Source organism: Zootoca vivipara, chromosome 8 (assembly GCF_965207765.1).
Source record: "Zootoca vivipara chromosome 8, rZooViv2.hap1.1, whole genome shotgun sequence".
In the NCBI taxonomy this organism is placed as follows: Eukaryota; Metazoa; Chordata; class Lepidosauria; order Squamata; family Lacertidae; genus Zootoca; species Zootoca vivipara.
Genome location: NC_142591.1, coordinates 6,931,878 through 7,002,881, shown reverse-complemented (window position 1 = coordinate 7,002,881; position 71,004 = coordinate 6,931,878). Strand labels below are relative to the sequence as shown.

At 45.2% G+C, this 71,004-nt stretch overlaps 2 protein-coding genes across 2 annotated transcripts; one reads left to right on the top strand and one right to left on the bottom strand.

Moving 5' to 3' along the window:
• Positions 1-30,302: 30,302 nt before the first annotated feature.
• On the bottom strand, positions 30,303-38,588 carry LOC118079287 (snaclec bitiscetin subunit beta-like). Its single transcript, XM_035103319.3, has 5 exons — positions 38,528-38,588; positions 35,584-35,810; positions 34,661-34,798; positions 32,559-32,694; positions 30,303-31,238 (listed from the first exon to the last, which is right to left on the bottom strand). The coding sequence occupies exons 1-5, from the start codon at positions 38,586-38,588 to the stop codon at positions 31,156-31,158; spliced, it is 645 nt and encodes a 214-aa protein (XP_034959210.3). The 3' UTR covers positions 30,303-31,155.
• A 5,666-nt stretch (positions 38,589-44,254) lies between these two features.
• FAM216B (family with sequence similarity 216 member B) lies at positions 44,255-52,340 on the top strand. Its single transcript, XM_035103311.3, has 4 exons — positions 44,255-44,387; positions 45,719-45,854; positions 48,788-48,908; positions 51,952-52,340. Exons 2-4 carry the CDS (start codon positions 45,756-45,758, stop codon positions 52,002-52,004), a joined length of 273 nt encoding a protein of 90 aa, XP_034959202.1. The 5' UTR covers positions 44,255-44,387; positions 45,719-45,755; the 3' UTR covers positions 52,005-52,340.
• The last annotated feature ends 18,664 nt before the right edge of the window (positions 52,341-71,004 follow it).

Sequence of the window (71,004 nt, the reverse complement as noted above, 5' to 3'; positions counted from 1 at the left end):
GACTGAGGGCACTAGGAGAAGGGGACGACAGAGGACGAGATGGTTGGACAGTGTTCTCGAAGCTACGAACATGAGTTTGACCAAACTGCGGGAGGCAGTGCAAGACAGGAGTGCCTGGCGTGCTCTGGTCCATGAGGTCACAAAGAGTCGGGCACGACTAAACGACTAAACAACAACAACACCACTATCATTTTCTTGCTTTGGCCTTCATGTGCTCAAGCACTTGCACCGCACCCCCCATTTTCCCCTTCAGCAGCTCATCCTATAAAATACTTTATCTGCAGAGGTACCTCCCCTCTCTCTGCTGGGCTTGCCTCCCATACTTAACACCACAAAAATCGAGACATATGATTGCTTCTACCCACATCCTTTCAATGAAGACTCTCTACTGGACGGCTTTTTCAAACATATCCCCCCCACCCCTCCGTATCTCAGGTATGCTTCGGCTGCAATCGTGTATGCTACATCTTGCTTCAGCTCAAACCTTGCCAATCTTGCAGGCTGAACAGAATGACTTCCCTACAAGGGAATCCTTTGCCCCAAACGTTTCTCATAAGAGCTCGAGCATCAAAGAAGCTGCGTCCCAACAGCTCAATAGCGCTTCCCTGCTTCTGGGATCCACTGTGGCTTTCAAAGACTGACAGCACTCCCCTCTCAGCCCCAGGATTGGCGGAACCCAGGAAGAACCTGTCATTAGTGAGTTTGCATACGGAGGGAGACAATGTAATTACAGTGGGAAAGTATCTAAAGTCTAAAGTATCTAAAGTCTATGTGGGAAGATGATGGAGGGTCTTCTCTGGTTTTTTTTTCCCTTCGCATTTTTTTGGGAATACATCACAGTTAACCTTCTCCATCAAAAATATACACAAAAGAATATACTGAAATGTTGGAAATAAAGCAAAGATAAATAATGAAGTATTGAGACTTCCCTCTGGCCCAACATGGGTCCTTGTGGCGTTTGCCCATTCCTTATGATTATGTTTGTACCGGGGGGGGGATGGAAATGGTTAATGTAGACTGACCAATGAGAAAGCTCAGAGGCAGAGCCTACCTGGTTTCGAGGCTCAGCCCAGGTGTTTTACCATTGGGAGATAGAGGTGTCAGAGTCAGACAGAGCCAGGAAGACGAACATAGCAGTTGGGACAGCTAGAGTGAGAGATGGGGAATAGAACTGAGAGAGAGGAGTGTGACAGTGCGAGATAGTGCCACATCTAGTTAAGGGCGTGCATTTCAGAAACGGTTCTGAATATATTTAAAACTTGCTTGTTCTTCAATAAACTTTTATCTTCGTTGTTGACTTTACAACCTGACTGAGACTCAGTATTTCACCAGAAAAAACTTGGTTGGTGGCAGCGGAAGAATAAAGCAGTGGTGTACAGGTTAATAGTTCGTGAAGCAACTGGGGGCTCTGTACGAACGCCACAGTCCTCTACCTTTCTAAATTAAACTGCATATTAAATAGCATCTAGTTAATATTTATCCATTATTTCCATAAGTTATGTCACATTACAGGAGTCATTCAAGACCTGCCAAAGATTTCAGGTGTTTACAGTGATCTTTTAGGTATTGTCTGTATTTATCCCACTCTCTTAAATTTTTGGACGTTGTGATTCCTAATTTCCCCCGTTAATCTTGCCATCTCAGCATTCTCAAATAATTTCGTCTGCCATTCCATTTTTGTTGGTATGATGGAGGATCTTCTCTGATAACGTTAGAACTCCTAACAGCTTTTGTGGTGTGATGATTTGACTGGAGTAGGTTCAGGACCAACAAAACCATCTGCTTTCTCCAAGGAGGCCTTATTTATTTAGGACATTTGAAGTTAGTTTAATGATGTAATGATAACTACTAGTTTAGGTGGTTTTAAAAAGGAATTAAGACAGCTTCATGGGACATGTGTGCACCCAAAGTCATCTGCTGTGCTCACAGGCCTTTTTGTGGCTGCAAATTCTTCCATTCAGAGGGTAGTACCCCGGAGTAGATCGCTGCAGAAAGAATGTCTGCATTTTATATATCTGTATGGAATTTAAGCCTTCTCCAAAAGATGGCACTGTTTGTTTGTACTCTACCTTGAACGCTGTGGAATCACTGTCTAAAGAAAACTCAGATAGGGTCAAAATATTGTTTATTGAAACTACACAATTCATTTTTTTTTAATGAGCAAACATCTTTATTGATTTTTATAACAAAACAAACAGAACAGATATTTCAAACAGAAACAGAAACAGAACAGATATTTCATACTAAAGTACGTCAATCCACTGTCGTCTCACAAAAATAAAGATTTTCATTAAACAAACTACAAATTTGTTTTCATTATTATTGCCCTGATGACTTCCCGTCACCTCCCATAGCGCAACTCTTCTTTTTTGCGAAGTACATACTTTTCGTCCTCTTATCATCCCTTTTGTACATCAATGAATCCAATCATACCGATAATTATTTTAGGTTCTAATACTACTTTATAGGCCAGTCATTCTAAGGCTGCCATGGAAATTACAGAATGTCCATTTCTCTCTTGCATATATCTCTTAATCACATCCCATTTTTTGGTAAACATCTGTTTTGTAACTCCCCTTAAATTATCTGTTAACTGAGCCAACTCTACCATATCTGACAATTTACATTGCCACTCCTGGAGTGTTGGGAGCGTGTCCCCCTTCCACCTGGCCGCTATTAGTAACCGGGCTGCAGCTGATGCATATAGGAAAATCTCCCTATATTGGACAGGTAAGTCTCTATTCAGGATACCCAACAAGAAGGCCTCTGGTCTTTTTTTTAAATGTTATTCTCACAATCTTTTTCATTTCTTCGTAGACCATTCAAGTGCAGTTTCAACACTTTTCTTTGCCATATTACTCATGTACATATTATGCATACGGTATATTATGCACATAATATGTATATATTTTGCACATGGAAACAGGAACGGAACTTGCACAAAAGTCTTAGCAAGGTTTTGAAATGATGGCCCTGTCCTTACATTTAGGTTGAACAGTGGTCCATCCAGCCCCCACAATGTCTTTTTTTTAACTGATGGAAGATCTCCTGTGTCTCAAGAGTTTGGTCAGCAATGCAAATAAAGAAAGCTCTACTATTGATACAGCAACAGAACCTTCTCAGGACCTGGTATGCTTCAGTAACACCCCTCTCTCCCCACACACCTCCCAAAAGCAACTCGGGTTTGAGTGATTGCTTTATACTTACCTCATCCGTTTTTAAGTACAGATAATTTACATGGCACCGATTAATTACTTGTGATCTGAAATTTCAAGCATTAGGAAAATACTCACCAGGGGTATATTCCCTCCTTACCGTCTGTCTGCAGTTCCTCTCTTCTATATGCCCTGATTCAAGGCATGTTTTAACCCAGAAGATGTGTCAGTTTGTCACCGTCCGGTCGGCGGGCGGTTGAAGCCCTGGCTGAGGATGTTGGGACCAGAGGCAAGATGGTGGTGTAGAAGCAGGAACAGGTGCAGGGCTGAGGGTCCAGCAGCAGGCAGTCGCAGGGTCAAGGAGCAAGGCAGAGGCGAAGTCTGGGAGTCAAGGAGCAAGGCGTCGGCAAGGCAAAGGTCCAAGGGTTGAGGATCAAGGCGTCGGCAAGGCGAGGGTCCAAGGAACAAGGAGCAAGAGGCCAGAGGCAACCAAGCAGGGCTAGCGTTGCTGTGGCAAAGAGCTGAAGGGAAATGCTGAGCTTTTATCCCTCCCAGCTCCTGCCACCAGGTGCAGTGAGGTATCAAGTGGTCTCACCTGAGTGGCCACTCCTTGCTTCTCCGGCACAAGCTGAGGCCTCACCTGAATGGCCACTCCTTGCTTCTCCAGCACAAGCTGAGGCAGGCCCCAGTCCTGCAAAGCACTACAGGCCTGACTCCTGCCCATACTCCTGACACACTTTTTCAGTCAGTGGAGCTTAGCTCTCTAATGATAATTATTTCTGCAATCGTATCAGCCAGAAAAGCCATCATAGACATTTTTAGGTGGGAGGCAATGTGGTAAAGTTGCCAAAACTTGATATCAATCTGTTTGTGGCACATCAGGATGGATCGCACAACACAAAAATATGAATGTACTAGTTGATACATTAGGGAATAAAGACGTCTTCTACTAGGTTTGTCCATTCTGACTAATGTCATCAGTCTAGATATCAGGTGGAAACTTTCCCCAGCTATTCTGCCTGAGATCCTTATGAGTAATGGTGTCACAGGATGAAACCTGAGGGTTTCTGCATGCAAGCAGATGCTTCATCCACAGCACCATGGCCCCTTCACTCGAGAATTGGCATCCTGAGACTGTGGATGAAGAGGATGATAGAATCTGGTTGTAAATTTATGTACCAAGCTAAACTGGTAACTTAGGAGAAATATTCTTGGTTGTTTTACTAGTCTTATGCAAGAATCAGCAAGCTGCAGCTCGCTAATGAATAACAACAACAACAACAACAACAACAACAACAACAACAACAACAACAACAACAACAATTCATACCCCGCCCATCCGGCCGGGTTCCCCAGCCACTCTGGGCAGCTTCCAACAGGATATTAAAAACACAGTAAAAGATCAAACATTAAAAACTTCCTTAAACAGGGCTGCCTTCAGGTGTCTTCTAAAAGTCAGATAGTTACTTATTGCCTTGATATCTGATAGGAGGGCATTCCACAGGGCGGGTGCCACCGCTGAGAAGGCCCTCTGCCTGGTTCCCTGTAACTTGGCTTCTCACAGTGAGGGAACCGCCAGAAGGCCCCCGGTGCTGGACCTCAGTGTCCAGCCAGAACGATGGGGTGGAGATCTTCCTTCAGGTATACTGGGCCGAGGCCGTTTAGGGCTTCAAAGGTTAGCACCAACATTTTGAATTGTGCTCGGAAACGTACTGAGAGCCAATGTCGGTCTTTCAGGACCGGTGTTATATGGTCTTGGTGGCCACTCCCAGTCACCAGTCTAACTGCTGCATTCTCCGGGTCACCTTCAAAGGTAGCCCCACGTACAGGGCCGGTGCTAGGGCTTTTTGTGCCCTAGGGAAAATCACCTTCTGGCGCCCCCGGCACATGCGTCATGACGCATGCGTCATGCCCCATGCACAACGCCTCTGACGCCTCTGCGTCCCCTCCATAGGCAGGAGGAGCGCAAGCCAAAAGGAGAGCGCAAGCCACCACCACCACTCGCTCGTTGCAGCTGCTGAGGAACCCACAGCGTTCCCTCCATAGGCGGGAGGGCGCTGAGCTCTCCTTCTGGCTCGCGCTCCATAGGACCTCCATAGGCGGGAGGAGCGCGAGCGAGCGCCGTGGGAGGGCGGCAGTGGCACGGGGGGGGTTGCGCCCCCTCCATTTACGTGCTCTAGGCAACTGCCTAGTTCGCCTAAATGGACACACCGGCCCTGCCCACGTAGAGCGCATTGCAATAGTCCAAACGGGAGATAACCAGAGCATGCACCACTCTGGCAAGACAGTCTGCGGGCAGGTAGGGTCTCAACCCGAGTACCAGATGGAGCTGGTAGACAGCTGCCCTGGACACAGAATTGACCTGTGCCTCCATGGACAGATGTGAGTCCAAAATGACTCCCAGGAACACATCCACAGCCAAGGGTTTCTGAAGAAGAAGAAGAAGAAGAAGAAGAAGAAGAAGAAGAAGAAGAAGAAGAAGAAGAAGAAGAAGAAGAAGAAGAAGAAGAAGAAGAAGAGTAGTTTGGATTTGATATCCTGCTTCTCACTATCCGAAGGAGTCTCAAAGCGGCTAACAATCTCCTTTCCCCTCCTCCTCCTAAGAATGTGAGAACATAACAGAAGCCTGCTGCTGTATCCAGACACACTTGCCTATCCAGTTTTCAGAATTACTGACATCGGCTGAAAAGATTCCTTTAATCCTACCCACTGGAATTTAGGGAAATTGCAAATTGAGAAATTAAAGGACAAATGGTATATTCTTTGGTATTGAGTCTATCAACTTAGAATAGATAACATGCAATGTTGTGAGAACCTAGAATTGTTCGACAGTAGAATGGGCTTCCTTGGAAGGTGGTGGTCTCTCCTTCCTTGGAGGCAGAAGTTGGATGAGCGACCTTCTGTCAGGGATGCTTTAGCTGAGATTCCTGCTTCTCTTCAGCATAGTATAAACCGATCTGTCGAACCGTGTGTTGACACAGGCAATGTGAATTCATCCTTTGTATTCTCTGGATGACTTCTGGAAGCCATCCTGTGAATATGCATATGTTGAAAAGTTCCCTGAAAAGTTACTACCTGGCTAAACTGTTCTAATGTTGGTCTTGTGGGCAAGATCATAAATCCCTGTTATATTCTGCTTATAGAAAAAAATTATACCGATATATAAATCCACTATGTCTTTTACATGCAAATATGCTTAGAATCATAAAACTGTAGAGTTGGAAGGGACTAATCTAGTCTAGGCCCCAGTAAGGCAGGAATCTCAGCTAAAACATTCAGACAGTGTAAAGTGTCTTTGCATAGGCATATTGGTTTGGCCCTGAACATCAAGCCATCCTTTTCTTCTTCATTTTTGTAATTCACATCATTCAAATGGATTGTAGATTGAGACACAGCCTGATAAACTAGATAGATGGCTCATATTTTTAAATGACAAAATCATCTCTAAGAACATAAACAAATAACTGAACGGAGATACATAAAATGGAAATTAGTGTAATAAAGACTGAAGCAATCATCTGGATTCTTCTACTACTCCATGAATTGTAATGAACTGAAACCGCCGATGAATTCAAGTGCCTTGCAGACATTTTTCAGATGCTATGGAGAAGAGGATGAAGAAATGGGAATATTTGCCCAGGAAGCAGTTCCCAAATCTCCATTCAGTTCAAATCAATTACCAATGGTGCTGAAATAAGTACATACAATACAGCTGTGAGATAAAAAGCTATCAGTGCAGGCCTTTTATATGCTTCAAATGTGAATCTAATTACTTTAATAGGTGACCTTCATATATGGCAGGGGTGGAGGGGAAGAGGCATTGCTGCAGAGAGGTTAATTTAGAATATGCGGGAAATGATAAAATAAATGTAAGCAGTGCTTTTTTCTTGGGGGGGGGGTACGCAGGGGTATGCATACCCCTAAACATTTTGTGAATCAAAGTTTGGTCTCATTGAGGGACAGTATTTCAATATGGGTAGGAAAATGAGAGTACCCCTCAGAATACCTTTTTAGGGGGGGGGGAAGTACTGAATTTAAGGAACCGCAGAAAGAGGAGGAAGGAAGTCGAGGTTTGAAATGTTAGAACTATTGTCAAACTTTTGAAATGTATCTAAATGAAAACTATAAATAAAATTATAAATAAATATTTTTAATGGATTCTCTCAGCTAAGGTCTGCGTTAAACCATCCACAGGGCCAGTAAGAAACTCTACATTCCAAGGCACCGTGTGCTTCCATGAAATCACCTACATTTAGAAAAGCCTGCAAGTACCCTGTTCTGCCCCTTCCCTGCCCTGTCCCTTTTGATGATTTTCTTTTCAGATTATATTTTATAATCAAAGTATGACTGCAGCTCTTTATTTGCATAAAATAAAATGTTCTTTTTTCTGAGTAATGGAAGAGAAACCATGGTGGATTTGGGTTACGAGAGTGCTGCAGTAACTGTGGCCAAGTTCCTGTTGCCCTGGCGCCGTGGTGCGAAGATCCCTCTGACCACAGCTGCCAAGTTCGGGCCTGAGAAATAAGGGACTGGACCGGAAGTAGCAGACCGGAAGTAGCGCTGCCGCCATTTTGGAACTGGGTGGAGCATGCTCAGAAGCTACTTTTGATGCTGCTCTGCCCTGTTCCAAAATGGCCGCCGCACCAGAAGTCGCGCTGCACCCATTTTGGAACTGGGCAAAGCAGCATCAAAAGTCGCTTTTGAGCATGCTCCGCCCAGTTCCAAAATGGCCGCCGCACCAGAATAAACCGGGGGAAAACAAAAAAAATCAATTTTTTTCGGCTGGGGACAGCTGGAAAAATGGGGGTTTCCCGGGGAATACGGGAGACTTGGCAGCTATGCCTCTGGCGCCCCCCTGCCCCGTTTCCCAGCGCGGCTGTCTGATGGGCACAGCAGCGCAGCGACCCCTGGCGTCCCGGCGCCTTGGTGCCCTGTGCCACCCAGCCTTGCCTTAGAGCCAGCCCTGATTAAGTATATACAGGGTGAGTTTTTCAAAGAGGCCCCGTGGAACATGTGTACTCTCTATCCACGGGGGCTCTTTTAAAGGACTCACACTGTATATACCTTACCTACACAAAATATTGCAGGAATCAACACTTATGTGGTTATCAAATTTGTCCTTCAACTCCATTGAGTTTTACTGCTAATTATAAGAGTCTTCCCATTTTGCTGAAGGTGCAGAATAAAGTCTGTGACTCCGTTTACCACTAAGCAGCTTCCACTTACTGGCTCTGCTGCAATGCTGAAAGCAGAAACATTTGGTGGTCTCAAATGAACTGATGTGTGAGGGAAAGGGAAATGTTGCAGTTTACTATAAATTTGCAACACAGCTTAGTAAATAAAAATTTTACGACAGTTTGAAACCAAGATTTGATTTCATTTGCAGCAGACCTGCGCAACAATCAGCTTTCATTTTGCACACACATACACAGAAATTTGTAAAAGTATCAAGCATTTCTCCTTTATTAAAATTATTCTTGCCCATTTCCTCAAGCTCAAGGTACACATGGCAGTGCAGTGGTACCTTGGTTCTCAAACTTAATCCATTCCGGGAGTCTGTTTGACTCCCGAAATGGTTCGAAAACCAAGGCGCGGCTTCTGATTGGCTGCAGGAGCTTCCTGTACTCAAGCGGAAGTCGCGGAAGCCGCATCGGACATTCGGCTTCCAAAAAACGTTCGCAAACTGGAAGACTTTCTTCCGGGTTAGCGGCGTTCGGGAACCGATTTGTTCAACAACTAAGCCATTCAGGAACCAAGGTACCACTGTATCAGCAAGCCCTTTTGCCAAAGGAAAGTATTCAGTAAGTGATGGAAGTTAAAGGGATACCATGTAGAAAAAAAAATCCTCACATCAACATCCTGTGTCAAATTAATACAGATTATGCGCAAAAATAATCTTGAATTCTGCAACTTGTATAGATTCTGCATATTTGTGTATAATTTGTTTCGCTATTAGATTAAAGAAACTATGCAGGACATCAAAGTCATTCCTCAACCACTCCAAATCTTGTTCTCAGCTCCTAAGATTTTACTTCCACACCTGTATACTCTGCTGTAAGGACTAGAATCTTAAAACTGTGGTTCTTTGCTAAGTTTTGTGCTCACTTTTTACCTATTCTGCATTTACCTATAATTACAAAATAAAAAATTATACCTTTAGCCAATTTCCCTCTCTAACCCCCCCCCCCCCCCGAGTTAACTCACAGACCTGGCAAACAGGCATTACTTGAAATATTCCCTCAGGTCAGAGGTTTGTGTCACATTAAATGGCTACTTTGATTATAGGGCATCTATAATCTAGAAACAAGCAGTCGGGGTGCCATATTGCTTGGGATCCTGTTGCGAAGTTTGTTACGGGGACCAGCATTGGTGAACCTGTGAGCTTTGTAGGATCACAGCTTAAGCTGGTTTTATGTACACAATCGTAGATCTATGTGGATCACCAATACATACATACATACATACATACATACATACATACATACATACATACATACAAGAAGGCCGGAGACCCTTTGCTTACTCAGCTCTGGAGGCCCTCATGAGATATCCCCACAAATGTGGGCTAACTCCCCACTTCCTGACCCCATATATTAACATGTTGTTTGTTTAGTCGTTTAGTCGTGTCCAACTCTTCGTGACCCCATGGCACTCCTGTCTTCCACTGCCTCCCGCAGTTTGGTCAAACTCATGTTCATAGCTTTGAGAACACTATCAACCATCTCATCCTCTGTCGTCCCCTTCTCCTAGTGCCCTCAATCTTTCCCAACATCAGGGTCTTTTCCAGGGAGTCTTCTCTTCTCATGAGGTGGCCAAAGTATTGGAGCCTCAGCTTCATGATCTGTCCTTCCAGTGAGCACTCAGGGCTGATTTCCTTCAGAATGGGTAGGTTTGATCTTCTTGCAGTCCATGGGACTCTCAAGAGTCTCCTCCAGCACCAGAATTCAAAAGCATCAATTCTTCAGCGATCAGCCTTCTTTATGGTCCAGCTCTCACTTCACATATATTGTTATTTTTCTCTCAGAGATGTGGAAATAACACAGAGAAAAACACTTTGTCCCTTCTGTGCAGAATGTTTGCCCCTGGGGCTGCTACTGTTTAGATGGTTTGACTGCTCACTTCAGAATCCTAAGGATCGGCACACAAGGATCGATCATTTGACCGTTTCAGAGTATAATAACGCCAAGCAAAGTCTCTTCCATGCTGGCTTCCCATCCTGCCAAACTAAATGAAGGCACACCGGGTTGGGTGACAATATCTTCAGACACATCTGAATCGGTGCCGTTAGGAACGGTTCTGTCAGTCTTCTTGATTCAAAACGACATCCAGCCGCTTCCAAACATAGATCAAAACCCTCTTCTCGATCTCAGGAACTGTCGTGCCAAAATGTGTGGCCTGAGTGGCACTGAGAAGTAAGCAGGCAAAGCCTTCACAGTGTTGCCAACAGTGTATTAACGCTCATAAACAATAGTAAGAAGGCACTATCCATGATAAATTATCTCATGTCTTACATAAGGTGGCAGAAATCTCCAAAAATGCATTTAAATCTGGATTACCAAGGAAATATTAGCATATGCAGCCTCTTAGCTACTTAAAGATATTTAAATATTTACCATTATAATCCTTCCAAATTGCTTTTTTATAATAATCTTTTAATAGGTTTGCATTTCCTCCAATCATTATTATGTTGTTCTCAAACCACAATTTAGGTTTCCATTAGACTGTCTTATTTGCCTTAATTACTTAGATAATTTTAATCTAGCAGGAATCAGAGGCAGTAGAGCTCAAGAGTCACCACTGTTGGAATATCTGCAGCCCAGGGTGGGAAACTCTGCCCCCCCCCGATGTTGCTGAACTACGTTTCCCATCAGTCCCAGCCAGCATGGCCAATAGGAAAGTGTGAGGTGAGTTATGGTGCCACAATATCTGGAGGACCAAATGTCCATCACCCCGATCTCTAGTCTCCTGTTCAAAGGGGCAAGACTGAGGCTGCTCTCTTGAAGGCCCATGTGGAAGCCATCCAAAGTTCATTGGAATGGCTAGAAACTGCAGAGAAATTATCAGAATCATCATAGTGAACCCACTCTCCAGTAGGTGCTATATGGAGCAGTACAGAGCAGGCATCCCCAAACTGTGGCCCTCCAGATGTTTTGGCCTACAACTCCCATGATCCCTAGCTAACAGGGCCAGTGGTCAGGGATGATGGGAATTGTAGTCCAAAACATCTGGAGGGCCACAGTTTGGGGATGCCTGGTAAAGAGTATATGAAAAGAGATTTTCTTCTCTACAGATCTTCTTGGGCAGGCATCCTCAAACTTCGGTCCTCCAGATGTTTTGGACTACAATTCCCATCATCCCTGACCACTGGCCCTGTTAGCTAGGGATCATGGGAGTTGTAGGCCAAAACATCTGGAGGGCCGCAGTTTGGGGATGCCTGCTCTTGGGTGTTAAGATCAGTGGATGAGGTCCCCTTAGTGGCTCCACCGCCCTCAGAAGTTGGGTGGAAGTGGCTTGGTAGAGGACATTTTCTGTCGTAACTCCTAACCACGCAGTGGTGGGTCAAGCACCTTCTTTTTATTATTGTAAACAATATAATATTGTAAATAGGTTTATTTATATGTGGACAGCATAATATGTACACATGGGAACTGCTATGCTCCAGAAGTACTGAGCAGCAACTCCTGTGTTGTATCAGTCAAGAGCACTTTGACGATACAACTGTGCCAATATAACAGGTGCTGAGGACAAAAAGTACATTATCGATGAATACCTGCTTCGTATTATTTACTCTTGAAAAATGTACGGTATGAGAAATGAGAGGACATATTGTTGGGAATTCCATTCCACCCTTTGCTGCAGATATGTAGGACTGTTACATGTCACATCTCTGTTGACATTCCAGCACAGATTTCTGGAGTCCCGTGAGCGGAACATCCACTCTGTATTGCTTTTGTTTTCTCTCTCCCCGAGAAGAACAACAAGGAGAGAGGCCATGTTTTCTTTGTCTTGATTTATGTATAATAAATGCATAGTTTAGTATAGTATCCACGCCTCAAGCCTAATCTGTTGTGTGTTTTCTCTGCTGAGTAATGTGTGGTCTTGCATGCACAGCAGCTTGAGTCGCAGATGCATGTCCGAGGAGGATGACTGATGGATCTCCGCAGCGGGAAGGCTGAGAAGGGAGACGCTCTGGCTGGGGCCAAGCCAATTGTGGGTCTTTCCATCCCACAATTCCGACACATATATGCAGTTTTAAATTCCCCCAGTTCCTTTCCGTATATAAATGTGTACAAGGCTGTCATCACCCACCGGTGACTCTCCTGCTGCAACATTCCCTGTCAAGACGTTGGCTGCCTCCATCTTGCAGACACGGATTTAAGTCAAATAGCAAAAAGAAACCGAAACAAAAAATCCCAGCTTTTGGGATACATGCATCCACTGATGCAGCTCAGTCCCTGTAGTCTCCAGGTCATTTTGGGTAAACCACCTGTGGCAATAAGGACAAGAAAAGTATAAATAGTGTGTCCAGCACCTTCATGATGTAGTCTTTGTTGTGTTCCAAAGACACAACTCTTTGTCCTGGCCTGTGACACCTGGGTAGGTGTAGACAAATCTGTCAATTTCAGTTCTCTCGGTTTTTAATTTTTCCAAACCCAAACTCAGTTCTCCACATTTCTGCTGCGATTTGTGAATTTTAGTTGAAGTTCATTTTTTAAAGCAAAAAATGTCTAAGTAGTCTCTAAAAAAAGATACAGAGATGATAAAAATCAGTTAAAACCAATTATAAGATCAGAGAACTTATTTAAAACTCTATCTGAAATAAAAAGTTCTTGTCAGGAATGAGCCAGCCCCCAGTGAAGGTTTGCAGCCAGCTGCAAAGCAGCCAGGAACAGAGTGGGTTAACTTTCATACAGGATGAAACGCAGAGAGAACTAGCTCCCCTGCCCCTTGGAATGCCAGTTGATAAGGGAATGACTGCGAGTGGGGAAGTTCAATCAGGCGGGAACAGATAAGGAAGTAGTTTGTCAGACCGGGAAGAGGTTGGAGCTGAGCCAATCCATCCTTAGAATCGGCTAAGGGGAGGGCTGTTAGATCAGAAAAAGAGCAAGCAACACAAGGTTCACAAATTCCATATCTTCTGTAGAAACCAGAAACAGTCTTCAGAAGGGTCATATTGATTGATGATGGCAGAGGCTATGTTAAAGCTGTCTGGAGCTATCTGTTTGCTTTTGCAATAAATCCTCCTTTTTAATTAACGAGGCTTACTGTGTTATCAAGCCAGGAACTTGGACACATGACAGTTCTTCACTAGGTGCGTAGAACTGGGCCCATGGTGCCCAGCCCATGGCTCCTGGTGAATGTGAGCTGTGCACCAGAGCTATGAGGGACCACCAACAGTGACTTCCATGAAGACCTTAATGACTGAGCAGAGATCTATGGAACCAGACAGTCCTTAAGATATCTTGGACCCAAGTTGTTAAGGGCTAGGCAAATGAACACGAGAACCTTGAACGATGGGTGCCATCTTTTATGCGCTGGCAGTAGTCTGCCCACCCCCGAAAAGCCTAGCTGCAACAGCTGCAATTTGACAACAGCTGAAGCTTCCGACCAGTCAAGTGGCCGCCATGTTCCTGGGGTTCCAACTCAGTTTATTGCCCTCATGTGACAGAAGATGTGGCTGGACAATTTCCCCCCTCTGTCATAATGGGAAGTGCCCCCCTCGCCCCCCAATGCTAACTGGCACTGCTATTGTGGGGAATTTTTCAGATTCTGTGGCTGGGAAGGGAAGGCATAATTTTCCTCTCCCCACATGCTGCCATTTTGATAGAAGGCTCTTCCTCCAACCCATTATCCCATTGTTAAAAGCACATGAAGTAATTTCCAAGCATATCATTAATGTTATGTGTCGTTAGGTCCTCAGTGCTTCCCAAATTGTGAGACTGCATCCTTTGAATACAGTTCCCCTCATTTAGGATGTATTTTAAGTGATGGAGTTTCAATAAATTAAGAATTAGACTCAAAAAACTAGTTTCCATTAACTTGTCATTAACTTTCTCTTGCAGTGATACAATTTGCTCTGCTACAATTCACTTCTGTTTTCTCTCTCTCCTCAAACCCACCTCATTATTCCCAGATTTATAACTGGAAGACAGAAGTTGGTTCGCAAATGCTGCCTAAGGTTTGTAATTCAGAAAGACTTTTGGTTGGTTAAATATTGTCTGTGAGATTTAGAAGATGACATCTCCATTTAATGGTTTTGTGGTTTCGTAACAAGAATGATTAAGCTTTCAAGATGTAGCATTTGTGATTAGAAGAAAAACCCACTATCATCATAATGAGAAGAGGGCTGAAATATGTCTCCTACCAAAATATGGAATGGGAAGAGAAACTGTCTTGTCACTAACATTACATATAACGTACAGTGGTACCTCTACTTACGAATTTAATGCATTCCGAACAGACACAAATGTGTGTCGAAAAAAATTGTAAGTCGAATCCCATAGGAATGCATTGGGAGAAAAAATCCGTAAGTAGAAGCAACCCTATCTAAAAATTCGTAAGTAGAAAAAATCCTACCTAAACCGCATCCAAGATGGCGGACGGAGCTCCATTCGTAAGTAGAAACATTCGTAAGTAGAGTTATTCGTAAGTAGAGGTACCACTGTATAGTTAGGGTTATCAAATGGAAAATGGGAGAAGCCAAATTAGTTGCGTGTTGCAACCAATTAGGTATGTGCATGCCCAGGTTTAGTGTCAGATGTTGACATGGCTGGGCACCTGGATTGTGCAGTTTGACTCCCTTCCTATGCATGCTTACTCAGGAGCAAGCTTCACTGAACCCTGATCAATGCTATCAAGATGGAGCTAGCTGCTCTTCCTCCACCAGAGCAGAGCAGGGCTACTGCCCATTACAGAGAGACAGGGATGGAGGGAGGGAGTGCAGTAGGGGCAGGCTGCCCTGGGTGTCACCACTGAGGGGGGGGGGTGACAAAATGCTGGATGGCACTCACCCTGGGGCCTGCAGCACACCTGAGCCACGCATCTCTCCTGGGAGAGACGCGGTGGCTTAGACGTGCACAGGTTCCGTGCTGCCCAAACAGTCCGTCCGTCACCTCCCCTTCAGCTGTAGGGCGGCTGAGTGGGAGGAGGCTGGCAGACCCCTTGGAGGCCCCATGGAGTATCCTGCCTCGGCTGGCCCCACCCCCGCGGACGGCTGGCCCCACCCCTGGGCGCAGGGCACATGTGCCGCCCTTACCTTCCAAGTCCCGGACTGCAGAATCCGGGACCGGCAGCCGTGTGACACCGGAAGTTGCGTCGATGTAACTTCCGGTGTCGCTTTGCCCTTCTATGGGCACCAAAAATGGCCGTCGCTGGCTTCAAAAGTCACTTCTGCGCATGACCGGAAGTGCGTCGACGCAACTTCCGGTGTCGCTCCGCCCATCTATGGGCACCAAAAATGGCCGCCGCTGACACCGGAAGTCGCGTCTACGCACTTCCGGACATGCGTAGATGCGACTTTTGAAGCCTGCGGCGGCCATTTTTGGTGCCCATAGATTTTCTCCGCCGGCAGGAGAAAATAACGGAGAAAAACGGGAGACGAAGTGATACGGGGGACCACCGGGAAAAGGTAAGTAAAAACGGGGGTTTCCCGGGGAAAACGAGGTACTTGGCAGCTATGGTGCTGCCCCAGGCCCCCGATCAGCTTGTTCCGCTGCAGAGAGAAACATAATCTTAGAAAACTGACCACACGCCTCTCACACCTTGCTTGAGTCTAACTCTCCTGGAGAAAAATGTCATGAAGTCTGGCTGCTCTTTCTTGCTACCTGGGAACACAGCACACCTAACTCTGCTCGCTCACACTACTGGGAATCACTGCAGGTCTATAAATCTATTTTATAGACTGGAAATCCATTTTCTCTTTCTTGGAAAGAAGCTTTTCCTAAGCAATTCTCACCTGTGGGAGGACATTTATGTTACAAATCCATTTGCGCAGCCCTCTGATAGGAACTAGCTCTGCGTAGACAAAGCAAATCTCTAGGCAACCTTATACCTGCCCATTATCTTGTAAATATCACATTTTCCCCAGAAGCAGGGATTCCGTGCTGTAACAGCTGCACTCAAGGCAAAAGTCGGACAGGTCAAGAAAAAGGTGCCGTTCTTATTTTTATCATCCCTCCATATGGAAAGAAGAGACTTTCGGAGGCAAGAAACTTGTTTTCTTTGACCTCTAAGAGCAACATTCAAGCCAATTTGGCCCAGTTAGGATTTGAACTAACTAAAACCTCTTACAAACAGCAGCAAGACCGAGGACAACTGGTTTATTCTGCCTTAAGTAAGCGGAAGCTTTGCTCTCCGTCTTCTGAGGGGGGGAAAATCACATATACAACATGTGGAAGAAGCAAAATCTCACTACACAGAACAATGTGGAAAGCAGCAGAGGTGCGAGGATTGCAGGCAGTCCTCAAAGCTGAATCATAGCATTTCCCCCAGTGTAACATCGTGAGCTGCATGGCTGAGTGAGGTTTTGAACCCAGGTCTCCCAGGTCCCAGCTCAACAGTGAACCTGCCCACTGTAACTTCCTTTCCTGGAGCTCTTCCATTCACCGATGGCATAGATCTGCAGTGGCGCTCGAAGGGGCAGAGCACCAGGGGTGGCAGAAAGGCTGAGGGCCCACTAGACCAGTTGGAAAGTCTTTGCAGTCATCCCCAGATTGTCACAGGCTGCTCCTCCTCTCATTTGGAGGCCCAGCAAGATGAAAGGAAGGAGAGTCAGAGCTTGTGTGAGGTGCCTCCTTCGAAATGAGCCAGAGACTGCATGCAAAGGACTGCCATAAGGAATTGCTGACTCTCCGCATCTTGACTTTTATGTTGCTTCATCAGATCTGAAATGTCAAGCCACATAACCATTTTAAAGTTTAAAGCATTTTAATATAGGAAATACTGAATGCAAGGAGAAAGCTGCTCTTTGTCTCTTGTCTCACGCTCTGTTTACGCACTCGGCACTCCTTTCGAAAGGGTAACTTCTAATTATATTCCTTGGTTATCCAAATACTGTTGCCTCTGCAACAGCCGCTTTGTTTTTGTTTTTTGTCGTAGCTGCTCCAGAAATGTGTTAACTTATGTGGATCTTCTCAGATTTTGTTGATCTATCATCTGAATTTCCTGTTGTATTGTGGTGGGATTAAATTGAACTGACTCCAAACTTCTTGGTGGTGTGTATGTCTCTATGTGCTCTCTCTTCCTCCATATACAGGACATCTGCAAAATGTTTGGGCATGGTAATATTTGCTCTTTCATCTTTGCAGTTGACTAATACCTTTGTTCTAAAAAGCCCATGTCACAACATGCATATAATGTAATGTGGTTCCTATAACAGAATGGGCTACGTTTTCCCACATTAACCTTACTTTGACTCTTCTTTGGGGTGGGTAGACTAAATATGCTGGAAGCAATTTTAGGTTTGCTTTCATAGCAATCAAGAAGTAGCAATATTGCTAGAATCATAGATTTGTAGAGTTGGGAGGGACCACGAGGGTAATCTAGTCCAGTGGATCCCAACAGGTGGTCCGCGGACCCCCAGGGGTCCGCGAGCTATGCCAGAGGGGTCCGCAAGATGCTATTAGAATAAAAAATATATTAAATATATTTCGTATGATAACAGATTTTTTGTTTTGGCCGCTTCCTGCATGAGCAGAGTCTAGCGCAAAACAAAATTAGATAGAGGCAGTAGTTCTGCTGTATGCCGTTAGGTGGCGCTTTACAAACACTACTGTTTTGCGAAGAGGCAGCGCGCGCATTCTACCAACGCTCACCTCCCCAAGATGCTTTGCGCACGTCGGCTTCATTTGTGCGCTACTGCGCAGGTACCCTGTCTTCTCCATCCCCCTCCCTCCTCCCTGGCGCGCACTGCCTCTTTGCAAAACAGTAGTGTTTGTAAACAAAGCGTTGTTTTTCGCGGAAGCTACAGTTCGCGTAGTTGAAAATGGACCGTTGGTTAAAAAGTGGTTCATCTCATTAAGAACTGAAAATTAAAACTAACTGTATACTGATGGAGTACTCTGTTGTAACTGTAAAAAGCGTATAAATATAAAATATAAAAAGACTCTTAATTTGGCTCTCACTTTTTAATTTTAGGATTAGGAATTAATGGGGGTCCTTGTCACAATAGCGGCTCGATGAGGGGTCCTCGAGAAAATTTTGTTGGGAACCCCTGATCTAGTCCAACCCACTGCAATGCAGGAATCTTTCATGTGCAGAAGAAGCCATCTGGGTGCAGGTGACAACTTTTGAGTCCCCTACCAAGACAGGGAGGAACTTGTGTTGGCGGCGGCAGCTGCCCACCCCCAGGACAGACGAGCCTGAAGAAGGGCTTGTGCATTTAACTGCTGTGTAGCAGGTAGAAACTTAGCAGGTCAAGCCTTTTCTAGCATGGAAATACAATTATGGGGAAAGATTCGCCATTGCTGCACTGTTTTTGTGTTAGGCCATGCCTACCAAGGCAGCCATGTTGTATCATGCCAGCCCTATGGCAGCCACTTTGCGCACTCTCTCAAAAATGCATTCAGGGCTCCAAAAATGTTTTTCCCCACCTCCACTCTAGATCATTTATGAACAAGTTAAGAAGCACAGAGCTCAGTACCAATTCTTTTAAAAATATTATTAAAGATTTTCTTGGTTTACTGAAATATGTGCAATGTCTCTCGTAAGATTTTTTGCAAATCAGTTTCATTTGTTGAGACATTGGGAAGAAAAGGGGAAAAGAGGTAGATGGGGGAAAGGTGAGTGGGGGTGGGTTGGGTGGCGATGTTTCTATTTTGCTTAATATATGTGTGTGGGGGGGTTGTTTTTGTTTTTTGTCAGCGTCGCTTGTGTAGGTTCTCTGCTGTTCGCCTGTGTTCCTTTAGTGGTGAGAGATGTTGGGGTTGGCCTAAGCTAGGGTGTGGTTGTTCATTTGTGGTTGGCTGCAGTGGTCTTTGTTTCGTGTGTGAGTGGGGTGGGTGGGTGTTTTAGATCAGGGTAGCCATATTGATTTGTATGCTGTTGGTGGATTTTTTGTCAATGTCTTGTTGGGCTGTGATATGTGATAAAGGAGAGCCATACCTTGCGGGGACTCTGGTTTCTGCATCCCGCCACTGGGAGCAGGGGTGGAGGAAGGGGGGGCGGTGTGCCCCAGGTGTCACCACCGAGGGGGGTAACACGGTGAGAGACACGGTGGCTTGGGCGCGTGCTGCCCCAAACGGTCCGCCTGCCGCCTCCCCCTCAGCTATAGGGGAAGAGACAGGCAGACACCTTGGAAGCCCCGCGGAGCGTCCTGCCCCGGCTGGCCCTGCCCATAGCTGCCAAGTACCCCGTTTTCCCTGGGAAACCCCTGTTTTTACTTACCTTTTCCTGGTGGTCCCCCGTATCACTTCGTCTCCCGTTTTTCTCCGTTATTTTCTCCTGCCGGCAGCCTTTTTTCCCCTTTCTGATTTGCCCTTCTATGGGCACTAAAAATGGCCGCTGGCGGCTTCAAAAGTCGCACCTACGCATGTCCGGAAGTGCATAGACGCGACTTCCGGTGTTGGCGGTGGCCATTTTTGGTGCCCATAGATGGGGAGAGCGACACCGAAAGTTGTGTCGACGCACTTCCTGACATGCGTAGAAGCGACTTTCGAAGCCGGCGGCGGCCATTTTTGGTGCCCATAGAAGGGCAAAACGACACCAGAAGTTACGTCGACGCAACTTCCGGTGTCACATGGCTGCCGGTCCCGGATTCTGCAGTCCGGGACTTGGAAGGTGAGTGCAGGTCATGCGCGCCGCCCCAGGCGCTCAATCGGCTTGCTCTGCCGCTGACTGGGAGGGGTGCCCTACTCTGCTTCCTGTTTCTTAACCAATTTACTGCATCATAAGAGAAACACTTGTAACAATCGGTGCTTGTAATATTTTTCACACGGGGTTTGGTTTTTCTGTGATGAGATTCCCACATACGTTTTGCACAGCTCAGATTAACCTTTGTTACTTGTTTTGAGAGATTTCCTTCTCCCTTATAAGAACCACTACTTACGGGTTTATACCCAGAACTAGCTTTTTTCTCTTTTGGATCTGTGATAGCTTTGAATAGACTTTAGTAGTTCTGGGTGAAACGTTCCACAATTTTTTTAGGCCATTCAAGGGGTGTGAGGTGCAAAGCAAACTGGTCTGCTGTTGCTCTTCACCTTTGTCTATGTGCTTAGAGGAGCCTTCCTCAGCTAGCAGCATTTTCAGTGAAATAAATAAATCAATAAATTATCCCTTATATTCCAAACCAGCATTGCAAAGAAAAGAACGTTAAAAAGACATCAGCTGCCCAAAAAGTAACCCAGTGAGTTTAATGCAGGCACCCCCAAACTGCGGCCCTCCAGATGTTTTGGCCTACAACTCCCATGATCCCTAGCTAACAGGACCAGTGGTCGGGGAGGATGGGAATTGTAGTCCAAAACATCTGGAGCGCCGAAGTTTGGGGATGCCTGGTTTAATGGCTGAGCTGGGAATCTTAGGGCCTTAAAACAGGAGGGCTTTATTAACCCTGCAGGGAACTATTGCAAACGATAGCATTTGACCCTCTTCTATTGAGAAAGCAATGTTCACACGAGCTCAGTGCTGCCCCGATGCAGCTACAACTCCCCACCAGGGCAGTACAGCCAACCAGCAAATCCTGCCTCGCCCAGGAAATAGACAGCAGCCCCCAAGTAAGGGCTTTACACGCCCCCCCCCCCCAAATGCTCACTAGCAATTTCCTCATCAGATTCAGACAGGGAGCCTAAATTTGAATGTTTCAATAAATGTGAAGTGTCAACTTTTTAAATGTCAAATATCAACATTTTAAATGATATAAATTTTCTTCTTCTTCTTCTTCTTCTTCTTCTTCTTCTTCTTCTTCTTCTTCTTCTTCTTCTTCTTCTTCTTCTTCTTCTTCTTCTTCTTCTTCTTCTTCTTCTTCCCTGTTCAGAAAAATAGAAATTTCAGCGTTTAGAGCATCATGCACAGTTCAGCACTGTGATTTTATCAAGCTCTGCTCTGACCAGCGCCCTGGAAGCTTTTGAAGTGAAGGCCGACTAGCGAAATGAGCTCTGACAGCCTCTTCCACAAAGACATGATGAACGTTTTTTATTCCTGGTGAATGGTTTGAAAAAGTCTAGCTCTCCTGCCATATAAAACGCCCTTGATAAAGGCCATCTTCAATGTGATGGAATCCAGCAGTTCTGTTCGATCTTTATTAAAGAAAGGGAAAAAATGAAGGAAGCTGAAAATAAATTATTTTACAAGAGGTAGCGTAGCCCGCTTGAGGCCAGGAAGTTTAGAATTAATTGGTTGCTCACTTATTTTGATGGCATGGAATTATTCTCCAGTAAAGGAAGGTGGCTCTTGAATTTTAATTCCTCCCCGTCTTCCCGCCCCAAGAGAACTGCGTGGTGCCAAAGGCAGTGAAAGGCAATTCCTTCCACTGAACTCAGGACTCACAAGGCCTTCAGGGGCAGCTGAATTCCTTAAAATTAGATGTGAGTCTTCCATATTCCAGAATAACAAGCTCATATGCAGCACACCATTCGTAGTCCGGTTTCCCATGTTGTTGTTTAGTCGTTTAGTCGTGTTCGACTCCTCGTGACCCCATGGACCATAGCACGCCAGGCACTCCTGTCTTCCACTGCCTCCCGCAGTTTGGTCAAACTCATGTTTGTAGCTTCGAGAACACTGTCCAACCATCTTGTCCTCTGACGTCCCCTTCTCCTAGTGCCCTCAATCTTTCCCAACATCAAGGTCTTTTCCAAGGATTCTTCTCTTCTCATGAGGTGGCCAAAGTATTGGAGCCTCAGCTTAACAATCTGTCCTTCCAGTGAGCACTCAGGGCTGATTTCCTTAAGAATGGAGAGGTTTGATCTTCTTGCAGTCCATGGGACTCTCAAGAGTCTCCTCCAGCACCACAATTCAAAAGCATCAATTATTCGGCGATCAGCCTTCTTGATGGTCCAGCTCTCACTTCCATACATCACTACTGGGAAAACCATAGCTTTAACTATACGGACCTTTGTAGGCAAGGTGATGTCTCTGCTTTTTAAGATGCTGTCTAGGTTTGTCATCGCTTTTCTCCCAAGAAGCAGGCGTCTTTTAATTTCGTGACTGCTGTCACCATCTGCAGTGATCAAGGAGCCCAAGAAAGTAAAATCTCTCACTGCCTCCATTTCTTCCCCTTCTATTTGCCAGGAGGTGATGGGACCAGTGGCCATGATCTTGGTTTTTTTGATGTTGAGCTTCAGACCATATTTTGCGCTCTCCTCTTTCACCCTCATTAAAAGGTTCTTTAATTCCTCCTCGCTTTCTGCCATCAAGGTTGTGTCATCTGCATATCTGAGGTTGTTGATATTTCCCATAGACAAGTTCAATTTTATTTTAAGGCGCATGTGAGTAAAACAAGAAGAAACTCGGCCCCAACCTCCCACTTCAGCAAAACACTAGCAGTTAACGTGTTTTGCAGTCTGGAGTTAATGTTGAAAAGTATTGAATGGAGCGTGTCCCCAGTTAGGGACGGTAGTAAATTTTGCAAACATCAAGCTTGATACCGTCCTGTTCGTGTGTTCATGAATGTTTGCCAACGTTTACAAGCTGATGAGGTTCGGGAGACTTAGTGGTATTTAGTAGCATAGATCTTTTGTAGCAAACAAAAGATAACTGATCCAATGGCAACTTCCCAACAGTCAATTTGGTTCCTTGTCAGATTTGTTGTGATGCAGAAATGTGAATCTCTTGGAACTTCTCTCTTGAGGTGGTGATGGTAGCCATTAACACCCATTGGTATGTGTTTTTTTTTACCTGTCTGCTACCAATAGGTCTCATCTAAGGGTCTCATTAAGGGACCCAGGTGGCACTGTGGTTAAACCACTGAGCCTAGGGCTTGCTGATCAGAAGGTTGGCGGTTCGAATCCCTGTGACGGGGTGAGCTCCCGTTGCTTGGTCCCAGCTCCTGCCAACCTAGCAGTTCAAAAGCACGTCAAAATGCAAGTAGATAAATAGGAACCGCTACAGCGGGAAGGTAAACGGCGTTTCCATGTGCTGCTCTGGTTTGCCAGAAGCGGCTTTGTCATGCTGGCCACATGACCTGGAAGCTATACGCCGGCTCCCTCGGCCAATAATGCGAGATGAGCGCGCAACCCCAGAGTCGGTCACGACTGGACCTAATGGTCAGGGGTCCCTTTACCTTTTAAGGGTCTCATTGCATGATGTGTGATTGTGTGTGTGTGTGTGTGTGTGTGTGTGTGTGAGAGAGAGAGAGAGAGAGAGAGAGAGAGAGAGAGAGAGATAGTACCTGTAATGCTTTCTATGCATGATTCTTGCCAATGAATACAGTATCTCAATCCTGCTGTTTCCTATTGCCCATTGTCCTCTGTCGGTTTCTGTCTCTCTCTCTCCCCTCTCTGCTCTATTTCCGAGCTCTTCTCCTTTTCTGTCCACCATGAAAGATAAAAAGGAACGGAGGATCTGTTTGATGGGATATTATGTATAATCAGGGGTAGGCAACCTAAGGCCCAGGGTCCAGATCCTCCCCAATCGCCTTCTAAATCCAGCCCACGGACGGTCCGGAAATCAGTGTGTTTTTACATGAGTAGAATGTGTGCTTTTATTTAAAATGCATCTCTGGGTTATTTGTGGAGCATAGGAATTCGTTCATTTCCCCCCAAAAAATATAGTCTGGCCCCGCACATGGTCTGAGGGACCCCTGTGTATAATTCACCCACCCTGATTCATTTGGGCTGCTTGTTTATCAGCCTCAGGAATTCCCACTGTAAAATGAGACAAAATCTTCTGAGATGTTCCCTAAATGTGATACAGCAGCACAATCCTAAGGGACGCGGGTGGCACTGTGGGTTAAACCACAGAGCCTAGGGCTTGCCGATCAGAAGGTCAGCGGTTCGAATCCCCGCAACGGGGTGAACTCCTGTTGCTCGGTCCCAGCTCCTGCCAACCTAGCAGTTTAAAAGCACGTCAAAGTGCAAGTAGATAAATAGGTACTGCTACAGTGGGAAGGTAAACGGCATTTCCGTGTGCTGCTCTGGTTCGCCAGAAGCGGCTTAGTCATGCTGGCCACTTGACCTGGAAGCTGTATGCCAGCTCCCACAGCCAATAACGCGAGATGAGCGCCGCAACCGCAGAGTCGGTCACGACTGGACCTAATGGCCAGGGGTCCCTTTTCCTTAGCACAATCCTAACCATGTTACCTTAGACCCAAGTCCCATTTCAACCAATGATGCATATGCACAGGTAAGTAGACTTCGGATTCTTCCCTTGCTGTACTAAATATCGCAGAAAAATTCAGCCAGCTCAGCTCTCCAAGCCTCTGCACCATTTTATTGGTTGGAGAGAGGAGGGGGCCATTGCCACCCATGCAACCTTGTATTTTGTGTCATTGTTTTCATGGGAAACCTGTTCCTCACTCACACATGCCATGCCATAAAATCAATTATTGGTCCTGTTTAAAATATTTCTGTTTTCCCTGCATTTTCTAGCAACTGTGCTTTGCAAGAAAACGGGCAATGGTTAAAGTGGTTATTTCCACATTGAGGGTGGGCAGAAGAGGAAATGGACAAGACTCTGCAAGTCAAACCAAGGACTGTGGCACTGGGGCCATGCAGGTGGATGCCTGGGGATTTGCAAATAGCAAAAGGAGTTCTCGTAGCACAGCTTGCAGAATCTGGGGGTGGGGGTGGGGACTGCATCATTTTCACAAAATGAAGTGGGCCATGGCTGATGTGCATTGCACAAGCCATGGGATGAAATGAATCAAGTTTAACGCAAGGGCTTTGTGAGAAAAAGAGATTGCATAAACCAGCGCCCTGTGATCCTCAGATGAAGGATGGTATATAAATTTAACAAATGAAAACAGGTAAATAAGCCAAAAGCAATGCTGTTCCTATTGTTATTTCCCTCAACTTGACATGGCAACAAAACTCCCAAGGGTTGTTGTGTGGGGAGCATGGCTGCTCCATGTAAAAATAAATGTCTGAATCATAGGGCACTAGGGCAGGTACCATCAGTGTGGCGTAGAAGAAAGTTCTTGCCACTGTGCTGCGCATGGGGAGCTTCTTGTGCCTGCTGCTTCCCTTGCACCTCGGAAAAGAGCTCGTCCCAATTTCTATCTGGCAAATGCTGGAAAGTAAGCAAAGCACTGGACCAACTTGGTTGGGTCAGATGCTGGTTTTATTAAGCACACCCCATTCAGACAAGAGTCTCCACAATATTTACCAAAAATGTCCGCTAAACTTTTGGACAAGCCAGAGCTGTGGTTAGAACGAACAGGACATTAAGCTCAAATTATAAGGCTTATATATGACTTGAGGTGGAAGCCTAGGCAGATTCCGCGGTTTCATGTGGACGTCCATCTGGAATTCATTTGAATCTTGGAGTGTTTTTGGATGATGGCTATGGCAGTTACTCATCATGAAATCATAAGAAAATATAAGGCAGGAGGCCTTCTAAACAGTTGTTGCAGAGGGTTCATGCATAGGGCAAAAAACAAAGCGGTGGTTGCTCTGTGACCTTTAATGTAAGCCAGTGGGAACCAGTGGAAGCAGATCAGAGGGAGAGAGTTGCACTCAAACTGCTGCTCAGTCTCAAATCCTTTGGCTAGTTCATCACGGGACCCCAAGCTCCAGGGTGTTTTCTGCAGATAAATGAGAACAGGAAGTAAGAACAGTTTCATATGTGCATGGCTTATCCTCACCTCCATTTGCCCCATCGCTTTCCTCCAGGGAAACCGGATCTTTACAGCTGAATCGGAACAAACAGCAATCGGGTTTTCTGCGGATTGCCATTTGTTCCAATTTCCAGGGGAAAGCAATGGGGCAAAGGCAAAACTACCCAGACCTGTGGAAAACTGCTTGGACCTGTGCTTTCTAGGCAGGGGACAAGCAGAAGTATGGACTGTTAGGTTTCTATTCCTCTCACTGTGCAGTCACAAGGCTGTGTTTATGCATTCTAGCAAAGATTGTTGGGATCACAGGAGCGGATGTTTGCTGTATTCTGTTTCCGTTTGTTTGTTTTTTTGTTTTCTTCTTCGAACTTCTCTCAGCAAGAGGAGACATGGTTTCTTTTGTTCTGCCTTATACTTAGTAATAAAAGTAGTTTGTAGTACACACCCCTGCCTCAGTCCTTCTGCATTTTACTCTGCAAGATATCTGAATATGTGTGGGATGGAACACTGGGGCAGACAAGTCACAACAGTTCCTAGAGTGTCCACTAACAGGAACTCACCTGACTAAGTTCCTGTTCCTCCAGATATGCAGATGAGATGGATTAGCTGGGACAAAAGCCCCTAGCCAGCAGCCATTCTCTCTCTTAGCCTTTTCTCCTTCGATGGCCTGCAGCCAAGAGAGAGACCAAATGGAGCCTCACTTTACTAAGTAGACTCCAGATGTATATACTTGTAACTTTTCTACGCAAGCCTGCCTTTCTGAAATTATGCTGTTAACTCAGGATGAAACTGTAAGTAAACTCTATCTTATTTTATAAACACTGTGTTGTGTATTTCTTTTAAGAGGGACAAAGGGGACTTTGCCAGGAAGTATCATATTGTACAGGTTTTAGCAAACCTGAACGCACACGCTTTGCTGCGCACAAAAGGGGAATGTCACTCTGCTGATATTGGAAGCTTGCTAACACAAGCTTGGATAGGATCTATCTAATAATATATCCTAATCCACATCCCTAACATTCCCACAATATGTGCCCGGTGTCTAGAAGGCACAGATCATGAAGACGTCGGGGAGAAGTGCTGGAAACATTCCTGCGTTTTGCCTGGGGGATCATTCCTCTCCCCTCCCCCACTCGCTTGCCCGACATGGACAAGCCCTCAGCCACACCCCATCAGCATCTTCTGTAGGCAACCATAGATACAGGAGGACTAGGCTGAAGGGGCTGCCTGGACTCCCAGCCAGTAGCAGCTGTTTTGGCCTCCCAGCCAGTAGCAGATGGTCGGCGCTTTGGGGGCATCAGACTGAGAGTGGGTCTCTTCTGGTGTGGTTGCTGCCGGCCTACCGGTAAGAGGTTTTACTCACTGATTGCAGGGCTCAGAAACACTTTTGTTTGTCTCAGGATTTCGTCCGCATGTCCCATGATTTCTAGGGCTGACTGCAACTTATCTTTTGTGCAACACCACAGTAACCCAAAACCGTAGGCATGCAAATGCAATTCGAGGTCAGCAAGTGTGATGTCACACACACTAATTTCACATAAGCTTTAATGAGAAGGAAACCATTGGGGACTGGACCAGCAACAAGCATAGCTGCCAAGTACCCTGTTTTCCCCCAAGAAACCCCCGTTTTTACTTACCTTTTCCCGGTGGTCCCCCGTATCACTTCGCCTCCCGTTTTTCTCCGTTATTTTCTCCTGCCGGTGGCCTTTTTTTTTCCTGATTTGCCCTTCTATGGGCATCAAAAATGGCTGCCGCCGGCTTCAAAAGTTGCATCTACGCATGTCCGGAAGTGCATAGACGCGACTTCCAGTGTCGGCGGCGGCCATTTTTGGTGCCCATAGATGGGCGGAGTGACACCGGAAGTTGCGTCGACGCACTTCCTGACATGCGTACAAGTGACTTTCGAAGTCGGCGGCGGCCATTTTTGGTGCCCATAGAAGGGCAAAGTGACACCGGAAGCAACTTCCGGTGTCACACGGCTGCCGATCCCGGATTCTGCAGTCCGGGACTTGGAAGGTAAGGCAACAAGGCCTTGGGGTCATGGTGGCTAGCTTGATAAAGATGCCAGCTTAGATTCCTTCATCTTGCTTTATTTTACTCAAATATCATAATACTGTATCATTACCTTCTATTGAACATTATAATATGCCTAAATGAAGCATGGTACACCAATGAACTGATTTGTGTCTGTTATGCTCTCAGATCTTTGATTGTTATCACTGTTTATTCTTTACTCACTGTCCCACTGTGAAAAATTTGAACCCTGATTGGAGGACCCAATGAACATTGCTGCATCACCAAAAGAAAGCACTAACGCTGATTGCATCCCCTAATTAAAATTAACAGCAGTCAGCTTAGTTAGTACCATTAGCTCTTCTGGAAACAGTGTCAAGAAAGTGATCACCGGGGTTTATAATTTAAGCCTCTGTAGGAAGGAATCAACAAGAATTTTTTTTTAAGGCACCAATGGAGACCATCTCTCACTGGCACCTGCTCAACAGGTGTAGCATGCAGGAATTCTAGCTGTATTCAGTTGCAAATGCAGGGAGGGGGGGCATGGTGCCATTTTGGAACAAAAACTAAGAGGAGGAGGAGGAGGAGGAGGAGGAGGAGGAAGAAGAAGAAGAAGAAGAAGAAGAAGAAGAAGAAGAAGAAGAAGAAGAAGAAGAAGAAGAAGAAGCAGCAGCAGCAGCAGCAGCTTGGGTCATCTAAGGAAGATGTAGCCTGCAATTAAATGTATTAAATGTTTTGACTTCCAGAGGTAACAATATAATAATTTTAATTTTATTGCTTGAGGAGAAAGAAACTGAAAATACCAGATAAATTAAAATAAATGTATTTGGTGAAATATTATGCCCCTTGCCTTGCTTCAGAAAGTGTTAGTCTTGATATATTCAGCTTTGATTAATAATCTCAGCCACAGGAAGACAAGTGAGACAGGCATCTTATATTTTCTAATGGTAGCATTTTCATAAATATTTCCCTTTAGGATCCTGGGAAATTGAATTTGTCTTGATAACCCTGTATTGTTCACCTAGACTTAATCTCCGGAGAGTGAGGAAAAATGAAAGCGAGCTTTAACAAAATACAATAATATCAATGCAAAACAATGGAATGAGGAAAAAGATAAGAGCAAAAATAGGATGCAATTTACTGTGCCATTTACTTTCCTTCACTGTTATAAGATATTATTTTAATAATCTTGGAAGATATAATTACAAAATTAGAATTGGGCATGAGTTAAACAATGTCTTTTTCCCTTGACATTTGTTGATTTTAAAAAATCCATAGGAAATTTTCATCTCATACATAAATACAGGAGACCTAATTCTTCAATGTTCTAGCAATGAAATGCATAGGACACAAAACCACATTCCCCGTGAAAATCCTTTATAGCAGTGCAATCACAATACTGGATTTGGACCAAGGTGAGCCAGCTTTATATTGTTATGAGTTTGTGGGTGCTAGAATCCCCTAAATTTGGATCCAGTAAGTGTTAGAGTCTAATTAAGACTTGTGTTTGTTAAAGTGGATACCAGACTCCTAATCCCTGGACCCATCTTCCTATATTTAGGAGATCGCCTGGGAGATGGTCCATTAAGAAGACAAAGGAAAAGTGATGAGCCATTAAGAGAACAAAGTGAATGAAATGGACCATTAGGAAGCAAAGGCTCTGAGCCAGATGGCAACGGGTACCCCTCCCTCAACTCAGAGTCAGCTAGAAATCAAAGCCACCATTTGAAGTACACTGTAAGAGTCGGCTGTGATGTGACTGAGAGGGGAAAGGGTTGCATGTTGGTAATGCTGTGATGTGTTCTAGGTCATCGTTATCCATCTATTTATGGGCCCTCTCAAAGAACCCTAAAAAGGTTAGCTAGAAAGAACTTATACTTGAGAAGCCAGGCCAACTCTACTTCAGCAAGGTATGTTCTTGGTAATTTGATCTTTAATAAGGATGCTTTCTACCACTTTTCCTCAAGCAGATGTGAAGTTAATGCACCTGTAATTTCTCATATCCTTCCTGGATACTTCTTTTTAAAACAGCCGCTTTTAGTCCTCTAACATGGAGGCTGATTCTAGGGACATGTTACATATTTCTGCAAAAAGGCTAGCAATTTCAGATTTGATTCCTTTAAGAACTCCAATGTGGATGCCATCCATATCCAGCGTTTTGTTCCTTTTTAACTTCAATATGGCCCATAAGGGTAAAGGTGTCTATTCTTTAAACACAGGCATCCCCAAACATCGGCCCTCCAGATGTTTTGGACTACAATTCCCATCATCCCTAACCACTGGTCCTGTTAGCTAGGGATCATGGGAGTTGTAGGCCAAAACATCTGGAGGGCCGCAGTTTGGGGATGCATGTTTAAACATTAAGTATCTGCCATTGACAACCATCAAATCCTGATAACCTCGGAGCATTTTTCTTTTCTTTTTTCTTTTTTGTAATTCCCTTCAACACTTTTGTCATTTGTTGACTATAAACACAATCCATTGCAATGTCCTTCTCTGCCAGATATCCATCAAGATTGTTGCACAAAGAGATGTGTTCTTGCTTTGCCCTATTTCTTTCCATGGGCTGCTGCTCAGGAGAATATCTTGGTGAATTGTGCCTCACATAGGCAGACATATCTATTATGTTTAACAAATGATACACAAGTTATAATTAAGAAAAAACAAAGGGAAGCTCTCTGTTTATACAGGACACATTGATGTATAATGCAGAGCAATTAAACATACATAACCATAATAACAAGTTTGCATTCAGCAGTGCTTTTGACAAATTTCTGTATCTTTTGTGTGTACAATGATATATACCCATGATTTTTCCATTGGATTTGCACTTCCTTTCATGTTTGTGTGACTTTTCTTTGAACTGGTGATTAAAACTACAACCATTTCTTTTTTCTTTAAACCCAATAACAGCATTCAATTAACTCTTCATGGATTTATCCGACACGCCTAAGGAGAGTGTTTTCAGCATTTGAAATGTATGACTGGGCCATTAAATGGTGAAATAAGTAATGTTTTAATGAATGATTTGTAATTATTTTTAAATTAAAGGTTTCTCATCAATATTCCTCAAATCCCCATGGAGGTTAAGTAGCACATAGATCTTGTTAAGCACTCAAATTGAGCCAGACTTTATTTAAGTAGTACGAACTCTAAATAATGGCATGTGTCAATATCTGGACCACATTGAACAAGCAGCACTTAAGCAAAAAACTTGATTTTGTCCGTGTCCATGTTTGTTAAAGCAGGTTCAGTAGAAGAGGTTGCATTATTTTTCTGTTGCAACTATGGGGGTGTAAGGTTGGGTTTGTAGCTGCAGACGAAGGGTAGCTTCTTTTTGCAATCAGAGCCGTCCCAGTTACCCTGCCCTGGAAGAAAAGCAAGTAGTGAATAAAAATAAAATAAAATCCAAGAATTCATTAGAAAAATATTATCTTTTCATCAAAAATCCCAAGCACCTTGTAAGTTTATTCAATATATATATATTGCAAACAGGAATCAATTGCTTCGCCTGAGTTTTATGCTTAAGAGAAGATTGTACATCTGCCACAAATTGGGTGAGTGATTTTCTTTCAGCAGCTCATTACTCACTTTATATGCATCTGGTGCCCTTACTATTTTAGGGGGACAGGAGATGTTACAGTTTTAGTGTGGTAGAAGTGGTTTGGACACACTAGAATGCATTTGTTTTCAGGGCATGAAATATATGTTCAAATTACTTCCACCACACACACAATGATATGGCCATCATAAAAGCCCTTTTGCTCCAGCATAAAGAACAGAATAATATATATGACCACTCTTCTGGAATTCCTCCCTGATGAATTTGTGCGCTCCAAGGCTTTCTGGAACACCAGTTATGCCCTCGATAGGTTTGCCAAACTACTTTTAAAAGCTCCAAGCACCAGAGGAACCTGGAGAATGTAAACTTTGCATTGGAATGTAAACGTTGCATTAGGGTTGTGACTGAAAATGCACCTAAGGTGGATTGTACCTAAGGAGAATATGGATATTCACCCTGAAATAAAATATTGAGTTTTATACAGGTTTGCTAACGCTTGCCAAATTTCTCAAGACATGGCAGCCACCAAATTTTCTACAGTGAAACTGAAGATGAATGTAGATGTTCATCCCAAAATGAAATCCCTGGATTCCAGGGAATCCAAAACATTTTTGACAAAATTAACATTTATTAGGCGGTTCCTCAGCGCTCCCCGCCCCTTTGCACTGATAGCTTTGACTGCATCTGTATCTTGCAATTGGGCTGTGACAGACATGTGTCTTTTTTGGTGCCGTGAAAGAGATAAACCAGCTGCTGCAGTGGTATTTCACTCTGATTTCAACTAGTTTGATAAAAAATAATGCCTAATTTGAGGAGGGTGGGAGTGGATCAGGTCTAAACTTCCTTTTTAGGGAGCCCACTCTATTCTGCAGTGGAACTTAGATGCAAATGTCCTAAAATTAACATCAGCCTGTGCTGTACCCAATGGCATTTCAACGGCACAAAGCAAACAAAACACAACAAACAAGTAAAGTGTTGTTAAATATCACTTTAGCTTAAAGCATCAATTGCCGGGAAAGTGACCAGAGGAGTATTTAATACTTAGAATTCTGAAAAGTAGAGAAAACATAACTTTCTGGGATGAACTAAACAAATACATATATCATATTTGTGGATTACAGTGTACCTCCTAGATTAATCTTCAAGCAGATGCGACTGTGCAGAAAACTGTTAATTGCTTCGCCAAAAATATGAAGAATTGAGCTCAGTGGACGCTGAAGGAAATTTGTCCCGGAGCCATCGGTCCATTCTAGCGAAGACCCCTGCAGAATAACCAAACAGGAATTGAATGAAGACCATCACACCACCCAGTAAACTGTTTAGGAATTTCCATATTCAAGCATGACTGAAACGGAATGAGCGAGAGTCGAGAGTTGTTTTCAAAGGGATGCGCACAAAAGTCTCTTGCATGAAGTGGGGTTTCCATACTTTAAAACAGCACTAATAATGTGCGGTGCGTAATTTATCAGATGGATTCTCTGCAAACAGATCAAGTTTTTATGGAATCTGCCACTCAACATTGTTCGGTGAGCACAGTTTATTCCAAGAATCTAAACAAAGCATTTTAATTAGATGTCACCTAAAGCTCTAAAGTGAGAGCTGGACCATAAAGAAGGCTGACCGCTGAAGAATTGATGCTTTTGAGTTATGGTGCTGGAGGAGACTCTTGAGAGTCCCATGGACTGAGAGAAGACCAAACCTATCCATTCTGAAGGAAATCAGCCCTGAGTGCCCACTGGAAGGACAGATCCTGAAGCTGAGGCCCCAATACTTTGGCCACCTCATGAGAAGAGAAGACTCCCTGGAAAAGACCCTGATGTTGGGAAAGCACAAGGAGAAGGGGACGACAGAGGACGAGATGGCTGGACAGTGTTCTCGAAGCTACGAACATGAGTCTGACCAAACTACGGGAGGCAGTGGAAGACAGGAGTGCCTGGCGTGCTCTGGTCCATGGGGTCACAAAGAATCGGACACGACTAAACAACAACAACAACAGCTCTGCTCCATTATTAACCGTGTTAGACAGGCTTCTCTTTCAAATACTAATGGGAACTATGACTTTTAATTCTGAATGTGCTATTTCTTTAGCTGAAAACATGAACACTGAAGTGTGTGAACATATTTCAAAGCCTGGTTCACACACTCAAGCAGAACTGGATTCTGCACCGTAGAGGAGTTGGCACACGCTTTCCTTGCTGCAGGGCTGCGAAGGTTGATCTGAGCAGCACCCCAGATCATTAGCTCCAGCACCCAGTGCAGGCCAAGCTGGACAAGAGGGTGAGGCTGCCTACCTGTCAATCACCTGATGTCACTACAGTGCTATGGCTATGGGGGGGGGTGGCTAGCCAGAAGAGTGCCTTTGAGGTTTCCAGTCCCTTTGCATGTGTATGAAAATGTGTGTGTGGGTGTGTGTGTATGTGCCAAACTGCCTCTTTGACCCAGGTGAAATAAAGCCCAGTTTCACTCCTGGTCACTGTTACACCATGCGGTAATTTTTGTCCACATGATTTGAAATTGGATTGTAAAGGCAGAGACACAGCCTGCAAAGCAGCAGCGATCAGTTGGTTGCTGTGTCTTGCAGAGTGCTCTGCAAAGGGCTCCACAAGACCCAGCAGCCTTGGGTTGCACTTTGCCCCATTTGGGCTGAGCCAGCTCTTTACCTGCCCCACACCTGGCCTGTGGTGTAGGGAAGGGGGGGAATGACTTGGCAAGGCAATGTGTGGTGTGCACACTGTGTATGTGCCCAAAATCGCACCGTCCTGCCCCTCATTTTGGGGGGAACCACCTATAGAAAGGGGTGATGAAGTACCTAGAGATCAATCAGAACACAGAAAGGATGGACAGCTCTTTCTTAATTAGCCACACTTTCGTTTGCCCCACTGCTTTCCCTTGGGAAACCTCTGGTTGAGCTGAGCGCTGAATCAGAGCAAACGGCAACTAGGTTTTCTGTGGATTGCTGTTTGTTCCAATTTATCGCCAAAGAGTGCAAAGGCAAAAGCACTTGAATCCGTGTTTAGAAAGCATGGGACCAGCAGAAGTGTGAATGAGCCCTCAGACTTATAGCACTGGGGAGAGTTCTGGGTAGAGGAGTTAGAATTGTAAAAATTGTATCTGCAAAACATTTAAGTGCCATGTTTTGCTTTGGTGATGCAACTGTGCAGTCTATTTTTTCTTCTCTTCAGAGTGGTGTGGAGTTACCATTTTTAGTGTTGTGCTAGTTGGACTTGCCTTTTGGTGGCTTCCCCCTGTCCAGAACTGGGCCGTCTGTTGTCCGTGGTAAGTCGCCAGACTCACAAGGAAGTCGTTGTGTTCTGCACTTGAGACGCTAGTCAGGTGTCCACCTGCGACTTTGCGTTGGCAAGTTCTCTGGAAAGTAAATGGGAAATGAGAAGGCAACCGAAGAAGGTGAGAAAATGCCTCAGGGAAATGCTACCATGGTATTTTGTATCACAGAACCAGCATGAGTATCTCCGTGTGAATGACCACCATTTTATTCAACAGGGGCGAAATAATATGGAAGCAGTGAGTCACAAACGACCCCTTACAGGAGACTGAATGAATGGGCCACTTTTATGCCACCCAATGGTACCATTAGGGGGCACAGGTCCAGAGGGTGGGGTGGATGACAGCACCCCATCAGCAGCAGTCACTGCAAAATCTTTCCTTTGTCTCTCCTTTCCTTTTTACTAAGCTGATACACTGCTGCAGACTGAAGCTCCCGACAGTCACGGCCACCATCTTCCTTTCCTCAGAGTGTTTTGCCTCTGGACCAGGCACCCCCAAACTGCAGCCCTCCAGATGTTTTGGCCTACAACTCCCATGATCCCTAGCTAACAGGACCAGTGGTCGGGGAAGATGGGAATTGTAGTCCAAAACATCTGGAGGGCCGAAGTTTGGGGATGCCTGCTCTGGACTCTGGGAAAGAAAGATGCTTTGGTAGGTGGGAAGGACTGCCCCCCCTTTCCCTTTTTCGTGTTTCTTTTTTGTAAAAATGCTTGAAGAACAAAACAAAGTGGAGACTTGCTTCTTCTCTGCAACCCAGGAAGGGACTTGCCGGGCAGCAGGAGTTTAGTGCAGCACCAAGTCTAAGCAAGGAAGGAAACGAGAAAGGTGAGCACCCAAGAAAATCTTCATTTTGAAGATGCCACTACCTCAGCTTCTTCCCACGTCTCTCGTTTCTGAACAAACGTGTAGCACTGGTCCAGGTAACTCATCCAGCCATCAAGGCAGCCGCCTTGGCAAAACAATTCTGGCTCGACCACAGACGAGTCACGGGCTGCTGGGACTTCATTGTCCCTGGAAGGAGGGTTGTTCCAATCAAAAACTTTTCCCAGCAAGAACCGGCGGTCGCGGGACTTGACCTCCGGAAGCCCGTTGCCTGGAAAAAAAAGTATGAAATCAGACACCCCATGATAAACACCACCTATCATTTTTAAATAAAACATGAAGACCCTAAATAGGGTGGAAATCGAAGAGTTGGCAGGGTATTCCTCTGAAGCACTTTCAAAATGGCTCAATCAGGTTTTATTCCTTGCAAAGCTGACACATTAACAACAGGTTTTATGGTCTTCCCATATAGTATTCCTATATATTGTCTTCCTAAATATATTGTTATGATATTTTTTTTGGGGGGTGGTGGTAGATCCCCCATAATCTCTACATTCAGTGAAGTGTTAGAATTTGAGCTAACTCAAACTCATGAATTTAGCAAGGGCCAGCCTGGTCACTGAAGAAGCAAAAGGCTGATTATAGCTTTTGGGGTAGGATTGTCCTTGTTTGGATGTAAACAACAGGAAGAAAAAATGTCTTGCAATGGGCCTGAGAAACAGGTGTTGCCAGGGCGACTGGGGCTGGGGGATGCTGGAAGTGGAAGGGAAAGTGCTGTTTTGTGCAAGTGCTGCTGAGAAGGAGAAGGAGAAATTGCGTAGAACCAAGTATGCGGATGATACCCATCTCTACCTCTCTTTCAAATCGGAACCAGTGAAGGCGGTGAAGGTCCTGTGTGAGTGCCTGGAGGCGGTTGGAGGATGGATGGCGGCTAACAGATTGAGGTTGAATCCTGACAAGACAGTAGTACTGTTTTGGGGGGACAGGGGGCGGGTGTGTGTGGAGGACTCCCTGTTCCTGAATGGGGTAACTGTGCCCCTGAAGGACCAGGTGTGCAGCCTGGGAGTCATTTTGGACTCACAACTGTCCATGGAGGTGCAGGTCAATTCTGTGTCCAGGGCAGCTGTTTATCAACTCCATCTGGTATGCAGGCTGAGACCCTACCTGCATGTACACTGTCTTGTCAGAGTGGTGCATGTTCTGGTTATCTCCTGCTTGGACTACTGCAATGTGCTCTACATGGGGCTACCTTTGAAAGTGACCCAGAACCTACAACTAATCCAGAATGCGGCAGCTAGACTGGTGACTGGGAGTGACTGCTGAGACCATATAGCACCGGTCCAAAAAAACCTACATTGGCTCCCAGTACGTTTCCAAGCACAATTCAAAGTGTTGGTGCTGACCTTTGAAGCCCTAAACAGCCTCGGCCCAGTATACCTGAAGGAGTATCCACCCCCATCGTTCAACCCGGACACTGAGGTCCAGCTCCGAGGGCCTTCTGGCTGTTCCTTCACTGCGAGAAGCGAAGTTACAGGGAACCAGGCAGAGGGCCTTCTCGGTAGTGGCACCCGCCCTGTGGAATGCCTTCCCATTAGAGGTCAAAGGAAAAAACAACTACCAGACTTTTAGGAGACATCTGAAGGCAGCCCTGTTCAGGGATGCTTTTAATATCTGAAGGACTATTGTGTTTTAATATTTTGCTGGAAGCCGCCCAGAGCGGCTGGGGAAACTCAGCCAGATGGGTGCGGTATAAATAATATATTATTATTATTATTATTATTATTATTATTATTATTATTATTATTATTATTATCTTCATGTGGTTGGCTGGAGCAGGCTGTGACAGAGACAGGGGCATGGTGCTTAAGATGCCTCTGAACCAATGCTTTGCTGTTGGAAAAGACAAGCTGTTCTGGAGATGTAAATGCTTTGAGCTCTCTCTATAAACCAAGGTAAAATAAAAAAATTCTTTCAGTAGCACCTTAAAGACCAACTAAGTTTTTATTTTGGTATGAGCTTTTGTGTGCATGCACACTTCTTCAGATACATGTGCATGCACACTTCTTCAGTGTATCTGAAGAAGTGTGCATGCACACGAAAGCTCATACCAAAATAAAAACTTAGTTGGTCTTTAAGGTGCTACTGAAAGAATTTTTTAATTTTGCTTCGACTCAGACCAACACGGCTACCTACCTGTAACTATAAGCCGAGGTGTGTGAGTAAACCTTAATTCTTAAAGGTACTAGTCTCTGCTGTGCCTCATTTCCTCCCAAGGAAACATGAAGTTAAGTGCCAAGACACCCGGAATCCTGCTAATGCTTGGCAGAGATTTGGGTGGCCTGGAACAATATTGAGGAGAATGCAAAAATTTCCTTAGAGGCTGCTTGCCTCCAGTCAATCCCAGTACTTCATCATTACAGCCACTTACCGAGGCATAACCCCAAACCTCACTCCCAGATACTCTCCACTGCCAAAGCAGTGAGGCATTTCTGGGCGCAACATACTAAGGTTCTGTTTCCTTTGAGGCAATGGGAAGTTCACTGGCATTTTGTAGTACTCACATTTATTTACACATGCAGAAGTTGGCCGTAAGCATAGTTTCACGGTTCAGTCTACCCCAGTAGACCCTGCTTCCTCCATTAGGGAGAAACATGGTTCCTTCTTCGTTCCCCGGGAATCCTACAGCTCTGGCCTTTGTCTCAACTGCAGACTTAGCTCCCCCCTGTGTGCTGGGCTCCATGGAAGATGAAAGGATGAATCCCCTTCCTGCCTTTACCCCAGGTTATCAGCCAAAAACCTCCTTCAGTTAACACAGGAGCATGTCCCGGCAAAGATTTTGTCTGAAAGGGGTGTGCAAATCAAACCACTTAGTCCAAGTTCTAAAAGTATCTAGTTGTACCACTGCCAGTGTGGGAATATAGCAAAAAGTCAAGGTGATGTGTCGGAAGAAGAAGTTCACTTCAAGATCACGAGGCACTTTAATCTCACCTTCAGATACAAGGAGAAGCAGCACTCCTAGGTAGAGCATCAAAACTGAATGTGGCTTCATTGCCAGGTGGGAGCAGAACACTTTCACCTACAGTGAAGGAAAGACTGTTTGCATGAACACCTGTCTTTATGTATGAAGATCAAAATTCCAATCTTCTTTCACTTTAACAGGTACCTGAAATTGAACTCAGACCATTTGAAGCTCTCGATTTAATTAGTTTATTAATCGAGAAGGCACGTGCAACTCAGACATGACATGAATTTCCCAAACTGCAGATTGTGAGCTAAATTTTCAGTAAAGTGCCAGTCTCCCCTAAAGTCTGATGATAAAGCAGATAAAAATGGATTACTGATCCATCACTGTGTAAGAGAGAGACAGAGGGAGAGGGAGAGGGAATGCATAAAGGTGCAGAACATGTTCAGTTATTGGAGCACTAAATATGCCATGTCGGAACTTCTGTTATGTAGGAGATCTGTGGGATGTGAATAGGGATAGAAGGATCTGTCAATTTTGGTTATCTCAGTTTTTCATTTTGCAAATCTTTTTTTTAAAATCATTTTATAGGTTCTACAAATACAAAGTACAAATAAACAATAAAAAATAAAATAATCTATCTAAATAAAGAGATTATCTGAATCTCGGGACTTCCCCCCCCATCTCCTCCATCGTGTCTCGTTTTAAAGATCTACTACTGCATATTCATCCATACTCCAATTTTTATATCAAACCATATTATACATGGTAATTTTTACACTACAAGTGAAATCAAAATCCTGCTTTTGTTTCCATCTGCTTACATATTTTCCCCATTCTTTTATAAAGTTTTTGTCCTCTCTCATTTTGCAAATCTTAAATGCAGTTCTCCAGATTTTGCAGCAATTCACGATTTAGAAAACAACAACCTTTGCAGAACTTCACCAGCCTTTTATTACAAATTTATTCTAATCAACACCGTTTCGACTAATGTACAAATTTTTGCGAGCAATTTATCCTAACATATTATTTAATGTTAGTTGTTATGTTGTTTTCACCAGTAAATGCATGTTTAAATGCTCTCTCCCTTAACATTTGCACTTAAGTATGTAAACACTGGTTGTCAATTGCACAGCAAAATTTCAGCTGTGTTTCACTTTTCATATTGTTTTGGAAAGTTCAGATTTAATAGATTTGAATTAAAAGGAGACCTGAATCAAATCTCTCCTTCATTCCTTGATATGGGGGGTGACTCCATAAAGAGGAATATTTGTATGCCACATTGGAAGTTATTTCACATGTTTGAAATAAATATATGTATTTTAACGAAATGTCTATTTAGAGAAATACCTGTTTTGTAGATTGTTCTTTTTTCTTCCCTTCTTTTAACACTAGTAATGGGCAGCAGCCTCTTTAAGTAGTATTTATCCAACTTTCAGATGACTGGCGCTTTATCCTTTGCACAAGAAGGCTAATAGTGCATGTCTTTATTTTTATACATTCTCTCCTCCTTAAGCAAAGGAGGGTGGGGGCTTATCTTTGACGCCACTGTTGGTTTAATTGATGATCCCTAACACCTTCCACAAACACATGCTTGAATCTTATTCATCCATGGAGTATGAACACAGAGAACAGACCTACCAACCAATGTAGAGCACTAGAATCCTAGAATGGCAGAGTTGGAAGGTCTGCCAGGGGCAATCTAATCCAAATCACTGCAATGAATTTATGAGTTTGCTCAAATTCTAACGCTTCACTGGATGTAGAGATTATGGGGATCTGCCCCCAAACCATAAATTATAATTAGATTCATGATAGAATTGTAGAGTTGGAAGGGACCCCAGCCGTCACCTAGTCCATCCCCCTGCAATGCAGGAATCTCAACTAAAGCATCCACGACAGATGGGCGTCCCTGTTAAGGTTAGGTTGAATCCTGATTCTGCCTTCTGTGGCATTCGTTACCCCTCCAAGTTTGGTGTCATCTGCAAATTTGATGAGCAGCCCCTCAAATCCTTCCTCCGAGTTGTTTCTAAAGATGTTGCACTACAATGGGCCCAGGACAGACCCGAATGGCATGCCACTTGTCACTTTTTTCTAGGAGGATGGGGAACCATTAATCATACTTGCCAAGTTGCTGTCAGAGAAATAAGGGACCAGGCCGGAAATAGCAGACCGGAAGTAGCGCTGCCGCCATTTTGGAACTGGGCGGAGCATGCTCAGAAGTGACTTTTGATGCTGCTTTGCCCAGTTCCAAAATGGCCACCGCGCCAGAAGTCGAAATGCAGCCATTTTGGAACTGGGCAGAGCAGCATCAAAAGTCGCTTCTGCGCATGCTCCGCCCAGTTCCAAAATGGCCGTCGCGCCAGAATAAACCGGGGAAAAACAAAAAAATCCGTTTTTTCAGCTAGGAACAGCTGGAAAAATGGGGATTTCCCGGGGAAAACGGGAGACTTGGCAGCTATGCCTTGAGCCACCACAGTTGTAACTCAAAAGGAAGGAAGGAAGGAAGGAAGGAAGGAAGGAAGGAAGGAAGGAAGGAAGGAAGGAAGGAAGGAAGGAGGGAGATTTGTCTGGCATGCCTTGTTGTTGAGAAAAAACAGACAAAAAAGTCCCAGTTGGTCAACCATTGTGGCACCAACCGATCCAGACCTACTTTGCTTGCCCTGAGCTGCCACATATGTGTGAGAAGAAGGCCGAAAGGAAAAAGGGAATAAAATCTGCATCTACACTTGCCCTCTTAAACAACTTTCCTTTCAGGATGTTAAATAATGGAGAGGAGGACCAGTTGAAGCTCCATTAAGCACACACATTTTCCTGCTCTTATGTCCATTTGTTAAGTCCTGTTCTAACAATCCTAATGGTGACTGAACACCCTTGAGTGGCATCTACTGATCACACAAAACAAAGCGCACCAATTGAACATATGTTTGAGCTGATGAATTTGTTTGAGAGCCAAATATTTACCAAGAGGGCTGCAGAAAAATCCTCATTCTCCACCTTTCTTTACAGTCACACATGGACTTCCCACCAGTTTTCGGAGGGCGGAGGGCAGAGGAACCGTTTTGAAGAAATGATTCTTAAGGACCACAGGCCCAATTAAAACGTCAACAGGGTGGCCAAGAGACCCCAGTCTCTGTTTGAAGGAGTCCTCTGTTTGAAGGGCTGTCCAGTCAAGTTTGATTTAAAGATTTAAAAACTTAAAAACAAACAAACTCTTAATAAAGGAGAGTAGCAGCCTATCAAATTAGCAGCTGGAGAAAAAGACCAAGCCCACAAGCCACCTGGTCAAGGTCCACCCCACTGTGGTGAGATGTATTGTATTTAATTTAAACTATAGCATTCACTTCTAAATTTGTATCCATACGTATAAATCAGCACATGCAAATTTATGCAAATGAGTGCCCTTTTTAAAGGCAGTGCATATGTGAGCACCTTAAATGGGGCATGCCCCTTGGTAGCTCAGTAAGTAAAGCAAATGTTTGTGGTCCACTTCATCAGATGCATAAAGTGTATTCCTCAGATATATACAAATGAAATGAACTTTTTGAATTATTATTTTTTTAGGAAATGAAATGGGCAGTCTTTTGCTCTCAGTTGCAGTTTCCAAGGTGGCTTTTCATCTAAAGAACAAACGAAACAAAAAAAAATCTATTGGGCAGGGGAGGGGGGTCAGGGAGAAACCCACCCCTGAGTCAGGTTGCTATACATTCTGTACTGACCACAGCAGGAACTTCAGAAGTTTCAGCAAATCCGAACATAAATCCATACTTTGCTTTGAAACTCACTTTGCTTCATTTCTCAGCCTATCTTTGGATGGATGGCGACAGCATGCAAATGTAACAAATAAATGCATTTGGGAGCAGAGCTCACAATGCATCTGTTTGTATGGAACTTTTTAGAATGTTGTTTTCTGCAGAGTTTGGACGGGAGAGTTACAGAACAATATTTACAAATACGGTTGTTAATGGAGAAATCTGAGGGCTCCCTTGGACAAAAAAACAAGGACACCAGCCAGGAATACCAGAGCTAAACAGCAGCCAGTAGGCTTGGTCTTCATTGAAGACTGTCGCAACAGAACTCCCACCTGCCACCAGGTGAAACAAGATGGAAGCCTGGTACAAAAGAGAACCCAAACTTTTATTACGGTAGCTGCTAATCCCCATGTTAGGGACCCAGGTGGCGCTGTGGTTAAACCACTGAGCCTAGGGCTTGCTGATCAGAAGGTTGGCGGTTCGAATCCCTGTGACGGGGTGAGCTCCCGTTGCTTGGTCCCAGCTCCTGCCAACCTAGCAGTTCGAAAGCACGTCAAAATGCAAGTAGATAAATAGGAACCGCTACAGCGGGAAGGTAAACGGCGTTTCCGTGTGCTGCTCTGGTTTGCCAGAAGCAGCTTTGTCATGCTGGCCACATGACCTGGAAGCTATACGCCGGCTTCCTCGGCCAATAATGCGAGATGAGCGCGCAACCCCAGAGTCGGTCACGACTGGACCTAATGGTCAGGGGTCCCTTTACCCTTTACCTTTAATCCCCATGTTACACTCTCCCAACTACATCACTTAGACATCATGGTTACATCATGAAAGGGGAGGTCTGGTGGCAGTAATCTGAGCATCCTGGACCCTGCCCCATTCCTCCCTTTGCCCTCCACCACAAACCCATCAAGTGTAACAAAAGAGATATTTACATTTCCCTGTTTCCCAGCCAAGTTAATCACACCTTTTTGTCTTCATCTGGGTTTGCTATTTCTGGAATGGCTACCTGTCTGGCACTCAGGTATCAGGATGCCAGGGATTATCACTCAGGCAGAGAGGCTGCTGAGTAGCTGAGCTCACCTGTCCATATGAATTTCTGAAGTGAGCCAGTACACAGATACATTTATCAGTGATTGTGCTGATTTTTGGTAGTGGGCTGCATGTGCATGGTATCTGCTGGAGGGGTAACTCCCCCTCAACCTATACATAAATTCCTGCAACAGGTAAAGGAATGTTCACCACATAAAGGCTACAGCATCAAGTGATGGATTCCTTGTGTGAAATGCTAATCTCAGATCCAGGGCCGATGCGTCCATTTACGTGGACTAGGCCATTGCCTAGGGCGCGAAAATGGAGGGGGCGCTGCCGAGCCTGCCCCACAAAACCTGCCGCCACTGCCCGCCCGCTCGCTCCCTGAGGAGCCCCCAGCGTCCCCTCCACAGGCGGGAGGGCGCCGAGCTCCCCCCTTGGCCCACGCTCCTCCCGCCAATGGACGGGACGCAGGGGTATCAGCGGTGTGCGTGCGTGCATGCGTCATGACGCATGCGCCCGGGGGGCGCCAGAAGGTGTTTTTGTCTAGGGCGCAAAAAGCCCAAGCACCACTCCTGCTCAGATCAGCTACTGTGTACAGAGTGCTGCTATCGCCTGACACCTTCACTCCAAACCACAATACTTTTAATTGGAGGACGGTCACATGTTCAGCTGAGCGGTTGGAAGAGGTGTGTGCATTTTTCTTCCCACAAGTGTCATTTTCCTGCTTACAACTTAGCATATGTCCACCGCACAAAGGCTGACGATTGTTTAGTTTCGTTGCTTGGAGAAAACCAAATCCATAATGGTCAGACGTGTATACTAGGGAGAAACATGTTGACAAAATGAATGGACCAATTGGCGGGTTGCTTTGGGCATTCAGCCACGCTCAGTTCCCACCCCCCTCACCCCCACCCGTTGCTAGGAGAGTTGTCAACAGAGCAGGAAGTTCCTGGGAGATAACAAATCTAATTTTAATAATTGTCTCGTGAAGAAAAAGTGCTGCAGCATTCCAAGGGTGACCGATGAATCTGGCTTCATATGGAATCTTTTAAATTCCAGCAATCTGGAGGAGGAGGCTACAGATTTGCAGAGCAATACCTGGGTTAGTTGAATGTTTCAGCCTATGTATATTTAAACATGTAAAATTCGAAGCAATTTAAATTGTGGTGCTGGTGGGCATTTTAGTCCTCAGCAAGCCATTTTTTTAAGTGTCATGAAGTTTCCAGCATTACTTTGGCCAGAATTAAAAGGGAATCTTGAGCAATCACCTGTGTAGAAAATGTAATTATATGATAAGGTTTAGTAACTAGGTGACATCATTACTCATTAATTATGCCAAGGGTTCAAGAGTAATCCTATGTTCAAGGGTATTTTATAAGCTCCTCCCTCATTTTATTCTCACAAGTACCTTATAAAGCAGATTAAAATGAAGGAGTGACTATCCCAAGAGGGCTGAGTTATGATTTGAACCCCATTTTCAGCATGGTTCAGGGTTGTTGTTTTTTAGGCTTTTGATTTTGTCCCTGTGCATAGATTGAACCTATTTTAAACTGAATAATGTTGCTCATAATCCCTTTCTGTGGAATAGCCAATTTGGGCAAATTGAAGGTTGCATTGCTGTTTGCTCCGATTCGGCAGTAAAGAGCGGGTTTTCCTGCGGGAAAGCGGCAGAGCGAAACGAAAAGTGTTTGGACACGGATCAAGAAAGCATGGTCTCGTGGCTAGAAAGTGCAGAGCAAAGAGGTCTGGACCAGGAGAAGGTTCACAATGCAAGAATATAAATGCTCAGACGAAAGGTTCCTCTAGTGCAGCACCTTGCTCCCTGCATTGGCCAAGGAGAGGCCTACATAGGACAGACCTCCTCAGGTGGCTCCCGTTTGACAAGGTGTGTGGTGCCTTGAGTGCTTGACTGGGGAAACGGAACTCCATGCCTTTGCTCGTAAATGAAACGGAGCTCTCAACCAAGCTCAGACATCGAAAAATTGCCTGCTGTAAGGATAAAAATGGGAGGAAAGAGAGCAATTTGCCCTGAAGTCACCGGAGAAGAAGTAAACAAGTAACTTTGGGGAAAGTGTCACAATTGGGATCAAACAAACACAGTACCACTGACACAGATCAACCAGTCACCTCTTTTTTAAGGAAAGGGATCTGTGTCTTTCGTAGCATGCACACTTGGCATCGAAGACCACAGAATTAGTGATCAGCCTGTGCAGAGAGGCCCAAGGATCTGCCAAGACCCACAGGTCTTCCTGAATAAAATAAGCACATGGGGCCTGAAATATGGGAGCCCCTTACAACCTTCCTTAATGGAATTTGAGGTGCAACCTAAAAAATAATTGTTCAGTTTCACCTTGGCTACATGGTTCTTTTTAGGAAACAAAGGCATGCCTCTCAATGAGAGCACAATTGACTCACTTTTCTCTCTCACCGCAGGTTGATTTACCTTCCGTTGCATGGAAACAGGATAAGGATGGGAGACAACTGGAAAAGAAAGCCCAGCGTCTGCCATGGTCCTATACTTCCACGAATACAGATCCCTTCATCTGCTCAGGACACCTCCTTAATGAAGGTATCTGAGGAGGACTGCTGACGTTAGAGCTGTGCCAATCTCACGACCTAACCCCTTCTGCGATTTTATTAAATAAAACAGTTCTTAGTGCTTAGAAGGGTCTCCCGTTCTCAGTGCAGAGTGGGTCACCTGTCTTCTTTCACGGTGCCATCCTCAATGGGCTGCACCCTGACGCCTCCCTTAGCACCTGCAGGGGGGGGCCATGCCTCCCCGTCACGGTCTGGTTGGCGGGCGATTGAAGCCCTGACTGAGGACGTCAGGACCAGAGGCAAGATGGTGGTGTAGAAGCAGGAACAGGTGCAGGGTTGAGGGTCCAGCAGCAGGCAGTTGCGGGGTCAAGGAGCAAGGCAGAGGCCAAAGTCTGGGAGTCAATGAGCAAGGCGTCAGCAAGGCAAAGGTCCAAGGGTCGAGGATCAAGGAGTCGGCAAAGCAGAGGGTCTAAGTGTCGAGGATCAAGGCATCAGCAAGGCAAGGGTCCAAGGAGCGAGAGGCCAGAGGCAACCAGGCAGGGGTAGCGTTGCTGTGGCAAAGAGCTGAAGGGAAATGCTGAGCTTTTATCCCTCCCAGCTCTTGCCACCAGGTGCAGTGAGGTATCAAGTGGCCTCACCTGAGTGGCCACTCCTTGCCTCTCCAGCACAAGCTGAGGCAGGCCCCAGTCCTGCAAAGCACTACAGGCCCCAGAGCCCGACTCCTGCCCATACTCCTGACACCCCCTTTATTTCATTTCATTTTAATTTATTTTTAATATGTGAGAGTGTGTGTACATGCCTCTAATCTCCCTGAATGCTTCTGGGCCACACCTAGGCCTAAAGAGTTCCATAAGAAAACAGAGTGCTAAAATTGCCCACCAATGAACACCAGTGCTGTGTCCCATTGTCCAATGTCCATCTCCCCCATTTCCCAGGGGAGCGCTGCCATTTGCAAGACTCCCCCAAATTACTGCTTTTTGGAGAAGTAGGGATGGAAGACTGTTACAGTCATACTTCGGTTTAAGTACGCTTCGCTTCGAGTACTTTCAGTTTAAGTACTCCGCGTACCCATCTGGAATGGATTAATCCACTTTCCATTACTTTCAATGGGAAAGTTCGCTTCAGGTTAAGTACGCTTCAGGTTAAGTACGGACTTCCAGAACCAATTGTGTACTTAAACCGAGGAACCACTGTATTTCCAGCTCTCCCAGCTTTTTGTTTTTCCCATCTTGAATTCGGTTCTCACATTTCTGCAGCTATTTGCAAGTCTGTATTTAAAATCCCTGGTGAAAATTCACCAGCATTTTTAGTGTGAACAAACACATTTTTATGCAGTTTTGACTAATGTACACTTTCTTTGCAAGCAACGATCCCAAATGTTATGCATTTTTGTATGTTACCTTCATTAATATCCATTCCTATTAGTGCACAATTTCCTCGGATACCGGTATGTGCATTTTGTAAACACTGTTTGGAGAACTGCACCACATAATAAGAGTAAGTGAAAATCTCGATGGACAGCTGTGTTTTAGTTCATGTACTGTTTCAGGACGTGTGGATTTGATAGATTTGTCTTTAAATGAGAAGTGAAGCTTGCAGGCTGCACGCACAGTCTTCGTGGCAAGAGGATTGAAGCCCTCCTTGCCATCTAGGGGAAGGCAGGGGCCAGACCAGGAGTATTCTAGTCCACCCCGAAGGTCTGGCATCCCTAGGCCTCTCTGGTTTATCTCAAATGGTTTGCCCCAAATGCCTGGGGGAATTAGGGTGTTTTTACTTGATAACGTGGGTGGTACTGTGGTCTAAACCACTGAGCCTAGGGCTTGCCGATCGGAAGGTCGGCGGTTTGAATCCCTGCGATGGGGTGAGCTCCCATTGCTCGGTCCCAGCTCCTGCCCACCTAGCAGTTTGAAAGCACGTCAAAGTGCAAGTAGATAAATAGGCAGGAAGGTAAACGCCATTTCCGTGCACTGCTCTGGTGCACCAGAAGCAGCTTAGTCATGCTGGCCACTTGACCCGGAAGCTGTACAGCTGTTCCCTCGGCCAGTAAAGCGAGATGAGCGCCGAAACCCCAGAGTTGTCCGTGACTGAACCTAACGGTCAGGGGTCCCTTTACCTTTACCTACTTGATGACAGAAACCCACGCTTTTCTCACCGCTCAGGGTGACAAAGAGCCACTCTCACCACCAATTGTAAGACCTGGGAGAAGAATACAGCCAGGTTCCAAGCCATGAAGGACTTTATAAACCACTACTAAAACCTTGAATTGGACCATAGCTGCCAAGTCTCCCGTTTTCCCTGGGAAATCCCCGTTTTTCCAGCTGTTCCTAGCTGAAAAAACGGATTTTTTTGTTTCCCCCCGGTTTATTCTGGCGCGGTGGCCATTTTGGAACTGGGCGGAGCATGCTCAGAAGTGACTTTTGATGCTGCTCTGCCCAGTTCCAAAATGGCGGCAGTGCAACTTCTGGCGTGGCAGCCATTTTGGAACTGGGCAAAACAGCATCAAAAGTCACTTCTGAGCATGCTCTGCCCAGTTCCAAAATGGTGGCAGTGCTACTTTCGGTCTGCTATTTCCGGCCCGGTCCCTTATTTCTCTGACAGCAACTTGGCAGGTATGAATTGGACCCCGTAGCAGTCAGGCAGCCAGCTCAAATCCCACAATATTGGTGGTTATATGACCACATGCCAAAGCGCCATTCAGTCATCATTCTACACCAGCTGCAATCTCTGGACTATTGTCAAAGGCAGCCCAATGTAGAATACATGATAGGAATCTTGCTTTGCAGCCCTGGCTATTTTCTACCTCAGCATGTTTCTGCCTTCGTTGCTTTGCTTTTTCCATGATAAAAGAAGGAGCGGAGGAAGTCAAGGGTCCTTATACATTCTCATTTTGCATTGTTTGGGTGGTGGTGGTGGGGTTGGGGTGCTGTTTGCCATCTGTAACTAGTCTAGGCCTTGTTCCGACAGGATTTGAAAAGAGGACAGCAGCGCTACTTTTACAGCATTATGAGAATATATGACAGCGAAGCGCCGAGGGAAATGTTGTACCATCGGTATGTGATCAATCTCCAGCGCCAGAACGCGCAGGGTGAGTTCCAGCCAAGGCAGCTCCTTGCATCAGCAGCTCCGAGAAATTGGAGAGCGGCAGAGAAAATCCGGAGACTTGAGGGGATTATGAGGCAAGGTTTATGGGCCATGAAGGTACATCAGACACACAGCCGGAGCACATGGTGGTTTATAGGCAGAGTTCACACAGTCTTCAGCCAAGAGGCTCTGTCGTTCTCAGCAGGGACGAGGGGAAGAACAGGCAGTGAAATGATGTAGGTCTGGCGTTATTTATGCTACACTCATCCACTGTGCAGTTTGTCTTCGGCTCCTCTCCACAGAAATGATACAAACACACAGAGAGACAGCTGAAAGATAAATGCTTTAGAATAAATGTTTAGCTCTTGTAGCTGCCTTAAAAAAAAATCAAACCAACACATTTCTACCAAATGCACAAAAGCCCGGGGGCTTTCCTCCACATGTCTCCCAAACGCTAGATGTTGAAACTAGGATTGGAAACCTTCTATAGGAGAGCCACTCAGGAACAAACACTTCAGAATGAAGAGTTAGCATGAAAAGGATTGTGTGATCAGTTCTGTGATTCAGAAAAGACGGCTTCTGTGTTCTCCCAGACTTTTCATGTTCAATTCAAGGTTTTATCTGAGTGGTACAAGCCGTGTTTTGCATACAAAAGGTCAATGTTTCCCAAACGTGGGCTTCCAGCTGTTGTTGGATTACAACTCCCATCATCCCTAGCTAGCGGGACCAGTGGTCAGGGATAATGGGAACTTTAGTCCCTAGACAGCTGGAGACACAAGTTTGAAACATCCTGACCTCGATTGAGTCCTGAGCATCTTCAGGTAGCAAGCATGACCCCATCAGTCAGCCGGGTCAGACACTGGCTGAGGACCTCCTCACCAGCCCAATCCACCAGATCCTAGATCAGGCATAGGCAAACTCTGCCCTCCAGAGGTTTTGGGACTACAACTCCCATCATCCCTAGCTAACAGAACCAGTGGTCAGGGACGATGGGAGTTGTAGTCCCAAAACATCTGGAGGGCCGAGTCACCTGCCATCTTAAGTTGCCGTTAATGCAATGCCCTGACCGATGTAACTTAAGGGTAGGTTTCCATGAGACCTAAGATGGCAGGCAGCCAACCACAGATGGGAGCCAAGCCTAGCTCCCATCCCAAGTGCCCCTGTTGAAGCACGTTTGGGGGCTGCTGGAGGGTGGTGAGTGACCCGACTGTGGCAAAAGCAGGGGAGGTCACCCCAACAGCGAGTGTTGGCCATGGCTGCCACGAGCAGGGCAGAGCCCCGTCCTGGTTGGGAAGCACCGGGGGCCCAGAACCAGCACCACGCCAAGAGCCCCCCAGAAGTCTCATGCTGTCCCTGCTGTTTATTTTATTTATTTGTCACTTACTATACACACACACACACAGAAATTTGTTTCAAAGCAAGGGCTGAGAATAACCTGCAGCTGAAACTCTGTGGAGCTGCTTCCAGTCAGTGCATTATAGACAACGCTGAGCTAGATGGACCTGTATTCTGCTGTAGTATCTGCTCCCTGTATTGTTTTGGCAGGAGAATGCAGACTTTCTAGCATTAACTGTAAGGTAGGAGAAACAGGTGGCGCTGTGGGTTAAACCACTGAGCCTAGGGCTTGCTGATCAGAAGGTCGGCGGTTCGAATCCCTGCAACGGGGTGAGCTCCCGTTGCTCGGTCCCAGCTCCTGCCCACCTAGCAGTTCAAAAGCACATCAAAGTGCAAGTAGATAAATAGGGAGACCGCTCCGGCGGGAAGGTAAACGGTGTTTCCGTGCGCTGCTCTGGTTCGCCAGAAGCAGCTTTGTCATGCTGGCCACATGACACGGAAGCTGTCTGCGGACAAACGCCGGCTCCCTCGGCCTATAGAGCGAGATGAGCGCCACAACCACAGAGTCGGACACGACTGGACCTGATGGTCAGGGGCCCCTTTACCTTTATCGTTTCGGCAGGAGAATGCAGACTTGCCATTTCTAGCATTAACTGTAAGGTAGGAGAAACAGGTGCAATTACTTGTTCCTGGAGCCATTTCCTGGAGATGGCAGATGATTAAACGTGGGAGAACCCAGACCTGTGCACAGAAAGACAGGCCTGGATTTCTTTCTTTTCTTTTTCGCTGATTAGGATGGCTGGGTTTTAAAATAGGATTTATAGAAGAGAAATGAGCAAAGTCCCAGCCTCAGAACTGCAGGTGTAAAACAAATGAATGATTTAGCCTTGTAGTGCTTACTATTTTGTCAAAACCTTTAATGCGAAGGCCCTAGTTACAAACCAAATATGAAGTTCAGAAAATCCTATTTGTCACAGGAATAACAAAAATGCATGGGCAAAACAGAAGCAGTTAACAGGGGAGTAAAATCAGATGTCATTATTCTGCGAAGTATGCATTATCTATTTTATGTTCTGCTTAACTCTGATTGATTAAATTAGAGGCAGCCTTCCCATTAAACTGGATTTATTACGAGAACAAGGTAACTCTCGCTACCTAGTGCTAAGAAGCATCTTTCTTAAAGGAACGGCTTTCCCTTTCCCCCAACTCTTTGGGAAACAGGCTGGTCCCCTTTCAAACTATTTGATTGCACCCGATGTCAGGAGGCTTGCTTGTGTAAATTAGAGACAAAACAGCAGATCTAAAAGGAAAGAGGGAGTCGGAACGTTCATCTCACAATTAAGGCTCCACAAAGTAGGTCTTTCCCATCTTTCACTCCTGCAATCATTGGAAACCATGTCACATCGCCACAGGACAACGGCTGACAGCAGAAGGCTCACCAACTCCTTTTGCAATTACCGTTGTTATTTTCTGACTCCACGGTCTGTGCATGGCAGGGAGCCCTATTCATTCCATCAACTTTTATGGCCTCCCCTGCACATGCTGACTAATGTGATGACACCAGACCAGTTGTTCAGCTGTCCTGGACACTTTTGCCAGCCCAAAGGAGTAACTGGCCATCAGAATAATGCACTGTTTGTCCCCTCGTCCCCATGTATTTATGCACGGGTGCCTTTGACAATTATTGACTCCTTAAAAAATATTTTTTTAAGGGCTCATCACAAAGCAGCAAGTCAAATATTATGCATCCTACCTGAAAGATTAAAAAAAAAAACCCCGCAGAGGAATCAAGGCTGGGAACTGCACCTCCCTTGAAGACAGACCTCGGGAAGGCAGAGCTCCATTTCTGTAATTAAATGTGAATCAAAGAAACCAGAGATGACTCACAGTCAGTGAAAAAGGATGAATCACTTTTCTTCCGTGAGAATTGGACACTTAATGTTACATCCAGAAGTTGTGCTAGGTGCATATACAAAACAAGCTGGTAACTCGTCTTTCTGTTTTTATTTTATTTTTAAATGCACATTCTCTTCTAGGAAAAAAGTGCTCAAAATTTCTGTAATTTTGCATGCATTATATGAAAATAGATATTTGAAATCTTGCAGAATTTGCCATTTTGTGCCATGGAGGGGGGGGGGGGATGGTATGGGGAAATGTGAAATAAGGAGACTCGGGATAAATGGGGGGCAGTGGACACTTATTTGAATGCAGAATGTTCCTGTTCCTAAACTTGCTTGTTTTCAAACACATGTGTGCTGCGCGCACACACACGCACACACACAAACACCCACACACACACCTCCCCCCTATAGACACATATACATGAGGGCTAAAAACATGCGCAAATAAAATGAAAGTGGTGATTCAGTGTAAGATTTTGCCTGAGGAGGAATTTGTATCCTCTTATCTTGCCGATCAGAAGGTCGGCGGTTTGAATCCCCACAACGGGGTGAGCTCCCGTTGCTCGGTCCCAGCTCCTGCCCACCTACGGTAGCAGTTCAAAAGCACGTCAAGTGCAAGTAGATAAATAGGTACAGCTCCGGTGCGAAGGTAAACAGCATTTCCGTGCGCTGCTCTGGTTCGCCAGAAGCAGTCATGACCCGGAAAAATTGTCTGCGGACAAACGCCGGCTCCCTCGACCAGTAAAGCGAGATGAGCACGCAACCCCAGAGTCCTCCGCAACTGGACCTAACAGTCAGGGGTACCTTTACCTTTACCTTTATCTGCAATCACAGCTCTGAACTACTTGGTAAAGATGTGTACAAAACGGATGTCATCTTATAGAGAGGAGCCTGTTCAGAGTGGGCCCTCTGAGCGATGGTATAGGACAGACTGCTTAAAGCTTCTGACTGCAGAATGGAAATTACAGGTTAACACTGGATGCATTACAATGATGTGTATGGAAACGGACACTCTAAGTTTGTCTCTGACACCTTTAAATTAATTTCCAGCTTTAAATAAGAAATGAAATATGTAACAAATGCAAATAAAATTTAATATCGATGTGCATACTGACAGGGGAAAGCGTCACCAGTTGTTTTCCGGCAGATGGCTTTCTTTCTGAAAAAGCTGCTCCATAAACCTTTATTACGGTCTATTTTTGTGCTTTTTTGGAAACTGACACATAATCATGCATTTTGCATCAGCCCAGTGGGTTCCTCTAGATGACCTGTTTACTGACTAGCATTCATCCTGATTTGCTCATACTGTACAAAGCTTACATGAAAGTTAGATTATATCCCGTTTTTACTGAACATTTGTTTTGATGTGGGGAGGCTATATGACAATGAGCATTTGTTCTGCATTCATCCTGCTTCGCTTGCAGGGTGTTTACATTTATTTCCATTAACCATTCATTCATCCCACACTTTTCAGTGCAGAATGCGTTTAATCCACTTTAATTGGTAGTCATAAAGTCCCCAGTCTGCACTTGAATCCCTCCTACAAAATGCTGAACGTGTTAAACATGAGATTAGATCCCGAATGAAAATCCTGTTTGCTAAAGGAATGGTTTAGCTTCCTTCCTTTTCATTCCAGCTGCATCCTCCTGACAGCCAAGTGTGTCTCTACCAGGTTTAGTGCCTCTCTTCTTTAGCTTTGTTGCTTTCCAGGGTCCTGCCGTAAAACTTTGCAAGAGGTTGGTTGTCAGTGAAATATGGCTGCTCTGATAAAAGCAAGCGGATGCGCCTCATTCCAGAGCTTTCATTTTCACTTTTTGTGCACCCCATTTCTTAGCCTGTTATTTGGCCACAATTACTTCCCTCGTTTTACCCTGACTTTCTTCCTACAACTGCTCTTTAAGTCCAAAAAATACCTAATGTTGATCCAACAAAGTCAGGCTGCCTAGGATACTATCCAGGAAAGTCTATTCCTGCCAGTAGTGTGTGCAATGTAGCCTAGCTTTTGCTGTGCCTACGTTCCCCTTCCTGCCTGTTGCTGAAAATTCTCCATCCATACCTGGAAAAAGGTAGCTGGGCCTAATTCATACGTAACCTTTTTCACAGTGTGGACAAATTTCCTTACATGGATAGCCTCCACAAGTCATACCGGTATTTGCAATAGATGTTTTCAGCACTGGCAAATTTTAGGTAACAATCTTAGCTTCCATTTTCCCCTGTATAAATTGTCATTGTATTGATCATATATATATAAAATATTGTGAATGATTCTGTAGCATAGAGCAATTTATGGAGCAGAATCAAGGAGGTTACTGGTAGTTATTTCCACTGAAATCAATGTGGTTTAATGCAATGTGGCTTAATCGTCCAAGCCCAGAGTTTTCCAAACTTTTCATGTTGGTGACATACTTTTTAGACATGCATCATTTCGCGACTCGGCTATTCAGTTTTACATAATTTCGCAACACAGTAATTCAGTTTTACTAGCAAACCAGAGGTTAAACTAACCCCTTTCTAGCCCTGGAAGGAGAATGGGGAGCATTCGCGTGACTCACTGCAGCCAACACACTTAACGTGTCACGACACACAGTTTGGAAAGCTCCGGATACCCTGAATGCATGGCAGTGATATGGGTTGGACTCACTGACTCTAGCAGCTCACAATGACTGATCTCTAGATATTCGAGGTTGCACCTGAGCCTATGCATATAACATCCTCGTGTGTGTAGGCCCTGCAAACATGATCTGTAGCTCCCGTTTTTCTAGAGCATGGAGTTCGGATTAGGGAAGGGCTGTTGTTCAGTTGTAGAACATCTGCCTTGCATACAGAAGGTCCAGTTGTATCAGGGCCATCTTAAGCCCATCCAGCGCCCTGGCGCTAGGTCCCTCCAGCGCCTCTCCAAGGGCCCGGGAGTGCCAAGCGGACCGCGGCAGCAGCGGGAGGCCACCTCTGAGGACTCCGCGCTGCACCTCCTTCTCGTTTCCCCAGCGCTGGGTTCCGCTCAGTCAAGCTTCGCCACCAGCGCGCGCACCGCGGGACCAGCAAGAGCTGCTTGGGCGCTGTGCGCGTGCTGGTGGCGAAGCTCGACTGAGCGGAACCCAGCTCTGGGGAAATGAGAAGGAGGCGCAGCGTGGAGTCCTCAGAGAAGGAGCGCAGTCCTGGCCACATCACTGGAACCCTGTGCTCACTTGGCGCCCTTCCAGCGCCCTCCAGTGCCCGGCACCGTGGTTCTCCGCACCACTAGCCTCTATGGCTAGGACGGGCCTGGGTTGTATCCCCAATGGCATCTCCCACAAGGGCTGGGAGATACTCTGCTGGTAAACCCTGAAGAGCCACTCCCAGTGGGTGCAGGCAGGACTGAGCGAGAAGGACCAAGAATCTGACAGGTCATTGATACGGCAGTTTCCCATGGTCCTATAAGACTATGTATAGACTCCAAGCAGATAGAACCTTGAATGTGTGCAGATCTGAGATCTTGAGGTTGTGGCCCCAGAAGGCATAATTTTCACACACCAATTCATGCCACGCCCTGTAACCTTCCGCACAAGGTTATTGTCTTTTGCTCTGAGAGGAATAGGTGGAAGTAAAAGCAAACAGTAACTGAATGCCATATACTCTTGGTACTTTTTTTCAAACACGGTTTATTGTTTTGCAATATGTTTTAGTGCTGTGTAGAGAAATGTTATTGATTATAGACCTTCTAGACATCACCAAAGCAATTTGATGTATATTGCCCATCGATGCAGCAATTGAATTGCATCCTTCTGCACATTTTAGTATATTGATCCCAAAGAAAACAGGAAGAAAACTGGGGGCACATAATGTTGGGGAGGGAGAAAGTAAGGCTGAAAGAGATCTGTTCAAGGGGAAGATCAAGGAACACAGAGCAAGGATCTTGTTATATGCAACCCCCATCTCCACAAGTGAGATTCCAGGGGTTGCAAGTGCATTTACCAGGGTTTGTGTTTCCTTTGGGGACAATGAGGCACAGTGGAGTCTGTGATGTCTTTATGATATATGGTTTATCTGCACATATGTACAACCAGCACCAGATTTAGAGTCACCCCACACAGGGCACCAAGCCAAAGGGGTGCAAAATTGAGAATATCCATACTACTAGTAGTACTAGGGATGCAGGTGGCGCTGTGGGTTAAACCACAGAGCCTGACTTGCCAATCAGAAGATCAGCGGTTCGAATCCCCATGACGGTCCCAGCTGAGAGACTTCTACCTACCGTAAGTTGTTTTCTTGATGGGTTAATGACTGCCTTTGTGTCACAATGATCCATCCTTTGCGATTCCCTGGTCAGGAAAAACAAGTCCAGCCTTTATTTTTGTGCTGCTAAATCCATTGATTTACTAAAGCTGGGAATTATGAGCTTTGTTCAAATCCTAATCACTTTACTGAATCCAGAGAGTTTGGGGGAGTTCCCCACCACCACCATTTTTTAAAAAATAACAATATGCATACGGTAGGCATTTGCATGATATGTAGCAATCAGATCATGGGCATAGCCGGGATTTTTGTTAGTGTGTGTGTGTGCAGAACCTCTGTTTGCTATGTATTTTATTTATTTTTATTTATTGGGGGGGCAGCTCCCCCCCTGCTCCTCCTTGGCTACGTCCATGAAGCAGATTATGGAGATGTGGTGATTACCATTTAAAAAATATTTAGGCTGCAGTCCAATGCACACATCTTGGGAGTAAGTGGCTTTCAGTAAGCTCTGGGTAAACATTCATAGGATTGTACTTCTATTTATTTTTTTAAAACATATGGCTTTAAAAATACTTGAGTTCTCAAAGTAGGGAACTGCAAAATAAAAAGTCAGCTCATACAAATACAGGTAGGTAGCCGTGTTGGTCTGACGTAGTCGAAACAAAATAAAAAAATTCCTTCCAGCAGCACCTTAAAGACCAACTACGGTAAGTTTTTATTTTGGTATGAGCTTTCGTGTGCATGCACACTTCTTCACCCACCCATTTCCACCACCATTCTGAGTGATACCCCCTCCCCACCCTCTCCCTACATAAGCGCCTGGGGACTTCTACTTCAGTGTATCTGAAGAAGTGTGCATGCACACAAAAGCTCATACCAAAATAAAAACTTAGTTGGTCTTTAAGGTGCTGCTGGAAGGAATTTTTTTATTTTGTTTCATACAAATACAGTAACTAAAATTAAAAGTTAAGCAGTGACAATCTACAAGCATATAAGAGGAGGGAAATCAAAGCAAGCAAAGACTAGTTTAATTTAAACACTGTGAAATCAGCTTATTTATAAGACCTCACCAGCAATTCCTCATGATAAGGTTAAAAATGGATGGAAATAGGTCCATAACAGGTTGAGAGATTCAGCTTCGATCATTTCATTCTCTTACAGCACCTTTACACCAAAAGGTTCAGCCAAATGAAACATTCTCCAGTTGTTTGGTGGCTAGAAAGAAAAGGATGGAGCAGGTAGAGACATATGAAGAACAGTGTGTCGCTCCCTCTCTACACGCCTGATGGAAGTCTGGAATTGTGGTCCCATTCCAGACGGCAAACCTCTTTTGAAACAGAGTGGAACTTCCTAAACAGTTTGCGATATGGTCTGGGGGCATCTGCTCATCAAAATGGGTGTGGAAAATTAATAAGCCCGGCATGTTCATCCAAGTCACTCTGTGCATCTTGGCTAATGTCGCTTGTTTGAATAATCTGGTGGTGGAAATGAAAACAATAACAAGAAGTCATGTCCTACAACAGTACTTGGGAAAAACCTGGTAAAAAAAGAAATACAAAAATGGGCTGTGCTAAATTAGGCGTTTTACAGCCCAATTCATATGTGAGCCAGTTAAGCCAAATTACCTGGGCCGAAGCCTAATTGCTCATATTTACTTTAATGGGGCTAGACTGATGACAACCCGTGTGTCTTGTCTCAACTGTCTTGTGACTCAGGCGGTTTATTAATACGAGAAAAGCACTGAGAGAAAGCAGGCAGAATGAGAAGGTGAGATTATAGACAAAGACTGTGTGCAGCTCAAATGAGAGCCATAATGAGAGGCACATCGAACTTAACAAGATGATATTTCAGAACAAAGGCAAGAACAGAGCATTGTTCCTAATTACATTAGCATATAAATGCCCGTACAAATGAACTTCCTTTGTTTTCCAGTGGCTTTGAAGTGCTAACTAGCCAAGCCAACTTGACACACGTCATCCTTCTTGGTCTTCTTTTTTAAAAGTGGATTTGCATTTTTGCACCCACCACTTCCTCCTGAATAGGAATTCTGTAAAACTCAAAAGTTTTACACTGGGAGAAGAGTGCTGGGGACATCTGCATGCGCGCGCGGAGGGGGGGGGGACCTGCTTCATGACCCTCAAAAATCTGCGCCCAGGCCACAGCCCCTCTGGCACACACACACACACCACTTCCTTCCTGACTGCAACAAGAGGTGGGGGTGCTCTCGCGCTCATAAAATCAAGTTCTCTTCACACCTATCAACAGAAGTATATTGTCCAGATCAAGGGAAGTAAAGTGCTGTGGTCTAAACCACTGAGCCTAGGGCTTGCTGATCGGAAGGTCGGTGGTTCGAATCCCCGTGACAGGGTGAGCTCCTGTTGCTCGGTCCCAGCTCCTGCTAACCTAGCAGTTTGAAAGTACAGTACGTCAAAGTGCAAGTAGATAAATAGGTACTGCTACAGCGGGAAGGTAAACGGCGTTTCTGTGTGCCGCTCTGGTTCACCAGAAACGGCTTAGTCATGTTGGCCACATGACCCGGAAGCTGTCTGCGGACAAATGCCGGCTCCCTCAGCCTATAGAGCAAGATGACCGCTGCAACCCTAGAGTCGTCTGCGACTAGACCTAATGGTCAGGGGTCCCTTTACCTTTACCTATTCTGCAAAGACCACACTTTGAATACTGTGTCCAATTCTGGGCACCACAATTTAAGAAGGATGTTGGCAAGCTGGAGCAAGTGCAGAGGAGGGCAACCAATATGATCAAGGCTCTGGAAACTAAGGCTTATGAGGAACGCTTGAAGAAGCTGGGTATGTTTAGCCCAGAGAAGAGGAGATGAGATAGGATATCCACCTTAAAATGAAGGGCTGTCACATAGAAGATGGAGCAAGCTTGCTTTCTCCTGCTCTGGAGGGTATTATTTTTTTGTTGAATTTATATACCGTCCTATACCAAGAGGTCTCAGGGCAGTTCACAAAACAAAATCAAAATATAACCCCCCCCCTCTCTCTCTCTCTCTGACTCGAGGCAATGGCTTCAAGTTACAAGAAAGGAGATTCCAACTATACATTCGGAAAAAACTTTCTGACAGTAAGAGCTGTTTGGCAGTGGAACAGTCTCCCTTCGGAGGTGGTGGACTCTCTTTCCTTGGAGGTTTTCAAGCAGAGGTTAGATGGCCATCTGTCAGGGATACTTTAGCTGAGATTCCTGCATTGCAGGGGGTTGGACTAGATTAGGGTTGCCATATTCAAAAAGTTATTGAGCTATTTTGATGTTTGCCGATTTCTGCTTCTGGACACTGCTTCTGACTACAGTATTCCGGGTATGTCCAGGAAATAAATACTGCCCCACCAAGAAACAAGAGGGTGGCACGGGAAACTCAGGGTACTGGAAACCCTGAGGTTTGCAGCCGTTAAATAGAAGAAGAAGAAGAAGAAGAAGAAGAAGAAGAAGAAGAAGAAGAAGAAGAAGAAGAAGAAGAAGAAGAAGAAGAAGAAGAAGAAGAAGAAGAAGAAGAAGAAGCATGGGGGAAAGCCGCAAAGAACTCAGTGGCACAGAATGTTGAAAGGGGGGCATGGAACTAGGCAACAGTGGGATCCAATGACTTGAAAGGCAGGAGGGATCAACCATCTCTGGAAGGTGACTATAGGAGAGGGAGAGGAAAGAAAAATGGGGCAAATAACACGGGTGGCGCTGTGGGTTAAACCACAGAGCCTAGAGCTTGCCGATCAGAAGGTCGACGGTTCGAATCCCTGTGACGGGGTGAGCTCCCGTTGCTCGGTCCCACCTCCTGCCAACCTAGCAGTTCGAAAGCGCATCAAAGTGCAAGTAGATAAATAGGAACCGCTACAGCGGGAAGGTAAACGGCGTTTTCATGTGCTGCTCTGGTTCACCAGAAGCAGCTTTGTCATGCTGGCCACATGACCTGGAAGCTGTACGCCGGCTCCCTCGGCCAATAATGTGAGATGAGCGCCGCAACCCCAGAGTCGGTCACGACTGGACCTAATGGTCAGGGGTCCCTTTACCTTTACCTTAATGCAATGGAGCAGCTGAAATCCGGAATCACTCCATGTGTAGGGCTGCCATATTTTGAAGAGCAAAAAACAAGGTGCTATGATGCAGTTTGTCTCAAATTTTATGCCTGAAGAAGAGGGCATCCTGGAAAAAGAGGACACATGGCAACCCCACGGCAAGATTTTGTGACGGAGCAAGGCAGCCGCCTCTTCATCTGTTCTGTTTCTGAGCAGATTCTTATCACATTTCAGAATGTACATTTGAATGGAGCACATCTGAAAGAAGAAAGGCATTCAGCAAAATGCCAACTGTTCTATCCAGAGACCAGAAGGAATTTGAAATTCTTGTATTTTCTTGGGAGAAAACAGGGACATTACAAACGCATAACAATCCGACTGACTTCACATGGGAAGTCTCCAGTCAGCGCTCAGTAAATGAGAAAACAAATGATTTAAGTTGCTGCATGGATAAACTCCAGCTCAGACGTAAGTTATTGAAAGCAGCAGCAGATCTGATGATAAAAGAGACAATTAAAGCAAATGCTGGGAGAAGACAATGTCGAAAAAGCACAACAACCCATGGATTGAAACAATATTGGTCTGTTCACTAAAGCGCATTTACATGATTTACAGAATAAATCCCTTTAGTTCCAATTTAAATGGAAAGTAGTAGTGAACTATTTACATTCAAAAAGGTTAAATCAGGATGTCTCTTTGAACTGAACCTTCATTTACAGAAGCATTTAGTAAAAATCGAAAATGTTCCATGATCTTATATATGAGCTAAAGTGAAGTTGGATGCTATCAAATTTATCTGTAGAATTTCGTTAATTCTGTATTCTTCTGTCCTGCAGTTATATTTAACTCCTAGCTTTTAGATGCATGCGTGTAAGCCAATGCTCAACTCAGCAAGCACATGCCTTACATTGGGTTCCCCCCCCCCTACTTAGTATTTTATCCTTCCTGGCTACTGTTTTTATTTATTTATGGTGTATTGGTGAATAGATGTAAAATAAACAATGCATAAAGAACACTACCGGCACATATAGGTAATTCTTCTGAAGTCATGAGGAGCTACTGTTTCCAGGTTCAATGGCTTGACAAAACAAAACTTCCCTGTTAATTATGAAAATTCATGTGAGTGGTTTCCACCTTGCCCCACACCATTCTAAGGGAAAACATGCTCTTTAGCGCTAAATCAGAGCAAATATTAATCTAGAGAAAACCCAAATTGCTATTTGCTCCGATTAAGCACTAAAGAGCAGTTTTCCCCGGGGAAGATGTGCCGATAAGCCCTAGGTTTTCCAGGTCAGAAGCTATCTCAGTGAGGGTTTACGGTAACTACATGCGATTGACTCACGTGCGACCTTGAATACATGTGGTGTTGGAAATAATTTAATTAATTGATTCAAACCTGCAAATGGTGGGAGACAGCTGGAGAGTCTTTGTGGCTCACAAGGAGACCCTCCCCAAAGCCTCAAGAGGACATCAGTGAGGGTGGAGGAAGTCCCAAAGAGACCAGAGGCACAACAGGGCTTTGTTTACGCCATAGCTGCCAAGTTATCCATTTTTTAAAGGGATTTTCCCTTATGCTGAATAGGCTTCCTCGCGAGAAAAGGGAAAACTTGGCAGCTATGGTTTACGCTGCTCAGCCTCCCCGCCTAACAGCTGATCTGTGGGGTAGCGCAGCCTCAGCCACTTCCCCTCGTGTCCTCCAGCTTCCTGCTGGCCCCAGAGCTTCAATTCTAGTTGTGGATATTTTTGGATACAGCATTTTTGGTATGGATTGAAGAGGTGCTGTTGGACTCGCAAGCCCATAAGGCCAACACAGCGAATAGTCAAGAATGGTGGGAGTTGGTGGAAAAACATCTGAAAATCCACACTCTCTCCATAACCCTCATAGATGCGGGGCAGACATGAAGAAACAAAGAGAGTTGTCCTTGCTTTGTCTGAGTTGGCCCTTTGATCCCCACCTTCAGCAACCATAGCTGCCAAGTTTTTGCTTTTCTCGCGAGGAAGCCTATTCAGCATAAGGGGAAATCCCTGTAAAAAAGGGATAACTTGGCAGCTGTGTCAGCAACGAGCTAGTAATACTTTCTCCTGCTGTAAGGCTTTCTTGCAGAAATATTTAGCAAACCCTGCAGAAATATTTAGCAAATGTTCTGCTCACCATCCCTCATTTGTACGTTAGCTCTTTGTGGTAAAAGATACTCATGTAATTTCCATGTTACATAAAATTGCCAAATAGACACTGCCACCTGTTGGACGGAGCAGGGTTCTGTGAGAGGAGACACAGAGCTAGGAAATGAACAGCAGCCCTTCTGAACTGTGCTAACATATACCCCATAGTTCTCTATTCATGGTCGAGTGGTTCTTTCCCTCTCTGCAAAATAACTAATGCTCCAAAATGCGCTGTGTTCACATGCACACACATTGAATGTATTAATATAGGGCACTACCCTAAAATTTCCTCTGTGTAGATGAGCCCTCAGTCATAGTAGCTCAAAAGGATCTCTAGACTGAGAAGTGGCATACAGTCGTACCTTGGAAGTCAAACGGAATCTGTTCCGGAAGTCCATTTGGCTTCCAAAACGTTTGAAAACCAAAGTGCGACTTCTGATTGGCCTGCAGCCAATCGGAAGCCGCAGAAGCCCCGTCGGACGTTCAGCTTCCAAAAATAGTTCACAAACTGGAACGCTCACTTCCAGGTTTGTGGCATTCAGGAGCCAAAACGTTCGAGAACTAAGCTGTTCGAAAACCAAGGTACAACTGTACTGAATACTGGGTGCTAATGCAAAGAACCAAGAGCTACCGTCAATTGTCTCCGTCTGGGAGCAGGACACGAGAACTGCAGCAAGGCAGTTCTTATATTCTTGATCTTGTACAAGCACCACTCACATGGACGTCTTAACAACCCAGAACAGAATATTTTAAAAACCACACACGTCTTCTCTCATGTGCTGCTATTGTCCCACCAGGTTTTACCTGTACCGAGAGAAAAGCACACACAGAAGCCACTGTTGTGTTCTCTCGAATTCAGCTGAGGGAACACATTTATCTTACACTACTCCGCCCAAACTTGTTTGTCTAGAGGGCTTAAGCAAACGGGGTGCATACTCTCCGACTCTTGGTAGCTCCTTCTTTTCATGAACCAGCAAGGAAGTACTCATGTGTTTTACGGAAGGATGCTCTTGCCAGGCACACAGTTCCAGCAAACCAGAGTATCATCCAGCGCCGAGGGCCTTCTGACGGTTCCCCCAGTGCGAGAAGCAAAGCTACAGGGAACCAGGCAGAGGGCCTTCTCGGTAGTGGCACCCGCCCTGTGGAACGCCCTTCCATCGGAGGTCAGGGAGATGAACAACTACCTGACATTTAGAAAACACCCAAAGGCAGCCCTGTTTAGGGAAGTTTTTAATCTGTGATATTTTAATGTATTTTTGTATTTGTTGGAAGCCGCCCAGAGTGGCAGGGAAACCCAGCCAGATGGGCGGGGTATAAATAAATCATCATCATCATCATCATCATCATCACGGAAGGTGATTTCATTGATTGTATTCAGAAGTAGGAAACAGTGCATTGCTTGGTCATGTTTGTATCAACTGCACTAGCTTCTACTACCGGTGTAGGTTTTTAACTAGTACTGCTCTAATTTTCCCATTTTCAAATATTTCCTCCTAATAAAATCACAGTGCCTTGGATGGGGGCATGCTCCGTTTAAGCTCTCCAGGTAATGTCAAAGTACCCTAACAATTTAGGCACCTCTTTAAGTGAATTACAAAGTGAATTTATATGTATGTATAAGATAAGAAAATGCTTATTTATTCCAGGTTTCCGTGATTGGGCTTACTATTATATTTCACTGAGCTGAGAGGACACTTTTATTTATCCAGCCAAGTGAGATATTTCAAAGCAAATATTTGATACTTCTTGTTCCAAAAGAATAAGAATCCTGTTCTGTTCAGGATTTTACTAAGCTTTCACAGACACCCACCAAGACACCTGGTAATATAGATTTAAATTTGGCATTGCTAGCGGGCCTTTCAATATACCTCTTTGAGGTACTTAAACTAAGCCTTCAAAATGAATAGTCTTCCAAATGAATATTCAATATGGTCTGCTATTGTTTCAGTTTATACATAAAAATATATATTAGCAATGACTGAACCATAAACAGGGTTTTAGGAAGCGCCGTCATTTCAAGGCTTTTTTCAGCCAGGAAGAATGTTCTGACTTAACATTTCTGAATCGTGAGAATTGCAATTCTCACCGTATTTTCAAGTCTTAGATGATTTCGTGAAACAGTGGCTCATGGATTATTCGGATATCTGATCCAAATCCAAGGCAAGAAATACTGTATCTTTATAGAAGTCCCAGTATTTTTAAAAGTCTCTCACTGCCTCATCTTATTAGGTAAAGTTAAAAGTGCAATCCAACACATGTTTACTCAGAAGTAAGCCCCATTGTCTTAATTGGGACTGATTCTGAAGTGAGTGTGTTCAGGGTTGCAGAGTAAGTTGTGATATATTCAGGATATATTTTAGGCTTGTGGAATTGTAGCATTGGAAGGAATTGTAGTGTCTTTGAGTCCAACCCCCGGCAATGCAGGAATCCTGCCCACAGCCATTTGAGGTGGACTTGAACCACCAACCTTCTGCTTTACGGATATACATTTGCTGACGTTTTTGACATTTGCTCTTTCCGCAGACAATTCCCCCATAGCCTGTCATTCGATACAGTGGGCTGCTGTTTGACAAACCATACCTGCCAAGTTGCTGTCAGAGAAATAAGGGACCGGGCCAGAAATAGCAGACCGGAAGTGGCGCTGCCGCCATTTTGGAACTGGGCGGAGCATGCTCAGAAGTGACTTTTGATGCTGCTTTGCCCAGTTCCAAAATGGCCACCGCGCCAGAAGTCGCACTGCAGCCATTTTGGAACTGGGCAGAGTAGCATCAAAAGTCGCTTCTGAGCATGCTTCGCCCAGTTCCAAAATGGCTGCCGTGCCAGAATAAACTGGGGAAAAACAAAAAAATCCGTTTTTTCAGCTAGGAACAGCTGGAAAAACGGGGATTTCCCGGGGAAAACGGGAGACTTGGCAGCTATGTGACAAACACAAACACAAATCCAATGCAACTAGTCAAACTAGTTTAATTGTTCTTTCGATCCTTGTCAGTATCATGGATTCCTTAATGCTGTGACCTGAAATTTCACCACAATAACGTAACTTTGGCAAGGAGCATTCCAGAGTTGGTCTACCGGCAACTCCTTACCATAGCTTCCAAGTCTGGGTTAGAAAAATACGGGACCACAGCAGATCGGCACCGGAAGTTGCGTAGGAGCAACTTCCGGTGCCAGCGCTGCCCGATTTCCAGCCCAGGAGCCGAGGCTCCATGAAGGTTGCCCAGCCACCCAGCCAGCCCTCTCCTCCTCCCTCAGCCCTCTTCCCTTTTCCTCGCGGAGGCTCCGGAAAGGACCTCCGGCATTCACCTCCTTCCCTTCTCATTCTGCTTGCAAATGCAGCAGCAGCAGGAGCAGCCAGCAGATGAGAGGTGCGCCACACACACACGCGCGCGCACACACACACGCGCGCACACACACACGCGCACACACACACACACACACACACACACACACAGCCTCCTCAGCCAGAGGCGATCCCGCTCGCCTCCTCTCCCCGGATTCTGCCTGCGCCTCGAGGGGTGCAACAGCCCTGCTGCCCTACCTGCTCCCTTCTCTCGCTTGCATTCCTTGAAGCCAAAAACCCCCGCACGCAGGCGCGCAAACTCCTTTAAGTTCCCTGGCACGAGCTGGCTGGCGAGATTGAAAGATTGTGTTGCTACCGCTGGCTTTTTTCCTTTCCTCCCCCCTCAGGAGGAATCCGCCACCCATTCCCTCCCTGAGCTGGGGGGGGGCCCGTTGGAGAGGGACAGAAAAGCAGCCGATCCGAAGAGCGCACACGCTCCTCTGCCGCCGGGCGGGGGGGATAGGGGCCACGTGGAAGGGGCTCCCCAGGAGGAGGGCATCTCCTCTCCTTCCCCAATATTACATTAATAAAGAGGGAAAAGGCACGGTGAGGGGAGGGGGCTTGGAAAGGGATGTGTTTGTAGCAGCAGCCGTGGCAGCAGCAGCTGGGGAGGAGGAGGGCGAGCATTGATGGTGTAATAAAATAATAAACTGAAATCCTGGAGTTTGATGGGGGGGACGGGGAAGCAGAGGTTGAGCACGAGGGACGGGGGACGGGACAGACCTGGAGAAGTGCGCTCGGTGCAATGCAAAAAAAAACCAAAACACGCACATGCACACCCACACACCCTCCCCTTCTTGAACGTCCGGGTCTTGCAGAAAGGAGATCATAAAGGAGGGACGGGGAGGAGGAGGAGGAGGACAGGAAGAAAGGGAGAAGAGATTGATCATTTTGGATTTTCAAGAGATCATTTTTATTACAGTGGGCGTTTGAAAAGCAGGCTCTGAACATTATCCACCGATAAAGGGGGTGGAGGGTTGGGAGGGGAGAGAGAGAGAGGCACAGGCTGCTGCTGCTGCTGCTAGAGGAGCCCGCCAGCAGCCACCGAGCGCTTCCCTCCGTCACCTCCATAGAGATTGGACCAGCTCACCGCCGCTTCTAGCGCGTACTGAGACAGCCCCACTAAATTACACAGTGCACAGCCAAGCCCTCCTTAGCATGCCGGCTACCAATCCCTGAGGGAGACTCTGCCAAGGCGGCTAATCACAAGGAGAGAAAGGGGCGGGCACAGAGCTGAGGAGGTGGACGAGGTACGGTTGGTTGACGGGAAAGAGCACCACATTCACAAAGACGGGCACAGTCTCGAGAAATCGTGGTAATTACGGGATATTTCGCCGTACGGGTTGAAGCCGGAAATGGCTTTAAAAAACGGGGGTTTCCCGGGGAAATCGGGAGACTTGGCAGCTATGCTCCTTACTTGTGAGTGACAGCAGCACACATGTGGCACCAGGAACCCAGAAGAGGCAGGAGAGAGCAGGATAGATAGTCCTTGTGGCTCGCAAGGAGAGGATGTACTCTTTGGGGTCTGGGGCGGGTTTCCTCGTGAGCCACAAGGACTTACGCCCATTTTACTTATGCTCGCAGGGGCCTGGAAAGTAAGCCCCACTTAAGTGGGGAGCTGCCTGTACTATAGTAGTGACTGAGAGACTGAGCTACAAATTGCAAAGCCCTTGTTTTGAATATGTCTCCACAGGAATTCACTAGGAGGTTGTACAGAAACTACACTCTTTCAGCCTCAGTCTTCTGATCTGTAAAATGTGGGAATATAAGACTGAAATACCGTAAGAATCATTAGTGTTTATTAAATTTATAAACCACCCTTCACCCAAAGATCACAGGGCAGTTGACAGTATGAAAATACAAAATACATTTTTAAAAAAATTAAAAATTCCAATGCCCCAGTTAATGCACTTGAAGTGCTTTGAAGTGTCTGTAAGCACACAGAACAGAGAAATTTACTGGGAGCCAACAGTAGCACCTACTATGTCATTAACGTATCCCATAATTGTTGCTAAGGTTTCTATAAATGCAGTTCATAATCCTGAAAGATGGTGCCCTTATCCAGTACCTCTAGATCCCAGGTGGTGAAATTTGTGTGTTGTCGTCGCCCCCCCCCCAATGTTGCTTGTCCCCAACTCCCATCCCTCTGGCCATTGGTTTTGCAGGGGCTGATGGGATTTGGAGACCATTGACACCTGAAAGCCACCGATCTCACATCCCCGTTCTGGAGGAAGAGAGTAACTCACAGGCAAATTGGACAAGGCACTGCAGTCATTTCATATGATGGTTTCTGGAGGTGGCATTATCCAATATATAAAACTTCTAAAATTACTCTGAGCTGTTAATAGAATTCCGATTTTCCCATAAAGTCAAAGAGATTTACATTTTATACCTTTCCTAATCCCAGGCTTTCAGGTCAAGGCTTTGTGTACGTAGCTATATAAAGTAGCACAGCAAATGGATTATTGGGTAGTGACCTCCCCCAGAGTTTTAATTCTCCAATTCAGAAATCAGAGCAGCCTCTTCTGAGCTTTTTAAAAAGCATTTGATTCAAACAGACATGACCCAATATCTCTGTTGACTGGTTTGTGCTAATTCCCCTTTCCATAGATGATGGGAGCCGGTTTCCTTCTACCGTGTTTCCCTTAAAATAAGACATTGTCTTATATTTATTTTTCCTTAAGAAGACACACTATGGCTTATTTTCGGGGTGTGTGTGGGTGTGTGTCTGTCTGTCTGTCTGTCTTATTCCAGCGGGAAGAGCTCCTGCTTCTGCTTATTTTATGGGCATGTCTTATTTTCGGGAAAACGGTAGAGTCGCCTGGTCACATTTGAGTCTGCCTCATTTTTAAGATTGTTTGTTCTTTAAGAAGGTACTTAGCTGTACCTGTGCAACCTAAATATTCTATGTGCAATGTTTCAAGAGCCCATTGCAGAACCCAAATAAAGGAGAAGAATACCCTAATATAAATCAATTTGGTCTCCTATTTGTCATTAAAAGCTGTATAATTATTATTTTGCTTTTATGTTTATGTTGCAAATGAAACGTTTCAAATGTGTTGTAAAGTGCAATATACAAATGTGACACTAGGTGGCGAAAGTGAGCTATGCCAAATTCAATGTATTTTTCAAAACTTTTTTTTAAAAAAAGCATTTTCACAGTGTTGTGGGTTTTTCTTTTTTCTTTTTAATGTGTGTAGACTCCACCCCACTCTCTGCAAAGGCCGTCCATCAGGGCGACCACAGGCAACTCAGTTTCGTGGCCAGGCCTAAACCCAGATTGGAATGGATCTAAATCAGGCATGGGCAAACTCGGCCCTCCAGATGTTTTGGGACTACAATTCCCATCATCCCTGACCACTGGTCCTGTTAGCTAGAGATGTTGGGAGATGTAGTCCCCAAACATCTGGGTGGTTGAGTTTGCCTATGCCTGATCTAAATAATCTGTGCCATCCAAGAATGCTTGCAGTTGCCCCACCACGGCGGGGGTGGCCCAAGACGTTTTCACTTCTGAGGACCCTGCTGCCACGCCTGTGATGCGGAGAAGCGACTTAAGCCTCTGCTAGGGCTTCCCCTCAAGGAAAAGGCTATGCAAAGCTTCGCTGCTGAGCATATGTGGGGCGGCGGGGGGGGGGAACTGAACTCCACAAGGGCTTCTCCTCACAAGGAGATAGTCTCGACCAGAAAACATTGCTTAATTAGCACTATTCTTTTCCCCCATGAAATGCTTTGCAATTACCCATATAGTGAACCACAAACAACCCCGGGGCTTGAGCTGGCAGTGTATGGATCTTTCTCCAAAAAAAGAGAATTTTAAGATGTGGGAAGCACATAAATTATGACAAATTGCAGCATAAAAGCACATTGTTTTGTAAAGTTCTGTGTCCTTGGCTGTACAAGGAGTTTCAATTTTTACTTACCTGTATTTTTGTTCCCCTTTTCACAATTCCAGATTATGTTATCACCTTTGAGTCTTAAACTACTGAAAACGGTGAACTGATAGAAGGGGTGGCTAAAGAAAACCCTGGCTGATACCCCGAAATCCACAAGGAAGAGAGACTATTCTTTATGAGAACTGGGAAAATAAAGAGGTACGTTTTTGTTTATAAAAATGTGGATAGCTTTTAAAATATCCGTGCTTTAACTGCCAAAAGACTGAATGAGAAATTAATGTGGGAAGGGGGTGGGGAGCAAATTAAACAGCTGCACTATAACATTTGAGTTTCCTTTCTTTTTAATGCATCGGCATTTCCTGCTGCGGTCAGTTCATCTCCTGCTGAAACGCCATTGAGCAAAACTCTTTATAGATAAGCAGACATGCAAAGAGCCTTTCTAAACGAGAACTAAAATATGGCAGAGAATCTTGGAAAGAAAGCAAAAGACTTTAGCTCAGGGCAGAAATGTGGAAGCACAGTGCCATTTTTTCTCATGCACCAAGTTGTAAATGTTGAAAATAGCCAGTGTTTTCCCCCCTAAAATAAAGTTTAGGGATACTTTTTTTCCTACTCATGTTCAAATACTGCCCCTCAATGACGCCAAACTTAGAGTCACAAAATGTTTAGGTGTATGCGTACCCCTGCGTCCCCCCAGAAAAAAAGCACTGAAAATAGCCATCTTTTTGGCACTATTTTCTGAAAAAGCAGAAATGAAGCCAGAGTGCAATGCATATAAGGGACATCAAAAGCTGAGTAGGATCTTGGTGTATACATCTTTTATGTCCAAGTATCCAGTAGGTCAAACTCATACAATTGCTTGAAAGTGGAGAATGCACGTTTTGCTATAATGGCAGAAACCTAGTGACAACATAAAGTCCCTGTGAACCCTTTAAATTCTGTTATACTTGTTGCCATCTCAGCATTTCACCTCATTGATTCTATTCAGGAGGCAAGTGCCATTGCTTTTTGTCAAACTGGTGCTATCCAGGCAGGGCTGGATTTAGGTTTGATGAGGCCCTAAGCTGCTGAGGTAATGGGGCCCTTTATATGCTGTCCTTTGTCAACAACACATTGTCACTGGGTTTTTTTTGTGTGTGTGTTGAATATATGCTATATGGTAATTGTAAGGGGGAAGACTTATAGGGAACAGCTCCCCCCCCCTCATCAGGTCGAGTTCTTCGCAGAG

Coding starts and splice junctions, on each gene's coding strand:
- FAM216B (XM_035103311.3), top strand. CDS start 45,756: ATGGGAGACAACTGGAAAAGAAAGCCCAGCGTCTGCCATGGTCCTATA. Junction 45,855..48,787: donor AGGACACCTCCTTAATGAAG/GTATCTGAGGAG, acceptor TTGTTCCGACAG/GATTTGAAAAGAGGACAGCA. Junction 48,909..51,951: donor CCAGCGCCAGAACGCGCAGG/GTGAGTTCCAGC, acceptor TATTTTTTTAAG/GGCTCATCACAAAGCAGCAA.
- LOC118079287 (XM_035103319.3), bottom strand. CDS start 38,588: ATGAAGCCACATTCAGTTTTGATGCTCTACCTAGGAGTGCTGCTTCTC. Junction 34,799..35,583: donor AGACGTGGGAAGAAGCTGAG/GTAGTGGCATCT, acceptor TTTACTTTCCAG/AGAACTTGCCAACGCAAAGT. Junction 31,239..32,558: donor CTTGAAGATTAATCTAGGAG/GTACACTGTAAT, acceptor CTTTTCTTCCAG/GGCAGGGTAACTGGGACGGC.